We start from the raw sequence: 60,948 nt of genomic DNA, 5'->3' as shown, positions 1-60,948 counted from the left end.
CTAAATAATATAACTTTAATCGTGAAAGTAAATTAGTCAAAGTTAAAATACACATGAACATATTTTATATGTAGTGGGTAAATAATGTCTGGATTATATATATATATATATATATATATATAGGAGTTTATATTTCTGCAGCGGCTGTACGTGCAATAATTAAATATTTGTCATATATACATTTGAAAACATTAAATGCGAGGAATCATAACCACACAAAGGATTAAAGCATCAAATGTAGGGAATCATAACCATACACATGTCGTTGCTGTACGTAAAGCGGCTGCAGAAATAATTTTACTATATATATATATTTGAGAAATTTTATTTTAATTTCTTTTTTCTTTATAAATAGAAGCTTACGTAAACATATATTTATAAAAAATTTATTATAAAAAGAGTTTTTTGTTATAATGAATAAAAAAATAGAAGTTAAAAAAAAAATATACTAGCTTTTTAGAGTTTTTATATATTTTTCAGTTTCATTTTTATTTTAAATTTGTATTTGTCAATTTTATTCTTTATTCTAATAATTCATTCTAATAACAAATTATTTCATAGCTCCTTAAAATTCATCGGAACAACTTTATATGATCATCTAATAATTTTTAGTTATATTTTTTTAACTTTAGTTTAAAATTAACTTTTAACTTAAAACAGTCTCTTTGAATGAAAGTTGATATTATCGAAAAATAAGTGGAAACAAAAGAAGAAAAAAATGCAGCATTCGTACATGAATGTAATTTTTTTTCTTCCTTTTCCTTATCCGTGAATCTTAAGGGATAAGGGATGCAATTAATTACGTATGATACTTGTTTTAGTGGGTATATCCTGTGTGATGGCTCAAGAAGGCAAAGTACTTCTTTGTTTTCTCATTCTTTTATTTCTTTTTCTAATATTTTTTAATTAAAAAATATTTTTTCTGTGTGATTTTAAATAAACCAATTGTATTTTATGATAAAAGAGAATTGTCACAAAATAGAAGATGATCGTGAGAACCGAGAAGAATGAAAGGTTATTGAAAGAAAAATATTTAATTTAAATATTAAGGGAAACATTACTATTTCATATAAAATAACATCATATATTATTATTTAAAAGGACAAATACTTTTTCTATTTTTTAAAGAATTAATATTTCTTATATTGTAGGAAATAATTTTATCTCTTATATATACATACTGGACTTCACACATTTTTATGTATGTGTAGGAAATAAAATTCTCTCATATATATATATGAAAAATATTAATTCTTTTTAAATACAATAACCGTTTGATTAAAGGTCACAAATTAATAAACAGATTATATCATCAATTATATTACCCTCATATTATATTTATCTATGTCTGTATGAGTACGCAGGTTTTCTTTTCTTTCTTTTGGGCTATTTTAAAAGGCTTTAATGTTTTCACAGTAAATGCAGATAAATTGTCTATGTTTACTCTCAAAATAATTTTGTTTTGGATTAGAAGATTAAAAAAGTATAATAATAAAGACTATTATAATATTAAAAGAAATTATAAATATAAAAATCTCATAATTTTAATTCCAAAATAACATCATTTTGTACTCTATACAAATAATTTATCTACATTAAATTAGATTAGAAGCGTTGAAGAAATAAAATGCGTAACGGAGTTTAGTTTGATCAATTTTAAAAGAATACCAAAAATTATATTTTGGGATGGGTTGAACAGAGAAGCCCAAGACATAGGAGCAGCATGTGGCCCAACAAATCACTGTGTTCTTTGTTGAATTAACGTTGAGTTTTATTAGTGTTATGGAACATAATGTAAGTATTGTTTCTAAGTGCCTGTTTGGATCCTCTTATTTTTAAGCTAGAAGCTACTTATAAGCTAAAGCTAAAAAAAAGAGCTTAAAAAAATAAGCTAAAAGCTGTTTGGAAATTACATAAAAGTTTTAGCTTAAAAATTACTTAAAAGCACATATTTCAAGAAAATTATCTCTTTCTATCTTTATCACTCTTTATTTTAAAAAAAAAGCACACAATTCAAGAAAAACAGATAAGAGCTTAAAAAAAAGCTCCTCCTAGGAGTTTTTAATTTTCAGCTTTTTTCTTCATTATAAAAAAAAGAGCTTTTCGTTATAAGAGCTTTTCCCAAAACCTGTTTGGCCTAGCTTATGCTTATAAGTAGCTTGTAGCTTAAAAAAAAGAGGATCCAAACAGGCACTAACTCTCACATCAAAAGGGAGAGAGAAAGTAAAATGATGAAAGAGAAAGAAAAATACGTGAATCCCACCTCTTTAACGTATGCGTAGGAAAGTGAACTTATATTATGTTAAATGATAAACATAAAACCGTATGAATTTCCGAACCAATTGGAGAGCAGCAGAGCCTAATAACAACAACACTAACAAAAGTCACTGGTCTCGGTGGCTATTAGTATTAATTCAATTTAAGGTTTTCAATCCCTAAACAAACAAACAAGAATGGCCACATTGAAGACTATCTCTGCAGCTCTGAAACTGGTTGACGCCAAGATAGAGAATCTGAAGAAAGCCTACAATGATCTTCAATCTCACTCTCCTCTCCTCTCCTCTTTCCCTCTCGATTGGTCTCACCTCGATTCTCACTTCACCTCCATCCACAGCACCCTCAATCAACGCTTCCTCCTCCTTCAATCCCTCGAATCCCAACAACAACAACAACCACCAAACCAAAACCCCAACCCTAATGACCCATCTCCCTCTACATCAAAATTACCCGACCCGAACCCCAAAAACCCGAACTTTCCATCTCTCCCTAAGGACCCATCTTCATCTTCCAACCCAACAACCCAAAACGGAACGGTTGCGTCGCCCTCGGAACATGCGGTAGAGTTGAGTGCGCTGTGCAAGAAGATGGATGGAAAGGCGTTGAGGGATTATATTGCGGATAGTTTCAGGGACAATATTGCCATTAAAGTTGAGCTTCAAAGTGCCCTCAAGTGTGCCTCGGATCCTGCTGCCATGGTTTTTGATTCCTTGGATGGGGTTGTTGGTGCAAATGCAGTGAGCGATGACAAGGATCTGCGCAGATTGAAGAGGAGTTGCAATTTATTGCTTCAACAATTGAGGGTTTTGTCTCCAAATATGAGTTTTAATGTCAGGAAGAAAGCGAAGGCGTTGTTTGCAGAGTGGAAAGGAAGCTTTGTGGGTGATAATTCTGATTCAATTGGTGCCATGGCTTTCTTGCATTTTGTGGCGGCCTATGGGTTGCTTTCTGAATTGAGCACGAATGCGCTTACCACTTTTTCTGCTATGGCTGCGTGTTATTATGATGAGCTTCCTGAGCTGTACCAGATTCTTGGTTTGACAGATAAAGTTCCAGGTCACAATCCCCAAATTAGATTTGATTTAAGGTTTTATTTGAGCTCTTAGGAGTTGGTATTGTGTAACTGTTTTGTTTTATTGTTGTAGCATCTTAATAGTTGCTGTGGTGCTACTGTTTATGTTAATGTGTTCTTCGAGTTGGATTTTGTTATTTATTTATTTATTTTAAATGGTATAAGATTGTGATTTGAAATGGTGGAAATACTGTTGTTGTATTTCTATTATCACCCTTTTAGTGGTTTAATTTGTAAGGCAATTTTGTTTTTGTTTTGTTTTGCAGAACTTGTTCAGAAACTTATTGATAGGGGCAAACATGTTATGGCTGTCAAGTATATTTTTCAATTTAATCTTGCTGACAAGATCCCACCAGTTCCCATTTTGAAAGCTCAAGTGAATGAGTCTGAGAAACTTGCTAGAAGACTTTCCGAGGAAGGAAAGTCACGGGTAAGTATGTCCCCCTTGATTGATTGCTTGGTGCATTGTGTCACTGCCTATATTTATTGAGGTATTTTTGCAGAGTGAGATCACAGCCAGAGAGATCCATGCTCTGAGATCTGTAATTAGGATTATTGAGAATCATAATCTTGAATCTGAATTTCCACGTGCAAGCATTGAACAGCGTATAGAGCAATTGAAGAAGGATAAAGGAAATAAAAAACACCATGTACCAGCTTTTGGTGGAAAGCCTCCTCAGCAAGAAAGTGGGATCAAGCGTCCTCGAATATCTGCTCCAGCTGGTCCTGCAGCTGTTCTGAACAATTCAGCCATACACCGGTACCAACAATCTCATTTCCAGTCAGCAGGTTTGTTGCCAGAACATTCAAATCCATACATGAGATTGCCAGCCACGCCATTTGGCATGATGTCCACAACCCCAACCCCAGCCATCCCGCCTTATGCAGGTCCTTCAACTGGGCCTTATGGTCTTGATGGTGTCCCAATGGATCCGAGTGGTCCTTCAACTAGGCCTTACGGTCTTGATGGTGTCCATATGGATCCCAGTGGTCATTCAACTAGGCCTTATGGTCTTGATGGTGTCCCAATGGATCCCAGTGGTCATTCGACTAGGGCTTATGGTCTTGATAGTGTCCCAATGGATCCCAGTGGTCATTCAACTAGGCCTCATGGTCTTAATAGTGTCCCAATGGATCCCAGTGGTCATTCAACTAGGTCTCATGGTCTTGATAGTGTCCCAATGGATCCCAGTGGTCATTCAACTAGGCCTTATGGTCTTAATAGTGTCCCAATGGATCCCAGTGGTCATTCAACTAGGCCTTATGGTCTTCATAGTGCCCCAATGGATCCCAGTGGTCATTCAGCTAGGCCTTATGGTCTTCATAGTGCCCCAATGGATCCCAATGGTCCTTCAGCTCGGCCTTATGGTCTTGATGGTGTCCCAATGGATACCAGTGGTCCTTCAACTGGGACTTATGGTCTTGATGGTGTCCCAATGGATCCCAGTGGCAACCCTGGTCAAGGCAGTTCTTATCCAAATTCATCAGAGCCACATGTGCAGACTGGTTACTATGATAGAGTCTCTGATTATGGTGGTTATGGTCTGCAATATTACTACCCAACATCTTATCCTCAGTAGATCAACAAATTGCATTCTCTTTTCAATATTGTGCTCCTGGGTTGGTATTATATTTTCTTTGTAGCTTTGTACTTCTGGCTTTTGGTTATTAAAAGCACAAGTTGCTTTGTTGATCGGCATGATTATAGGACAAGAACTAGATTCAGTAATTAAGAATTGTGAGGGAATATTTATTTTCACAAATTTACTTACTTAAATCATTTTGCATCCACTTGATTCCTTTTAGATTAATCATGGTATTCTTTAAACTTCTCTTTCTTGCTCTTCCCCACTGCCTAGCTTTTATTGTTTTTGCTAAGCAATGAAATTTTTTGAGTGTTTCGAAAGTAAAGCCCTCATGAATATAAACTTCCCATATTTGTATTAGTTGTATTTTTGCTTGTGAGTTACTTATTATACTAGTCTAATGTTGATTCAGGACTGCATAATTTTTTTATTCTCTCACACCCTAGTTAATAAGTAAAAGCAAGATATATATTTAAGGCAGTTATCGGTTAACCTTTTAAAAATTTATCAATGGGATGGAAAGTGTTCAGTATTATGCCATACTTGGACACCTCTCTGGATTTTAACTTTGGTTTGGTTGCCTCTCGCTGTAAACAGAAACTTGCTTTTATATTTAAAGAAAATCTCGTCCAATGATGTCATAGAGTAATCATTCCTGAAGCTTTAACGTAAAAGCCTAGGAGAATTGTGTTGATTGTTCTCATCTATGCACCATCCACATGGATGGCAAAATACAAGATGTATTTTTTTTGGGTTAATTTCCTGTATAAAATTTCTTTCTTCTCACGTCTTTTCTTTTTCATCTCCTCACCATTAGTCATATTTCGTGGATGTCCTTTCAAGTTACAAATAGGAATGGTATTCTGCAATTTCTCATCTCTGGTTTCTCTGTTTTCCTTCGTGTTTTGTGCCATTTACAATTGTCCTGTATGTAAGACAAAGTTAATCTGTTGGCTGTATTTTCTTCTTTTGCACATGGCCTGTGAAGAAAAGAATAAAAAAAATTAAAATTCACTGTCTTTGGATTTGAAATTCAATCCAATTTCATTCTTTTATGTATTTTGAACTAATTCATATATTTTGATGGTGAAGGGTGCTTATTATGGATTATGGTTCTCACTGATCATCTGTATGTACAGATTATGTCTCATAGTCTATTCAACAATTGATTTGTTGACAACTTGACATCTGATGGATAATTTTGTATTCCTTGCCTGTGATTAGCAGAACTAGTTCAATTTGATTAACTTATAGCTTAAGTAGATGTGAATGAATTGATGCTAAATGTCATTTCGCTAGTGGTTTTTGGTCGAATCATGCAACTTGTCTGGGTTGCCATCACTCATCAGTCACAAATTGTTGAATTACTTAGCCTTGGGCCAGTCCCCTTGGTCTTGAATTCAAGGTGTGTGTTACGGTGCAAATGTAAGGCAATAAACTCTTGGGCTGTCTGTAAGTTTGTCTATAGATGTTGTATCATTTAAGCATGAAGTCGGGAGAAAGTTAGAACAGTGTATGGTAGAAAATAAAGAAATTTGCTAACAGGAGTTGGCTCAGCTTGTAACACTCCGCCAATGGCAAATGCATGGCTTGAGTTGGTGGCTTATTTGTAAGTTTGGTGGATGTACTCACTATTACTAAGCCTGTGGGCCTATGTTATGTACACCTATTTTGAAAGAAAATAGGAGATTTGAATTCAACTGAAGAAATTCTGGCTCAAGTACACAAATGAATGTACACAAATAATTCTTCTCTTTTCTGATGATCTTTAAAGGTTTAAATAGATAATATAAGATAATCTTGAAAATAATTACACACTAACACTAGATAGACTCTACCAATAGATATGATTTATTCTTAAATAAAGTTGAAATTCAAATAACAAAACAAATAAAAATAATTATCCACTACTTAAACAATTCAACGATTTAGAAAATAATAAAAATAATAAAATTAACAAACTCGTAACATTCCTCTTTTTTTAAAAAAATTACTCTTGTCCTTTAAGAGCAAGATCAAATGATTGAATCATTTTTAATATCTATGTTTGCCTGTTCATTGTTATTGATTGGAAAATGTTCTTTAGCCATGATTGTTTCTTTCCTCTTAAAATTTTTTAGAAGTGGAGCTCTTATTAGATATCTCATATCTAGACCAAAAATTTAGGGGCTTGATTTGATTGAGACACTTTGATTATGTTCAAAATTTTAATAGCAATAGTAGTGTTTGGGGGCTCTTTTGTTAAAGAGAAAAAAAGAAAAATGTTTTAGTGTGAAAGTCTCAGGTATTAAATGAGAACAATGAAAATGGGAGAGTTTGATGATTAGTACTAGAGCATCTAGTTGATTAGAGTTTGGTAAACATCTCTTTCTACTTGATGGAGAGTGTCTAAACTGTATCTTCTAATTTTTCTAACCATTTCTACTGCATCTTCTATAGTGTCGGGCTCTTTTATCAAGCTGTTATGTAAACCTATTTTGGAAGAAAATAGGGGATTTGAGTTCAACTGAGGGAACCATGCCTCAAGTACACAAACAAATGCACACAAATAATTCTTCTCTTTTATAATAATCTTTATTCAAATACTTCAAGGTTTAAATAAATAATATAAGACAATCTTATAACTACTCACTAACACTAGATATGCTCCACTAATAGCTATGATCTATCCTTAATCAAAATTGAAATTCAAATAACAAAACAAACAAAATAACTACCCACTACTTAAACAACCTAACAATTTAGAAAATAATAAAAATAATAAAATTAACAAACTCGTAACAGCTACGGACTGGTGTAACCATCTCCTCATCCTATATATTTTTACCAAAACATATAAAAGAATATGAAGAAAATTTCCCCATTGAGGCTGGTAAGATTGAGATTAGATTTGTTAAAATTTTGGTAGAGAAAGCTTTGCTGTTCTTGTAGTCTTGCCGAGTTAGACTAGACTAATCATGTAATCGGTGAATCAAATCAGGGACAAATCCACAAAAAACTTCAAAATCACGTCACATGACGTAACATTTTGTCATGTTTTCCTAAAATTATGTCGTTTTGAGAATTAAGAGAATTAATAAAGGGTGTTTTTGTTAAAATTTATATAATAAATAAACAAACAAAAATAACAAAACACCTTTAATTAATTTTCATAACTCCTAAAACGACATAGTTTTGGAGTGACATGACCTAATTTTATGTCATGTGACATGAAAAACAATAAGCTATCTATCTATCTATCTATCTATCTATCTATCTATATATATATATATATATATATATATATATATATATAGGTTTCATTTTTCTCATTTAGTGGAAAAAATTATCTCATAAAAAAAATAACTATGTACCATGAGTAATATATAATAATAATGATAAAATTATTTTTTTTCTCTTCATTATATTATTCGACAATGTCTGAATATAAAGAAAAATAAAATAACTTTAATATTATAACTATGTACTATCTATATTATTTTGTTATTTTGTTTTTGCTTTAATATTATAATTACTAGTGTGGTTTTCTTAACAATTTTGGCACCAGTTGATTTTGTGTTGTCATGTGGTGTATGGTCATCACTGGAGTTTCTGTACACTATTTTGACTTTTAATTTGAAACTGTTCTACCTGAGAAGTGATCTATTACCTATGAAAAGATGTGTCTGTATTATCATTTGCTTTTGTATAAATTGTTCCTCTCACCTTTTCAGAACAATGCTAATCTTCCAGGATTGATGGTTCGGTAATGTAACATGTAAGAGACCTCGTTTTCTCGATGTTTATGGATGAGACGTATACTCATTGTGTTCCATGAAAATGGATCGTACATGACTGGCCAGCTTTCTTCTTTTTGCGTTCATATTGAGAATTTTGCTCAACGTTACTTTATGAAATAAACGTTATAAAAAATACAGCAATAAAAATTATTTTTCATATGCAGTTTTGCTCTAATAATTTTCATATTTGAAAAGATACGTTTAGTAGTTATTTGTGATTTAAGAAGTGTGAAAACATGTCAACGCAATTTATCAATCAAAAGATGAACAAATGATTTTCGAGTTTTCAAATCTTTGACGCATGATTCTCTCAGTTTCCGCTAGCATTTTTTAACTTAATTTTTTTGTTTTGATTGGAATCCAACCAAAATTTTGTATACATTAACTTTTTTAGGGAACCATTAGTAAAATATATTAAGTTTGTATTTTATGAAATAACAAAGCTGGATGTTATCAAAAAAAAAAAAAAATAACAAAGCTGGAACTTGTCGTCTACACGGCGTCCCTTGCTTCCGACGCAGTATAACACCTTTAACCGTTGCTGTGTTTGGTACAAGAGAAATTTTTTTGATATCCGAAAATCACGATTAATAGAAATACAATAGAAATTGAGTTTACTTGGAATCTTACGAAAAAGATGTTTGGTTCGCCAAAATATTACCGGAAATATTGGGTAAAGATTACCGTTCCATGTTTGGTTTAGAACGAAATATGACTTGAAATATGAGGTTATTTTACAAAAATAACTCTAAACTATTTTTATCTTTTGTAACGGATAGATTGGGTCTAGATTTTTATGTGTGTTAGGGTATTTTTGTCTCAAAAATTATTGTTGTGCTTTTCTTTTACTTAGTATTCTGAATTATCATATTATTTTTGATAATCTGAATAGTGACTTTTCTTTATAAATCAAATTACCGATAATCCTTAAATATTCGGAACTGATTTTTGTTCCTTCTACCAAACATGGTAATTACATTTACCAAAGAAAATTTACCGCTAATCCTTTTGAAATACTTGTATCAAACACACCCTAAAGGTCATCTTTTCCTCGAGGGGTTGTCATTTTCTATTACCAATAGAATAAGTGTTAAAAATTTAAAGAAGTAATGGTGCTCTTTACTTATTTAGTGAATTTGTAATTAGTAACGAGGATGGTTATATTTATAATTATTTTAGGTTTATCATTTTTATTACATGTTTAGTTATTGGATAGTAAAATTGATAAGCTTAAGATGATGATAAATATAACTATTTCGATGAATAAGAATAAAGAAAATAGAGAAATGCGTTATGCATGCACGAGGACAACTTGATTTTATAGGGTAACTACTAAGAATTCTAGCTGTATGCATCGATTCTGCTAGGGAGACCATACATCATTTCAAATTGTACTCGTGTCAATCCTCCAAAAGCCCAAACATTCAATCACTATGTATGGTTCGGGGTAATGTGTTCTGGTTTAGGGCTTTGTTCTAGAGAGATTCTGGATTTTCACTTGAACAATTATATGAAAAATTCACCTATAAATTTTTCACATCAAATTCTAAATGTACCTAACTACTAATGTGATAAACTATCTCTCTTTCTAGGCAATATGACAAAAACAATAAAATAAAATAAAAAATTGGGACAATCTTCAAATTTCATACATTAAATAAAGGAAAAAATATTTGTCCTTTTTAATGATACAACTTATGTCATTTCACTCTCAAGGTGAGATTCACACCTTTATTTTTTTGTCTATTTTCTCCTTCTTATAATATATCTCTTTCTCTCACTTAAAATAATATAACTTTAACTCTTTTAAAATTACATACATTTCTTCCTTAAGACCATTTGAGGGAGTGAATATTTAATGGTCCCAGGTGGGCAGAAAAGAGAGAGTGAGAGAGAAATAAAAGAGAGAGAAATAAGGAGAGATCATGATATATTTTCCCCACGAGCTCTAAAATCATTGAAAATATTTAATACAGATTGTCGGCAAGATTGGAAAGGGAAATGCTAACAAAAATTCACAATTACTTTCAAACTTACAAGATTTGTCTTTGTATGCTGTTTCTATGGTATGAATAATAAGTAAGTCATACTCTTTTTTTCAGAAAATTTTACTTATGAAATAAGAAAAAAGAAAAAGAAGAAAAGAGAGAGAAGGCATAAGATTTTTTTTTTTTAGTATTAACGTGGAGGTATACAGTTTAATCTCCTTCAGCCATCTTGTCATCAGAGTACAGCCACTAGAGCTAGTTTCTCATTAGTACAGCAAGTGCTTTGAACAGTTGTGACCGGATACGAAATGAATCTAATCCCCCAATATAAGCTTACCCAAAAAAACATCTACCAAAAATCAAATACATGACCCCATCTTTAGAGCACAGTCAGACTACTAACTGTGCCGGCCCCTCGGGTTGAAGGCAAAATATTTTAGATAGAACATTTTCGCGTGTAAATGTAATGGATGTGACATGCTTTAGCCTTTAATATAATAAAATTCATTTGGGAGGAAAGGGATTACTCAAAAAAAAATTGTAAGGAATTAGAAAAGCACTCGGGAACTTTGCTTTAACAGCATCTCAAGCCGTTAAATGCTTTGATTTGCCGTTGTTTTCCTTTCTCTTAACCTAATCACAAGGATAAGCACAGCCTTCTTTTTCTTATCTGTCTAAACACTAGTAAAAAGTAAAAACAATAAAACATCACAATTCCAATGAAGAAAACAAACTCTAATGAAATGTTACTATAACTAGTGCTTTTGTAGTACACATTTCATTCACACCCTTAATAGCAGTGGGACCAAAAATGAATCCTCCACTTTTTTCTTTAACCCTTTTTAACTAATTGCTGTGAGATAAATAAAGATGATATTCAACTGTGTGAGACCAACTTGTTAACTTACTCTTTCCTAGATCTTTACAGCATATCCATGTAAATTGACAACATTCTATTTATTGTGACTGAAATTTGAAGTAATATCCTATTCGAAAAAATGGGTCAACAATTGCTCCATTTAGATGTAATAAAATTTTTGTAGTCAATGTCCAAAAAACCTCCAGCACATTATTTTGTGAACCAATAATCCATCTCCACTTGCTGTTTCACACATTTCACAAAGGAACTTCCGACAGTGCCTTCCATGATTTGAATCAATGATCAAAGTTCAAATAACATAGACAAAAATACACACTGACATCAGATTACTTGAGATTGACTCTCCTATCCATGGAATTAAATTATATGAATCTAACCCTTTTGGGAACCGATTCTGGTTTGGCTTTGGCTTTCAACTTGTAGAAAGGGACATGCAGTTTTGCACCAATCACTCATATTGATTGTGTATGGTGAAGAGTAACATAGAGTTGGTACTTGGCACACCACTTTTTTCAGTTTTCACTTTCATATCTTACCTAGCTAAAATCAGACACACACAAAATAAAATAAATAATAATTCCTTTGACAAATAATAGTAAAGTAATCATTTTGTTACAAAATCTTTATCCAATAGTGAATAATTCATGACAAAATAATCCACCTCACAGCTTTAAAAAGTCTTAAAAGCTAAATCCACACAATCAATCTTGTTCTCATTCCTTTAAAATTTTTAATTTTTTATCTCAATTATTATCGTTATGATTTTTTTCCCCTTGTGGAGTGAGTTGCTAAGAAGTAACAAAAAAAGTGTTTAAAATGACAAGGCCATTACACAGAACAGATATTCACACATGAATGAGTTATAACTTATAACACAGAGAGAGAGAGAGAGAGAGAGATCCACAGTTTCAAGTCAACTGAGTCCCACTCTCAGCATCTCTGACAGAACCTTCAAAGACACACAAAAGAAAAAAAAGAAAAAGAAAAAAACACAACACAACACAACACAAAACAACAGCAAGACCGAGAAAAGAAAAATGCCGATTTGAAATGACCCTTATGCCCTTCGATTCTTCGCTTTGATTCCCAGCAACGCCGCCACCACAATGGACGCTACTGCCACCAACTTCGGCAAACCCTACGCGGGTTCGGAGCTCCGGCTCGACGGGGCATCCGATGATCCGAATCGAGCCGGGTCGGGTCAGAATTCGACAGCAAGGTACAAGCTGATGTCGCCGGCGAAGCTTCCGATCTCGAGGTCGCCGTGCATTACGATACCTCCGGGAATGAGTCCGACGTCGTTTCTGGAATCCCCGGTTCTTCTTTCCAACATGAAGGTGAGTCTGCTCTTTGGGTTTCTGGTTCTTCTTCTTCACCTTTGCCTCCAATTGAAGTGTATGGTTTGGTTTTGTGTTATGTGGGAGAATTTCTCAACGGGTTTTGCGTTTCATGAGAAAAAAAATGAATAGAAAAAGGGGAAGAAAAAAAAAGGTGAATGAATTCATTGGCGGAATGTTGTTATTTTTTTTTATTTTTTTTTTTGCTAGTTCATCTTGGTCAAAGTTGGTGATTTTATTTGACCCATGTAAGGTAAAGGTCACTTAATGTGAGCGGGATGCTAAAAATTTGTTCTTTTCACTATGATTTTCTTTCAAATTCTCAGCAACCAAACAGTGCGTGTTTAGGCTGGCTTCAAGTCTTGTCATCTGGCAAGAATATTTTGATGACTTAATATGATGTGATTTGAATGTTGATGAGCTGATGATGCTGTTTTTCATTTCATGATAAAAAAATAAAAACGAAATTCTTATATGCTTGTTTGATCTCGTGGCAAATTGTTTCTTTAGAGCTGGCTATTTCCTTGTTTGATCCTTCACTTAGTACATATTGTATGGGTCCGTTAGGTTCTGATGCTTGCTCTTATTGAATTCTGTAATGGCTGCTTTATGCTCAATAGGGTATTCTGTTGGAATATGACTTTAGCTGAGGATCACTAGACATTCTCCTTTTATTATTTTAATGTCAGTGTTGTTTTTTCACATAATGAATCTTCCTTTTTGTTGGTGCTTGCCTTTTTTGTTTGTTTTTGTTTTAACGGTGTAGCAGAGTGTACAGAATATCTTCTTCTGTTTTTTCCTTTACCATTTATACACGTGGAACAAAAGAATAAATGCATTGCCAACGATTAGTGGATTGATTTTAGTTATTTGTGCTATGAGAATAGAATAAGGAATGTCAGAAAGATTGTGGGTCTAGATTTTTGTGACAGCACTTGATTTTCTAGATGTTAAACGTCTGGATGGTCTGGATATTTGTAAAATACTGTGCAACATTCATGTGGGAATGGCTTTTCTAAGTTATGATTAATTGTTTATATAACTAACTTCCACATATTATGATGTACTATGCTAGCTTTGTCATACGGAATCCAAATAAACAACATGCAAATATATGAAAAGGGTTTAATAGAGAACTTTGCTTATGCTCAATTGTAGTGGGCCGCTGGCATGGCTGGCTAATAAATCTTCTCAGTTGTTTGGTCTACTCATATGATTATATATCTTCTCTCTTTCCATTGTTATTACTAATTTCATAGGTCAATTGATTGCTGTTTGGGGCCTTAGGGTTTACAGGTATTCAGAAACTTGTTTTTTTTTTTTTTTTTTAACCCTACTCTTGTTATTTTGTCACTCTGGGAAATTAAAATTGCTTCCTGTATCTTTGTGTATTTGAATGTATAGTTTTTATCTGGATTCAGCAATTGTTGCACATAGAGCACTGTAGTTTAAATATTATTTGTTTCCTTGCTTTGCAGGTGGAGCCTTCACCTACTACTGGGTCCCTTCCTAAGCTTCATCAAACTGCGGCTTCTACTGTGTCTGCTTCATTTCCTGTAACCACTGCATGCTTCAATACCAATATTGTTGATGACAGAAAATCAAGCTTCTTTCAGTTTAAACCGCACAATAGATCAAATATGGTAATGAAATATTAATTGATATTAGTTACACTTCTATGAATATAACTTTCCAATCAAGTTATTTTTTTAATTATTATTATTTTTTCTTCTTCTTTTTCCTCAATCTCTTATTGCTTTTTATTTGGGTTCATTGATCGTCGACTCCAACTAATTTGGGATAAAGGTGTTGTTGATATTGACGTGTGAGCTTGAGTTTAGTGTTTCTTTCTCCTGTGATTTTACTTGATTCAAACCTGTGTACTAAGTTAGCAAATTGGGATAGATAGTTAGGTATTTTGTTGTTACACATCACTTTGTCACACTAGACAAAATCAATTCTTAAAGTCTTATGATCTTTCATGTTTCATGTTCTGATTAATATTGTTTTGAGGATTACTATTTGCTTAGCACTTATCCAATGCTATTTACTTATGGTAAGGTTCCTGCAGACTTCAACAACCTTGTAAGTGAACAATCTACTCAAGTAAAAGGTCCAGGAAAAGCTGAATCGTTTACCCCCTCACCATTAGTCGAAAGTGATAGAGCAGTTCCTTCTAATGAATTAAGCCTATCATCACCTGTTCAAATGGTTAGTTCTGGGGCTTGTGCTCCTGTTGATGTTGATGTGGATGAATTTAATCACAAAGGCAACACAGCTACTGGGCTTCAAACATCACATGTTGAGGTTAGAGGCAATGGTCTTTCAGTTGCAGCTGAGAGAACGTCTGATGACGGATACAATTGGCGAAAATATGGGCAGAAACATGTTAAAGGAAGTGAATTTCCGCGCAGCTATTACAAATGTACACATCCTAACTGTGAAGTGAAAAAACTTTTTGAACGCTCCCCTGATGGTCAAATCACTGAGATAATTTACAAGGGAACACATGATCATCCTAAACCTCAACCAAGTTGCCGATATTCTGCTGGTACCATTATGTCTTTGCAAGGAGACAGATCTGATAAGGCTTCTGCTTTGGCTGGTCGAGATGGTAATACCAGCCAGATGCTTCTCATTGCTTCCATTTTATGATTACTTTTGCAAAGAAAATAAACTGAATTTTTTTATCTTCTAATTCTTGAATTGTAGACAAAGCATCCAATATGTATTGTCAGGTGTCTCATGAAGCTGACCCCAACAATACTACAGAGCTATCACCTGTAGCAACAAATGGTGATAGTCTAGAGGGTGCTGGGTTTGTGTCAAACAGGACTAATGATGAGGTTGATGATGAAGATCTCTTCTCAAAGCGAAGGTATAACAACTTAGGCCAAGTTTTCCTCCAGCATGTGTGCTTACTTGCTGACCATGAGTTTTTTGTTGAGCAGAAAAATGGAACTTGGAAATGCTGATATCACTCCTGTAGTTAAGCCTATCCGGGAGCCACGGGTTGTTGTACAAACTCTGAGTGAGGTTGATATATTGGATGATGGGTACCGCTGGCGTAAGTATGGGCAGAAGGTAGTGAGAGGCAATCCTAACCCAAGGTACGTCCTCACATTAATGAAACTAGGAAATAGAAGTTGAAGTAATAAATTCCAATTTATCTTATGTCCTTCATCGAAATATTTTTTTATGTATATTGTTGAACTTTTGCTCTTGCATTCACTGTCTAGACAACAATCGAAGCGAGGAATCAACTTGATATAATAGTTTATTGAAGCTTATATAATCACTTTTCAGTCTTTTTGCTTCACAATCTGTTGCTTTTATTATGATTTAGCATTATTGTTAGCTAAGACGTGGCCAACATGGTCCCTGTTGCAGCTATGTGGCCAGTATGGTATGGGAAAAACAATCTGTATCTTGCACTGAAGTATATTCAGTTATGCACATGGTAAAGGATATAAATACGTAGTTGCAAAAGAAGGGAAGGAATTTTGTTTACATATTGTCATGGTCCATATATGAATGATTTTATATTATATATCTAACATGTCCCCTCCACGCAAGAGCCATTTGGGCTTTGTTACAGAATAGTATAAACCAGTAAAAAGGCCCTCACCCAATAGCTTAAGCTTTTGGGTTAAAATGGTTCTTTACATGGTATCAGAGTCTCATGTCACAGATTCGATCCTCACTGTCCCCATTTAATTAATAATTAATTAAGTATTGTTGAGTTTCTTAACATAGGTAGGTGGACCTATGCATTGTCCACCCTTCAAGCCTAGTGGACTCTCGTGTGAGGGGGCGTGTTAGAGAATAGTATAAAACATTAAAAAGGTTCTCACCAATAGCTTAAGCTTTTGGGTTGAAGTGGTTCTTTACATGATAAGAATCAATTCAACCCAAAACCTTAAGGCATTGGGTGAGGATATATTAATTATTTTGTGTCTCTCTAACACACCCCCTCACGCAAGAGCCCTTTGGACTTGAAGTGTGGATATGGCACAAGCCCATTTTTTGGTCTACCTTGTCCCGAGCATGCCCATTTTTGGTTTACCTTGTGCTTTTCTTAATTCCACCTGAAAATAGGAGGTGGTGAGGATCGAACTCATGACCACTTGGTCTCTCCAGCTTTGATACTATAATAAGTGTCGCTTCAACCCAAAACCTTAAAGTATTAGACGAGGATATATGTATCTTTTGTGTCTCTCTAACAAAGCTTGAAGCGTGAACAATGCACATGTTCACATACCTTTTGCTGAAATTCATGTTTTTATTAGAAGAATGTGGGCAGCAAAGATCGAACTCTAGACCACTTGGTCATAGAAGTTTTGATATCATGTCATGAGCCAACCCTCCCAAAAACATAATCTATTAGGTGAACATGAATGGTTTTATATTATACCTCTAAAATATATATAGTGTATCGGTAGGAGGCTGAGACAAGCTCTGTCCTCATTAATAGTAAGTTAAACAAATGAATCTATTAAACACAAGACTTTTTGAAGGGCTTAATCTTAAGAAATACAAGGAATACCTATAATGGATTTTTTTTTTTGGGGGGTGGGTTGGGGGGGGAGTTCTGTGATTGACATGTGGGTTATAGCATTTGGCATATCATGGTTTTCAAGAATAGAAATGGAAACTAGATTCTGTAATTATGTGTTTTCTGAATATTAAGCTCATGAAAGGAATAGGTATAGGAAATTCACTTGGATGACTTTGGGAAGCTGTTCTAATATTCATTCAGAATATTTTTATTTTTATGGGTTTTCTGACTCATCAAATGTGAAATAATTGCAAAGTTGTACTTGGCAGTAGAAGGTTGATGAGAACTGATGGGGCTGCGGATCTTAAAAGGGAACTAGAATATTAAATAGATAATGATGTAGATACAAGTAGAAAATTAAGAGCATGATTGCTAAAATTTTGCAAAGAAACAGTGTGGTTAATTCAAGTGGCAGTAGACTATTAGATTAGATATAAAAAAATGTTAAAACCGTAGGACATATGGATGGGGTGTGTGTGTGATATTTTTTTTTTCATGTTATTTCTGAGTAAAGTGGGACTGTCATCCTGTTGGTTTTAGATAATGACTGGTTAGCAAAACCCCATTTTACAATTAAGCTTGTTGATGTCTTTTTCTGAATTCATTGGACAGGCACTTATATGCAAGTAGTTATGAATTGGGCTATATTTACCCGAGTTTTGTTGTTATAGTTATCCCAGGAAGTGTCTGTACTACGATGGGGACAATCATTAGTTTAGCTGTCACTACCATGGATCCAAAATGTTACTTCTTATGTTTCCTCTGTAAAATAATTATATTTTGGTGCTTTATGATGAGCTTCAAAGCATGGGATCGAAAATCTGGTATGTGTACTTAGACCTTGGTGGATGATAGCTTGTTTTACAGATCCATGCTTATGATCTTAACTTACTTTAGTTAACTAAAACATGGTACTTAAAGCCACTAAGATTGGTCTAGTGGTGAGGGGTTGGAGTAGTTTGCATGAGGTCCCAAGTTTAAACATCAGTGCTCCCATTGTATCAAAAAAAAGAAAAAAACATGGTACTTAACTGCATAATAATGTTTCTTACCATGCTTATTATGCAGGAGTTATTACAAATGCACAAATGCTGGTTGCCCTGTTAGAAAGCACGTGGAGAGGGCATCTCATGATCCGAAAGCAGTAATAACCACATACGAGGGTAAGCACAATCATGATGTACCGGCTGCAAGGAGTAGTAGCCATGACATGGCAGGACCATCAACTGCAGGTGGACAGACTAGAATTAAGTTAGAAGAAAGTGATACTATTAGCCTTGACCTCGGAATGGGCATGACCTCAGCTTCTGAAAATAGATCAAACGGGCAAGGCAAAATGCTGCTCTCTGAATTTGGGAATGGTCAAAATCACACCAGCAATTCCAATTTCAAGTTTGTTCATACTACCCCAGCTTCCGTTCCTGTATACTTTGGTGTTCTAAATAACAGCTCAAATCCGTTTGGTTCTAGAGAAAATAGGAGTGATGGTCCATCTTTAAACCATTCCTCGTATCCTTGCTCACAGAACATGGGAAGAGTACTAATGGGTCCATGAAACTGTTTACACAAGAAAAATTAAAATAAAATTGTGAGTTGCATTTTGCTTTCTTCTTTTTGGCGGGTATAGCATCAAAGGTAAAACATCTCATTTTCTATAAGAAAATGCAGGTAGTTCTTTTATGTTTATATCACAATATTTGAGAGCTGCTGTTTAGTATAATTGGTAGTAGCTCCGGGTTGACTTTTAAATCTAATTGCTGTTTGTAATTGTATAATTATATATCCAAATTCTTCTGTATAAATATGAAGCTGATATCATAGCTGCTTCTACAAAAACCTTGTAAAAGTGCTTGAGTGAAACTATTAAGTAGCGTTTAGCCTTTTACTGAACTTTTGCATGTTGTGTTCACGATTTCACATCGGGTAACCTCAGCCCCGAGTCCCCACTGCATTGGTTACGAGACGTACATGTCCCGTGATTGATGACCTGTTTGGCTATATTGAAATTTGATGGAATGCACGTGACGATACCATGAATATGTACTTGCTGGATTTTCTCGCACTATTTTGTGTAGATTTAGAGACTCTTAACACGAGCTTTTTTAACATGATTGACACGTACTTGAATAGAGATAAACATAAGATTTTATGAAGGAATACTGGTGGGTAAAATAGTTGTATCTATTCTCTCTTGACATATGAAAAACTCGTAACAAGTATGTGGAAGTGATATGGAATTATGAATGCCAGTGTGTAGAAAGTGCAACTCTTGTATGAATAATGATGCATTCAGTTGTGACCAGCGGAGGAGATGAAAATTATTCAAGTAAATATAAATACAAATTCTCATCTCAGTTTCCATTTCATCCTGGGAAAACTTTTTCTTTTTTTTTGTTAGTCAAAGTTGAGCTTGAGATATAAGATACTAATATAATATTCTGTATTTAGGTTCCATAGTTATACCAATGACAAAACTAAAAGGAATATGAAAGCTTCTAGGTAGTACGAAGGAAATAATGGTTGAATGTTAATAATTACACATGCCTTATCCTTTTTATCAACTGATAAACCGAAGCCCATTATTCACTCCTTGGTTTCAGTAGCAAAAAGGATACGCTCCATCCCTTTCAGCCTGTGGTTTGGGGAGGGGGACCGCAGTATTGATAAATGTGCTGTGCGTGCCACTTCTAGAAAACTGACAGAAAGAATAGATATATTTGCATATTCCTATAGTAACATTTTACATTAACATCAATCTAGCCGCTGTCATTTTTTGTTTTCACATGTCAGGGTGTGATTAATTTAGTGTAATATTTGGATTGTATTTAAGAATTTTCTTATAAAGAGCAACAAAATATATCCACTGGGATTAGCCTAGTGGTGTGGGGTGTGTGTGTTAGGTGTATGTAGTGTAGTGGTGTGTTCAATTCCGATATAATGCAAAAAAAAAAAAAAAAAAAGAGCAACAAAATAAAAGGTTATAATGAAACCAAAATGTGGGAAAGTTTAATGAATCCTGCCAGAATAACAGTTTCTGGCGAAAAAGTAAATGTGTAGAACTAAATGTGCTAGTTAGATGGACGAGATAGAAGAATTTTAGTATTATTTTGCAAAAAAACATTCATATTTATGAAGAATACTTTTTATTAATCCATCATCAATTGGATTTGCATGCTACTACTTGGACTATTGATGGAATAATCCTTAAAGATTGGATTCTCTTGGCTTTATCTTTGAACTATTCTGACATGTTCACGTTGGTCTTTAATTGCACTGCAAACGAGTACAACTTTCTTAAATTCGTATATTTGTCTTAGTTTGGACAGGACTGAAGAATGATGAAGCCACGTCATGCCCCATTTATCCACCGGAGAGCTATATGGTTTCTGGTTGATCCTTCCCCCTCAGAGCCAGATGAGCCACCCATGAGCATTTCTTTATCCTTACCATATCATCATCTATAAATCCTTTAGAGCATGTGAAAGGTTATAGTTTTTAAACAATTTAAATATCAAGAAATTAGAGATAAAAAAAGTTCGAACTCTTATTTGCTTTATTTACTATGTGAATGTAAAAAGCAATGCTGGAGACATGACTCTTTAGGTCTCAAAAAGTCATGGCCATGTTTCTTTGTGCTTTTATTTTCTGTCTTTAGAGCTGTGCTTATTGCTTTTTCTTTTTCATAAAATGTAAAGGTAAGGTTAACCGAAATAAATAAATAAATGTTAGGTGCATATTTTTGTGACTCAAACCGGTAGATTTTATATGGCTTTTGTAAATTTTTATTAGCTAGCCATGTGATATTGACATTGTAACTAAATTAAATCAAAGAACTACTGGCTCCAAACCGACAAAAGAAATAAAAAAAAAACCTATCATCTATGCACTTTATTTTATTTTTTGTCACTTGTAAAATTTTGCATGTTTCTGGGACAAATAGTTACACAAGAAGCGATTCTTTTTGTGTTTTATATATTTCAATCCACACGCGCACACATAGAGAGGAAGAGGAATAGAGAAAGAGATGCATGCCTTGTGGGTCTCCTTGAAGGATAATGTTAAATGTGGAAACAAGTTCACCGATGTAATCAGGCAGCCAACAAAATGCAGCAAAGGATGTAACTACGTTTCAGAAAAGGAAAAAATGAACGGAGATAATGGTCCTTTAATGGAAACTCATGCTAGCCTAGTAGTTTCTAGGCCAAGCAAACCACTGGCACGGCTTCATGGTAAATTGTTAATTTGTTGCTCTTATTTGCATTAACACATAATATTTGAGCTTTCTCATAACTCAACAGTATTCCAATGAGTTTCAAAATGGAGTTTGAAATATAAGAATTACTGATTTATCAGAAATCCATGTAATGAATGTAACAGGCTTGTAAGAAGAAACTAGTTAGAGCAGTTCATGTATACTTCCAACTTCTTTTATATCCTTTATTTCATTATCTATGTTATATAGCTATTAACTATTTCCTCTTCATTATAAAATTTTGGCAGAGCTCATTATTGGAGACCCATCAAGAAAAATTGTTGAGATGATTTTTCAGAAAGCTTGGATGAACACCTCAAAGCCACTGAGGAAGGTTAGAACAGTCCTCAGGGTGAGCTACTCGGCAGAAGTTCTTGAAAGGTTTGAAAATTACAGAGAAAAGGTGAAGAAGAACTCCTGTGACCAATTTCCAAGGCATCCAAGGAGCACAGTGGATGGAAATGAATTGTTGCGGTTCTATGGCACTACAGTGAGATGTTTCCAAGAGAAATCTGTGAAGAAAGTTTATGATCTCTGTAAAGACCCATCTTGTTGTCTGTGTCGAATAATTCAATACAATTTCAACACAGAATATGCCGAGATTCAATTGAATACAAGTGGCAAAGAGTTGAGTAATAGAACAAATGCCACTGCAAGAGCAAAGAATGTGAAAAGAGCTGCAATTGTTTGCAGGATAATTGCTGGAACTGCTGTTAATGAAGTTGATGGTGAATATGAAGGGTCTGACTTAACTGGATTAGAAGAAATGCAATATAGCTTAGAGAAATTTGTAATTAAAAATCCCAGTTCTATTCTTTTTTGTTTTGTAATAATTTTCAGCTGACATGTTTTGCAGGTATAAATTGTCAACATTCTTTTTATCTCTGGTAAGGGGTATCTATTCTAAAACACACTACATACCAAAATTCAGAATATATAGTCCTGATTGCTGGTACTGGTGTTATTGACATAAAATCTAGTATGCTTTCTAACAAATCAAAGAGTAATTTGACTATGAAATGAGGAATTCACGGAAAGAGTATAAGAATAATACATAAACTAACTGAAAGCCTGCAGAAAAAAAAAAATGAACCAGTTGTCATTGGATTATCACCTCCAAGAACAAGAGGCAATAAGAACTTGATTCATCCAACCAAGATATAGAGCACCATCTCTCTCTTCAAGAGTGTAATGTCCTTGGTAGCTTTCCTGAAGATTTTTTATTGAACAATTAATAAAGGGGCTCAATGGATATGGTGTGAATCCAGCCATTATGAAGCGTGATCTCCACTTCTTCAGAAGCTCATGACGTTCCACTCTTTCTGCCCCTTCACATGCTACTAAGTTGACAACTTCTCGAGCCAAACAATGCTGTTCCACATTAATCCTTTCTCTGTGCTCCCTTGGAAGTGCAACATCAATTGATTCAAAAACAGCCAAGTAGTAATTCATTGTCTCAACAAAACGGGGGAAGAATGGGAGGTTGTTGGTATTTGATTCTTGCTCAACCAGTGTCACTACCTTAGGAGACAAGGACTTTGCCAATTTCAACAACCGGTCTCGATGATTCTGACTGTCCACACTTTCATCTGGTACATGATGCAGCATCATTGCAAAATTCACAGCAATAGCTTCACCAGGTCGAAGTTCAAGGTCTTCAAGTCCTACCTCAGTAGGAGCAGCTCCTATAGCATGGAACTCAAAGGGTACATTATATGATTGTGCATGTCTTGATAACCTTTCTCCAACAATATCAAGCCCCCCACCCCTAGCATAAGCTGAAGTAGAGTCATCAACACCTGTTATTCTAATCTTTGGGGCTCCTCCTGGTCTTCCAGCAAGAGCTTGAATTAGGCTTATCCACTGGGTTCCCTGGTTAATCTGAAAATCGATTATATGGACTTTTCTTTCCTCTTTCATGGCTTCAGCAATTGCTCCATTTGCTGACATGTACCCAAATTTGAGATATGGGCAGATTTCATAAAGTACATGCATGTACGAAAGGAGTTCATTCCCAGTAGGCTCTTTACATTTCAAGGCTTTGTAGATTGTGCTTCCTGAAGAAGCCAACCTTGCAACAAGAGCCTCCAACATATATGCACCCAATCGTTGGATTGGGTTGCCAGTAACCGACACCATTTTAGGCAACTCCGACATCAACCGGTCGGTTGTCTCCATATCATTCACTGCCATTGCTTTTGCACAAGTACAAAGCATCTCTTTCAAATCCCCTCTAGATATCATCTCCTTCATTTTCTTGCACTTCTCAGCCTCTAACAAGAATGAATCAGATTCACGTGGAGTTACAGGATCATATATGTCCAGAACATCTGCATCAAGTCCCAGCATAGCACTTTCGAGCTCCCTTATCTTGTGCATCAGTTCATCGTGGTCATGTGTCAAACTAGATTCATTTTCTAGTGAATCACTAATAATTTCAAGAGAATGCTGTGACCTCAACACACATGATTTTGATTGGAGCTTTGAGACTGGGCTATTGTAAGGTGAGAAACTGACAGTAGATGGAGAATGTTGGTAAGGGAAACTGTTGTTTGTAGAAGATTCAAGGGTGGAATATTGTTCTAAAGTATGAAAAGAAGGGTAGGTTGCATGGCTACTGTTATCAGAGGATGAGTAGTTTTCTAGGTTCTCACTTGGCAGAAAGCAACAATACTCCAAATTTTGCTCTGGCTCCGTGCTGAACAAGCCAGAGCCAAAGGACATTTTATGTTTCTGAGACGTTTGCATTGAAAAATAACCGGTTCTTTGGATATACTTAAACAACAGTAAAATATGTTTCTGATACAAACACTTCCAAATTTTCTGATTGCTCTCTTTGTTGGAACAACAAATGTCAGTAACTTCTACTTTTTAAGCTCTGTTGATCATTGTCCACATTTCAATCCAATTTCTGCTGGACAAGAGCAGTGTACTCAAAACCTGAGATCTTCTGCAGAAAAGGTAACACAATAATTAAAGCAACAAAGATAGATAAAAAAAAAAACCAGAGCTATAACAATATTAAGCAAAAGTGAAGTCTCAATCCTGATGGTATAAGAAGCAGGTAGTGTTGAGGCTGTTGCCTAAAACTGGTATTCTTTGAGGTTAGAAATTAAAGTTTATGGAATATATTACTCAAATAAAGGCTGGAAACCAGTAAGAACAGAGTTGGATTATTTATTAAAGTCATGAATAAGCATTTTAAAACTAGAAAAGCAAATTTCTTTACAGCATAATCTATATTTTCCAAATCTATTATATACTATTCGAACTAGCAGCATACCAAAGAGGTAGTGTCTGATTTTCACATTCCACGTGTACAGAATATAATAGTTCTTAATCTCTGAACTCTACTGCAATTTTATCATTTTATTTGAATCTTTTTATTACTAATCTGTCTCTGCATTAGTTTTTCCCTTTCCACCACATGTTATTGTTTGTGATTTCAAATTTGTGCAATCAAGAAATGGAAATTGGCTAAGATGAATTAAACTATATGATGAATTTTGGAGCACCTACTGCTACTTAAAGCAACACCTTTTCTTCCTCTCTTTTTTTCTTTTTCTTTATTTCTTCTAAATGAAAAAGGTGATGCTATTCATGGTTTTTTATTTCCTTAAATGGATATTCAAAAGATCCATTAGTATTTTCTTGAACTCAATTCTCGAAGCATGCTCTAAACTTCAACTCAATTACATAGAAAGATGAAATTTTGTATGAGACATAGCTAAACCTTAAACATTTGATCACTACTTTCCTGGAAGAGGGACTTCCAAGATAAAAAGTAAAAAAAAAAAAAAAAAGGCATTCAAATATAAAATCATTCAATTCCAAACACACTGAAACACAGAAACAGAAAAATTTTGATCAACCACCCCGCTGACTCAATAATACCTAAAGTGATCCACTAAGTTTTCCCTCTAAAAAAAAACCTAAGAACCATCGACAAAATAAAAAAGCTCATTGAACTATAAACCAGAAGGGGTTGAAACCTGGAAATCATTTCTCTCATTAAACATACCATAAAAAAAACAATTTTTTCTGCTCTGATAACAAGCACAGACCCTCTATGGTAAAATCACTTCCCTCCCTCAACATACTCATATAAACCAATAAAACAAAATCAGTTAAATAATTACTGAGACTTTCTCACCTTAATGAAAAGGAAAGTATGAATTGAACTTTGAAGCGAAAACAACACAGAACCAGTTCAATAATTGCTGAGACTTTCTCACCTTTTTTTTGTTGTTGGTAAAATGAGACTTTATCACCTTAATGTGGAGTTGGCATGCATATGCTATATAGAGGTTTTGTTTTTCTGGTTTTATTCAAGGTTGGAGGTTACACCAAATACAAGGTTGTTGAATGCTATTTTTTTTATACGAAATTAGGAACGCTTACTCAAGCAATGAAAAAGTCTAGTTTTTTTCTGAAATTAATTGATGTTACTAGACGTATTCAACCATGTTTAAGAATAATACTATATAAGTATCCTAACAATCAAGTTGCGTTACTACCGTGTTACTATCAATCAATCTCACCGTTAGATTAATTATGTTAATCCAACGGTTATATTTATTTTCATTTTTTGTATGGTTATGATTCCCCATATTTAAAGTGAAAGCATTAAATATAAGAAATCATAACTATACAAAGGTGGAAATATATATAAAGTATTAAATTTGAGAAATCATGACCATACAAAGATGAAAATAAATATAACTGTTGGATCAACATAATCGATTTAACGGTGAGATTGATTGGTAGTAACATGGTAGTAACATAACTTGGTTGTTACAATATCGTTCCCCATAATTATCTCCCAAATTTGTCGTCTTTTTTAGTATTAAAATTTGTCGTTTTTTCATTCATAATAAACTTGACTTTTAAAGTTGAATTTGAGTTATTCCTCTTAATCCCCTTTTAACCATTATATTATTTTCATTAAGTTTTAAAACTTGAAAATTTTTACATGCTCATTTAACTTATAAAGTAAAATTCAAAGGGAGGGGTTATATTTACAACCTAGATAGTTTATAAACTCTTACAAATATATTTTAACCAGTGATTTTCGTTAATTAACGGTTGCTATTTATTGTGAATTAATAATTAATAAATAAATTTAATTTACGAAAATTTTAACCGTTGATTGACGAAAATCAACGGTTAAGATATGGTTGTAAGAAGTTGTAAACGAAAATAGGTTGTAAGTATCAAAATATTAATGTATTTTCTCATGTTATATTATAGGGGTTTGCATTTGTCATTTAACATGACACAACAAACTTTTCTACACACACAATATTTTATGGGGCCTATACTTTTTGAAGAAGAAAAAAATTAAAGTGCACAAAACAAATTTTTAAAACATTGCAGAATCACTTTTCCTACCTAACTCTTATAAAACTTTATATTATATGTGTACTACTAAGAACTTTAAAGCTGTCAATCTGTCATGTTCTATTTGTTTTCCACTTCTCTGAATACAGACGCACGTGCATGACAACATAAACATTAATTAAAGGCCAGATGCAAATAACTATCCTCAATTATCTGTCATTTTCAAAGTTCTTCCTATCCTTAAAAATTTAACAACTCTACTTTTTAAACTTAAACCTATTTTTTTTTTGGTACATTACCAGGAGGTATCCACATTCAACCTTCTCCGGGCACCATGCCCTCGGGGTACAGCCCGTTTGGGCTAGCCCCTCATTGTAACAGTGGGTGCACTAAGCTTCGCAACCGGAGAAAGGACGAGACTAATCCCCCAACCGAAATTTTTTTGGCTTATCTTCTGGCCCCCAAAGATTTTTCAAGAAACTGCTTGAGACATGGTTTGATCCCTGCACCAAGCAATCCCTTGGGAACTCAGCTGCCAGCTGAGCTACCTTGGGGGTTAACTTAAACCTATTTTACATACATAAAAAAAATCACATAAGAAATCAATAGGCATATTTTGCTATGTTACATGAGAAATTTTTTTATCAATTTTGCGAAATTGACTTAGGGTGTTTCTTACATTTTAACCTTAATTGAATTAACAGTAATAACTTTGACCTCTCTTGTATTAGTGTTTCTTAGTTGTTTGAAAAAGAGAAAATATTAGTGTGTCGGTAAATAGGTTGTTGTTACTTGTTCTAACATAGCCCCACACGGTTTACTTCATTTTCAAAATATCAATCCATGTTTTCTTTGTACGAGTATTCCTTGTCACATAATTCCCTTTCGTTTGTGCACAATTTTAAATCTTTGTCTAAATTGGACTTAACCATCGATACGTCACTTTCGCCTCAACCCTTCAATCGGCAATCACACCTACATCCATAAATGTATCACTATATGCTTCAAAGTACAAATGCCAAGTGTTTTGTTTTGTCACTTGAGCGTTGAAAAACCAAATTTTGTAGATGCTATCTCGTTGTAGAAGTTGAGTTGAATTTAAACTCGTGCGTTGTTCTTTTTTTTTTTTTAACACCAGCATGCTGCACGCCCAGATTATGTCATTATCGTAATATAAAATGACATGAATTTCTTGTCATCCACGCGTCATAGATTCGCAATGGTTATTCATTGTTTTTTTTTTTATTTAAAAAAAATACTTTTACTAAACAAAAAACAACGAAAATATATCTTCTCATGTAAAAACAAAATATGATATGGTCATGTGAAAAAATTACAACCATAAAAAAATGAAGCAATAGTTATAATTTTGTAACTATCTATATTAATATTTTTTTCTCTTTTTTTATTATTATTAATTTATCTTTATATGATTATGATTCTTTACATGAGATCCCGGATTCAAAAACAACTGGTTAAGCCTATAGCATTACTTTTGTCTAGAAAACATTGTTGTTTTCCAAAGTTCTGACTTCTGAACATTTTAAGGAGTCCTCACATTTTTCTGATTACCCATGTTGGACCTGAAGTTTAGGTATCTCAAGTTGGACTGTTGGAGACCTGATTCACTGGTTAGAATTTTATGTAAGATCTACCAACAAATGAATTGAATCATTTGCATTGTGAAATTTATGATCCAAAAATTACAGATCAATAGTCTAAAATTTCCAAGTACTAATAAGTTGAGGAGACCTCTATGGAAAATGACAAAGGGAACACTAATTGAATTGGATCTGAATTTTCCTTCTGCTTTTTCTCTTTAGTCCATTTCTACTTTATGTTTGTGATAAGCATGAGGAAACAGTACTAGCGAAAATTAGGCCCCCGAATACAGAAAGTACAAAATTTGTAGTTGACCCCTACCAATAATATTAACAATTCTTAAATGCAACGAGGCATGAAAATATATTTTGTAGCAGAGCGGATGCACTGATCCGTACATACAATGATACAACACTATTAACGTGGTACTTTTTTTGTCAGTAAAGTCTTACCTTACTGCATGATCCACGCAGACATAAGATGCTCATGCATTAATAAATAATAATGTCCTAAAGCAGTGAAACATAGACGAAGAAAAAGATAATATTCGCAGATCTTGTTGGAGACTTGTGTAGACTACAGTAGGTAGTTCAGAGTCAAATAACAATTAATTGTCTTACGCGTATCTGACATCAGAATGACATAGTTATAGAGAAGAAGAAGAATCATCTAGGCTGCCTAATTGAAAAAGAAACTTGTGTATGGAAAAAAATTTAGTACTCTTGATATTGTCTTTTTATCAAACGAGTGACACTTGTATAAATTTTTTTTTTCTCTGTCCTGAGTAATTATCACATTTTCATTGGTTTGAATCACTGGAAAATTGGTGTTCAAGGAGCACCAAAAGTCTTCTCCTTGTCTATTTCTCCTTGTGTATGGCATTATTGGTATTGGTAAAAAGATTTTATAATGTCAATGTTCAATTAACATACATGGCTTTTGACAGAATAAAACAGATTTTGACCACCCCAATACGAGGTACATTATAAATTGAATGCACGAGTCAAGCTCATAATTATAAAGAAAAAAATTCCACCAACTTGCATTGGATGGAAAGAAATGTTACACGCCCTTAAGCTAAGGACTATACAGGAGGCTGTTGTTTTTCCACTCAGCGTTCAACTTGGAGAATTGAGCATGATTGGTGTAAAGGAAAAATAAATAAATTATATTTTCAAAATATAAAAGGGACTCTCATTTTGAGTGTGAAGGCTACTTAAAATTGGAGTCAATTCAATCAGAATCCTAGACACAGAAACAACCAACAATGAATAAACAGCTAGAATTCCAAGCGTTTAAGAAGAGAGCAAGGGATAAACCAAGCTTCTACCACTTTTTTTTTTTAAAAAACAAAATGTCAAATATTGGTATCAAGCTACACTTTTGCAAGATCAACCATAGCTGAATTATAGATCTCAACCATGCTGAAACATGTGTAGCATCTTGATCTGAGCACAGAAGAAACTCCTCACTTTTATTTTTCATCATTGGTGCACAGAGAATTTTCCTAGAGTATATCAGTAAGGTAGCAAATACCATTTCTTGATCTTCCCAATAAAGTCTGTAGTGGTAACCATTGCAAATAGCTTTATTATGTTGTTTTTACATAGGTGTATGATAGAGATTGTTCCCACAAACATAGAATCTGAGCTAAAATACAGTTGTCACTGTTTGAGTATGGTTGTGCAAAGCTGTATAAGACATTAACCAGAAAAGAATCTTTTCCAAGACTGCCAAGGAAGAAATCCACCTGCAATAGATAGCATATGAAAGATTGTAAGGTAATCGACTTTACACGAATAGCTAACTCAAAAGTAGATCAACACAATCACATAAATGACAAGAAAAATAAACAAACAATAAAACAATGAGAAGTAACAAGTTACTTAAAGCTGATAATTATGTTATGATCATAATTTACAAAATTTCTAAATCGATATTAAGGTTATAAAATCCAGTTCTTCCTCCCTCTTGGGATTTCCAGAATAATTGAGGGATTGAAACGGAAGCTACACGAGACCAACTAGAGGCATTGCAATTACACTGCTGGAATTACCAAACGAATTTTAGAACTGACCATCATATCAAGCGTCACAAAACCAAAATGAAAGGAATTATGAAAAAAAATCTCCATTTATCGACATTTTAACATCAAAAGATTCTCAGTATGACAACTAAGCATCTTGATTATATGTAGATTTAAAATCTCATCTTTGATATAACAAATAGATATTCAAATTAGCTTGGGAGTCCAGGGATTTCTACAATTCCTGGGCATTCTATGCAAGTCTGAATAATTCAAATAGTCATATCAAAGAAGAGATTTTAAATCTACATATAGCCAAGATACTTAGTTTGATGTTAAAATACTGACCTATCAAAATTCCTCTAAAAATCCCATAAATGAGGAATATTTAAGAGGCATACAATGACATTTTCTAAGCTGTATACTTAATTGCTCATTGGGCCTTCTTATTTTAATTGCGCTTACAAATTCGAGTATAGAAAACAATCTTTTTGTAAAAATACAAAGGTAAAACAGCGTATAATGGACCTTGACCCTTGCCCTTGCAAAGTCAGGGAGCCTTAGGGTTTGCCTTTTTGTAGTTCATGAAGAAACATATATGTGATACTTACATACATAGTAAGTTTTAAAAATGAAGGGTGACCTAGAGTATGAAAATGATTAGAATCAAAATGTAGATAAAAATCATAGAATAAAAAGAAAAGCCAAGGGGTCAACAACCGTGCAGAAGAAAAGAATGCAACCATACCACATCCTGGGCAACGGCAATAGTCCTTTTCCCTAAGAACAAGCCCTGATCCTCCACAGAACTCACATCTTCTTTGAGCTATCTGTAACAATATTCCATAAGGAAGACATAAAACATACGAGATTCATAATTTGTGAGTTAGATCCAAGCCCCAATCAACCAAAATAGTGGCTTACAATTCTTTTGCTAAATTCAATCCCTGCCACCACAAAAGGTGTAACCCCAGCTGCAAAACTCAAAAGAACAAGCACACAGAAAATCAAAACCCAAATATTGACACAACACAACACACCCTTCTCGTTATGGACAGATAAACATAAAAGTAAAACATCAAAGGAAGTGAGAATCAAGGGATATTCATGTGATACCTATAGTTCCAACCACAATTTGCCACGTGACTTCCACTGGAGCCGAGTCAAGTACTGTTGTTACATCATTCACAGCACCCACCCTTGTTGTTGATCTTCTTCTTTCATTCTGAACCCAAAAATTGCAACTTTTTCTCACAGGAAATCCAACCGTTGCTTTTGTTGTCGAACAATTCACTCTGCTTCTAGTTTTCGCACTCGTTAAGGAAACCAAAGACAAACAAGACCCAGCTGCTTCCATGGCAACGGCCCAACCGGTTCAATTCACAACACACAGCTGTTATTAAAATAAATAAATAAATAAAAAAGCCACGTGGGCCATTTTAACCCACGGGCTCGTGCCATCCACAAATAACTGTGTGATTCATGTTTCAGATATGCATCAACTAAAAAACGACACCGTTTAAGAACGAGAATCGGGTATCACGGGCTTGCTCGTAAAAAGCCCATGGCAGGCCCAAGATAGAAAAAGAAGATAAACCTCTTGTCCTAACAGTACTGAGATTCCGGTTGTTAGGGTTTTGTAGTATATTCTTTTCTGTTTCTCTTTCTTTCTTGGAAATTGGAATGGCTGCTATTCTCTCTCTCTATCCTTACAATCCCTTGCTATATTGTCCAACTCCTCCTTCGTCTTCTGGTTCTTCATCGTGCATCGACGGAAGAGGAAGCAAGGCGGTGGTGCTTGCGGCGCATTCCAATCCGAAGATTCTCAAGACCAATAGGAAGTCAAAGTACGGACAGGTCCTGTCGCCATACGACAGCGATGAAGAAGATGAAGGAATTGAGGAGGAGAAGGAGGACGACGACGACGACGATGGTTGGCTCTCTAATGTAAGTGTTGTAATTCCATTTTCCAATTTTGAAATTTCATCTTCAAATTCTAAGATGAGCAACTTATAATGTTTAATTATCTGTTGAAATTTGATATCGACGTTTGGAGATTTGTTTTTAATTTTCCTTTTCATTGATTGTGGAACATGTACCCAGGAGGAATTTGCTGAGCCTGCTAACTTTGATGTTGGTAGCAAGAGATTTAAGTCAAACGCAATTAAAGGTATGCTTGAAAGATTTTACTTAGTCTTAATAGTTTCTAAGAGAAAAGTTGAACATTGCATAACCTTGTTTTTGCAGGAAAAGATAGACAACAAGAAAAGGAGTTCGGTGTGAGATCTTTTAACAATGGAGAAAGCACTAAAACGCCTGGAAGTGAGAGATTGGCATCCTTGCGACTAAATTCCAGTGGAAAGGTACCAAATGGTGATACAGTAAGCTGTTAAGTGTCAAATCATGCCATTTAATGTACTTGCGGTGCTATAATTGCAGCTTGGCAGAAATCTAAAGGAAAAAAAGTATCCACGGTTGTCCGAAGAGATTGATTTGGATGTGAAATGGATACCACTTCTTGATTACTTGACCACCTTTGGAATTAAGGAATCACATTTTATCCAAATGTATGCGAGGCACATGTCATCACTTCAAATCAATGTATGTTCTGCACAGGAAAGGTTGGAGTACTTATTTAGTGTTGGTGTTAAACATAGAGATGTACGAAGAATCCTTTTGAGGCAGCCACAAATTCTGGAGTATACAGTGGATAACAATTTAAAGTCTCATGTTGCTTTCTTGATGGGCTTGGGTATACCTAATTCCAGAATAGGGCAAATCATTGCTGCTGCTCCATCTCTGTTTTCTTATAGTGTTGAGAATTCGTTAAAACCAACTGTGAGATATTTAATTGAGGAAGTTGGCATCAAGGAAAAGGATTTGAGTAAAGTCATTCAGCTGAGCCCACAAATTCTTGTCCAGCGTATTGACATTTCATGGAATACTCGATATATGTTTCTTACAAAAGAGTTGGGTGCACCCAGAGATAGCATTGTGAAGATGGTGAAGAAACATCCCCAGCTTCTCCATTACAGCATAGATGATGGATTACTGCCAAGAATAAATTTTCTAAGGAGCATAGGAATGAAAAATTCAGACATCTTGAAAGTCTTGACTAGCCTTACACAGGTTATTTTGCATTTATTTTCTTCGTTATTGATATATGAAATATATCCTTTTTTACTGTCCCACATTTCCATTCTTCCTTATCATAGTTTACCCTACATTTGCACAGAAAGAACAAGGGAAATGAAATAAATGTTAGATTATATAGTCATGTTTTTTATCTTTTGGATTGATCCTTCTTATAATGTGAAGAATAGTTTATATCTCTTGTTGACTCCTGAGCCTGCAGGTGCTATCTCTGTCCTTGGAGGAGAACCTAAAGCCCAAGTATTTGTACTTGGTAAATGAACTTCACAATGAGGTGCAATCCTTGACCAAATACCCGATGTACCTTAGCTTGTCTTTGGACCAGAGAATTCGACCTCGTCATAGGTTCTTGGTTTCCCTGAAGAAAGCTCCAAAAGGACCATTTCCACTTGGATCTCTAGTTCCAACTGATGAGTGCTTTTGTGAACAATGGGCTGGAACTAGTCTGGATAAATATTTGGCATTTCGTCAGAGATTATTAATCCGAAAATTCGCTGAAAAATATGAAAGAAAAATGTGACAGATCGGAATCAAGTTTTGTTATTCAACATGCATGAGTACTGGAAGAGAAATCTCTTGTAATTCTTTTTTCGTGCAACTTGTTACTATAAAATGTTCCTGAAGCTCAATAGTTCGAGTTTACTCAGCTGTCTGCCATACTGGTGTGCACGTGATTTCATGACACACCCAAATATCAGTGTCTTAATCTCGGCTGAAGCTGCTCAACCTCTTGTGTGAAATTTATTATTGCTGTTTATGTTGGAGTTGTAGACTTGTTTACAAAGTGCTCGTGGTGCAGTCTGCCACCGTAAGGTGAGCTTGTTTAATAGTCAATAATTAATACTTTCAATATGTTGTTGTTATTAACCCCTAACTTACTGCAGGTTGTAGGCAATTTTGCGAACTTTCATTTCTATAAATTGAAGAAAGAAGCTGTATCAACTTTAAGATCCAGCGTATGGATTCCGTCATTATTAATTTCTTTTTCCCTTTTTATCTTCAATTATATACTCTAGTATATTGCATTTTTTTTCTCATTGGTATTTATATTCTGTGTATCTCAAAATCAGTAGGACATCTTTTGTTACACTTATCACCATCACCATATATACACATTTGTTACCGTGCAGCCATTTGTAACACGTGTACGAGTTAAAATAACATTATTTTTAAGCTTCAGAGGATTTGTAATTCAATTCCAACTTGCTTCTGGATATTTATTTATTTATTTACTATTTTTAAATTTCATATTATTATAATTATTTTTATTATTATTATTATTATTATTATTTATTTTCTGGATATTACATGCAACTTGAGGGGGGTTTTTTGAGATTTTTTTGGTTTTCAGATTGACAACTTGAGGTTTTAGTAGGTGTAATACATCACTGTCATCCTTCACTCATGTATTATCAGAAAAATAAAATAAAATCTTTCCCTCGAATATTGTTTGATTCATGTCTGAGAATGATATTTTTTATTGTGATAATGACAAAGATATCCATATCAAAGGAGGAAATCATGAGAAAATAGGTAATAGATTGGCCAATACGTGTTTTTTTTTTTAGCTTATGAGATTTTATATATTACTGTGTTCAATTTATAATTTAGTATTAGTAATCAGATTGTATATAAAAGTTATACATATTAATATTTGTGTCGATTAATAGTTAATATTCTAGTATAATTTGAAGTAGAAAAGATGGGTCTTGGACATTTTACTTTGGAAATTTATTTTATTGTACCGTTGGATTCCACAGACATGTCTATTTCACCGAGCCTCTCTCCGAGACAGTGCCCAGATCGTTACGCCTTTCGTGCGGGTCGGAACTTACCCGACAAGGAATTTCGCTACCTTAGGACCGTTATAGTTACGGCCGCCGTTCACCGGGGCTTCGGTCGCCGGCTCCCCTGTCATCAGGTCACCAACTTCCTTGACCCGAGCACGCTTAAGGAAAGTCGAAACGGAAGCAGATCGATTTCGAGTGAATGGTTATTCTGAAATAGAACGAGAAAAATCGAATGTTATTATATGCTTAATTGTATATAAAAATTTGATAAATAAGGAATATGTAATAAAATAAAAAATTGATTAAGTAAATAAGTTATATTTGATCAAGCAGATAAATTAATAAAATATGTATTTTCTTCAGCTTATAACCAAAAGGAATAAAAAAGGGAATCAAAAATATTAAATGTAAAAAAAAAAAAAAAATATAAGGAAAGATATGATTTTTAACAAAAGTTATACATCTAACGGATAGGAAGAGTATGTATAGAAATTATCTCATTTCTAAGTGTGGAGATTCTAATTTATTATATAAAAATAGATAATTAGGTATACTTGGTCATTCAGTTCACTAGAGTATTTGCACAAATACTGACTCCTTTAATGAGTGCTAAATGTAGGGCACAAGATATATAGAAAAATTTATTCCACTACGTTCTTATCGTGTTATACCATGTTACTGGACACAGTTATACATCATTAAATATTTGATGATATTAATGTACAAAAAAAAAAAATAACAACAAAATATTTGACGATATTATAGTCCTTCAATCAACTGGCACCCAACTTCAAACTTCAAAATAGTTCACTGCATAATTTTTCCACATTCTTATCAAAGAGAGTTGGGATGGCAAATGAAAATTAAATAGTTGAAGAATAATAATCATTTTGTATTTTCAATCTTAGAAATATTGCTTACGTAATTGATATAAAAAAAAAAAATCGATTTCAGTATAATCTGAACCTAAAATTATATACTTTTATCAGCATTTCCCACTTTATCTTCTCAACTCATGCAGGATAATAATGATCCTAATTGTAATCACAGTTCAAATTTTGTTATTGTGCAGAGCAACTGGTTGTGGCTAATTGCTATCTTATGCAGACCATGGTCCCAGCCCTGAGTCATTAAATTCATTCAGCATGTCCCCGATCCAGTAAACTCATAATCTTCAAAAAGGTAAATGTGGGTTTCACTGAAATAGCAGATGATGCCAAAGTTGAAATCATTGTTCATTTTATAAATATGATATTAATCATTCTTTAAACAAACTTCCTTTTATAGGCAAGGAAGTAGAAAATATTGACATCATCGTTTACATCATAAGTAGACTAGATAATGACTACTTTTGACAAATCAACACCTAAAAAAATATAGTTTTTTTGAATCTTCTTATACTTGGTCACTCTTTCTAATGGATTAGCTCCGTTAGTTCTTCACAAATATCTTCCTTTAAATCTGAATGATCGAAGGAGTAATGAACAAGGCACCGTCAGATTAGGGATTTTAAGGATTGTTTTTTGCAAATAGATTTTCACCCAAAAATTAATAAATCAAAATTTGTTACAGGCTCCCATAACTTTTGTCATGTTGACTACTTGACTTTCGCCAACTTCACTCAATGGTTGTTTCCACTTCAATCACAAAACAAGTGTTTTTGGTGTTATTTTTATATTTTATGCTCCGTGATATATTTGCATGCTTTAACCAACATGCATCAAATGATCAAATAGCTTTAAAATCTTATTCGACGTTGGTACGGTATCTTCTCTAAAATGATCGATTTCAAGTGTGTGTGTGAGAGAGAGAGAGAGAGAGATTTGTGATTGTCATAAAGGCAATTACATTTGTTGAATGATAAAATTTCAGGGATAAAATAAGTAAAACTAATAGAAAGAGTGAGCTCTTCCAACGCGCTCTAAATCACTTACCAAATTTGAATGGGCATGGGCATGGGCATGCAAAGAAATTATTATTATCTTCACCCCTTTGTCAACTTTAATGTGCACGACTCGCTACTCAGCCTCTATATTATCCTAACAAATTAATTCTGAATAAAAAGTTTTAAATTTATTTTAAATGAATCACAAGGCTTATATAACAACAATTATTACTTTTCATTTTCTCTCTTTTCAAAATCAACTATGCACGTTGCCCCGTGAAATTGCATTGACAAAATTCATCCGCAACTAACTTTTCCTTGTGAACTATGCAAAGTAGTGTTTTTTGTGACTTAACATTATCCTTATCATAGTCTCCAAAAAAAATAAAAAAATTATCCTTATCATATAAAATCCATTCACAACTTGATAAGATAGACTATCCTTTCGTTGTATCTTGTGCGTACAGACGAGGGCTTCGAGTTCTCCTGTTAAAAAAGTTCTCCTGATAAAAAAATCATGCCAGCCTAAAATGTTTGTATAAACTTGCACACTTCTCATATATTCTTACTCAAGCCATCTTGGTGTTGGGAACTCAGTTGCCTTAAATCGGCTAAAAAATCTTTATGAAAGTCAAACGTCAAGCTAGGAGTTCGGCTCTTCAATCGGGCGGCCTGTATTAACAGATCGGCCAGTATAGTAGAAAGACGAAAAACACATAAGAGAGAGAAAAAGAAAGAGAGAACACAAACAAATTTTAACATGAGAAAATTTTCTCCAATGTAAAGAAGTAAAAATCCACAGGACACTAGTCCAAAATCAGACTTCCACTATGAAAATATTGAGTTACAAAAGATCTAGCATCACCAACAATCTATGTAGCATCGACACCGACACGGGACACGTGACACGATACGACACGACACTCCGACACGTTAATTCTAAAAAATGTTAGATTTCGACACGTTAGGACACATTTTGCTATTAAATAATATTTTTAATTTATGTAGTGTATATTATATTTAATATTCAATAATTTAACAAAAAAATGAAAATAAACTTATAATATTCATCAATTTTGCAAAGAAACATAAGATATCCCAACGAATTTAATAGTTGGAACTAAAAACTCAACGCAACACAACTTTTGAACATTTTTTTGAATTTTTATGATACGAGTTGGAGTGTCGGGGAGTGTTGGAGTGTCAGAGAGTGTCGGGAAGTGTCGGACACGACACGTCAGGATTTTTGAAGTGTCGGTGCTTCATAGCCAACAATGGTGGTACACTTACTATGGTGGTTTTCTCTCAAACTTTCCTAAGGAGGTATATCATTCAAGCTTCTCTTTAGAGGTGCTCTCAAAATCAAAGTTTTGAGCTTTTCACTTAAAACCCTCAAATCTCACAAGTCAATCTTTTTCTTTTTCTTCTTCTAACCTACCTCCATCCCACAACTAATGCATTTATAGGGAAGGAATAAGGTTTAGGGTTTTTCAAACCCCTCAATGAACTTTGGACTTAGCATTAAGGAGGAAGCCTAACACTTGGTCCTGCTGAAAGATGTTGAGTAGCCTAAAATGTGCACATACCTTGCATAGTTTATGCATATTTTCCCTAAAAAAATTTTATTTAAAAAAAATAATCGGGAACAAAACCAAAATGCCACACTAATTACAAAATATTACTTGAATGCTACGGACCAATTTTTTTTTTCAAAATGTCACGTCACCTAACTCGCTACAACACCTGACGAGTTAGGTGTGGACACGTGGCAGCAGGTTCTTGGCCACGTAAGTCGCTGCACAATGCAGCAAGATTACGTGGCAAACAGCTTCTGCCACAACCTGTCATGCGGCATAAAATGCTAGGCAGTTGCATAGCATATTATGTGTAAGTAGCTCAATATTTGTTTGCATCATAGTGGTCTAATAAATTATAGGATAATTTTAATTATTGAATTTTGTATTTTGAAATAAAATGATTTAATGAAAATTAATATTGGTTTGAATATTTTAGTTTAAATAACTTATGTTAAAATAATTTAATTTAGGACTATTAATTTAATTTAATTTATGTGTGTTAATTAATTTAATTTAATTTAGTTTATGTTAAGTTAAATTATTTTTAACTTTTAAGTAATTTAATTTAATATAGGAGTGTTAATGAATCAAATTAAATTTATGATTTTTAATTAATTTAGTTTAATTTTGTCTATATTAGTTTAAATTATTTTAGAACAATTAATTAATTATTTTTAGGAGTGTTAATTAATTTCATTTAATTTAGTTTATGTTAAGTTAAAATTGTTTTGAAATGTTAACTAATTTAATTTTATATAAGAGTGTTAATGAATTAAATTTAATTTATTTCTTTTAATTAATTTAGTTTAATTTCTCACCAAAAAAATTTAGCTTAATTTACTTTTATTAATTTAAATTATTTTAGAACTGTTAATTAATCATTTTTAGGAGTGGTGAGTTTATTAGACCAAAAACCTAGGCTACTTACACATAATATGCTATGCAGCATAGCATGTATAGCCACATGTCAGAAAAGTTGACACGTAACATGCTATGCAGCATAGCGAATTTGACACGAATTTGACACGTAACACGCCAAACTGCCTAGGGTTTTATGTTGCGTGGCAGAAGCTGAATACCACGTAATCTCGTTGCATTGTGCAGCGGCTTACATGGCCATGAACCTGCTGTCACGTGTCCACACCTAACTCGCCAAGTGTTGTGACGAGTTAGGTGACGTGGTATTTTTGAAAAAAAATTCTGATATGTAACATTCAGGTAATTTTTTATGAATAGTGTGATATTTTGGTCATTGTCCCAAATAATTGAACATAAACTGATAGTGCAAAATGCAAGTTAAAACAATCAAGCTTGTCATCTAGCGTTGGCATCATCATGAACAATTGATAATCTACTTTTTCTTTTTGAGTTACAAAGGAGGAAATGTGAGGAAACAAATTGGTTTGAAGTGCAAACAAGACATGAAAACAATTCAACCTGGAAACAATGCTAGAAGCCAATCAAGCTCCTTCTATCAGCACAACCAAGAGAGAGAAAAACTCTAATTTAGTCACTTTACATTTTAGAATCTGGATATTCTTTTCCTACCAACATGATTAGTACTTTTACAATCACTAATTTAACTTATACATTAAGATTATGAAAACTAATACTCATTCATTTTTAATAATGTACAAGCACTACATTTTAGGTAGACCCAATTCTCAAATCTTTGCAGGAGTGTCACTTTCCAATAATGAATGAATTAATAAATGTGTTTGTCAAACTATGGCCCGCCTTATTCAATTCCCATTGGACCTATTTAAGATGAAACATTGTTGTTTTAGACAAAAATTTCTCTCAAAACTTGCAATAAACTAAGGATTCGCTTTTTTTTTGCGGTGTCTGCAGATAAGTTATCAACAATAAGTTCAATATGACGTTGTTTTGAAACGAAAATCATGATGTTTTTGTAATTTTATTTCAGGGTTATTATAGTCTTTATAATTATAATTTTTTAATCTTTCAATCCCAAAACGATGTCATTTTAAGAGTAAATCCAAATAACTTATCTGTTTTTCGTTGGTTTAGTTTATCAGAAATATTTCTGTAGTTACTGCAGATAAGTTATCTGCATTTATTCTCAAAATGATGTCGTTTTGATATTGAAAGATTAAAAAATTATAATTATAAAAACTATAATAACCCTAAAATAAATTAAAATTACAAAAACATTATGATTTCCACCCCAATACGACATCATATTGGACTTACTGCAGATAACTTACTGTAGAAAAGGGAACCCAAAAACAAAAAAAAAACAAAAAAATGCAGAACTACTACTTGACTTGGAGGTCAAGGAATTAAGCCGTTTCGAACCAAGAAACTCTGATTACTTACTCTAAAGAACTTCTAATGTTTTTTTAGGCCAGTGATAAATGACTTGGGCGTACAAAAGCAGTTGAAAAAAATACAAAATACTTCTAATGGAAGTACTATAAACGATTATTATTGTTGTTCAGTAAATTCTTCTGTAAACCATTATTGGAGTCGTTCAGTAACTAAATTCCTCTGTCCATAGCCACAGATTCTAAAAGGTTCTAATGAAAATTGTTGATAGCAATATACCTAGTTCTTTTTATCCAACTAATGACTTCATAAAACTTCCAAACTACATATCTTCTAAAAACCAAACCTTTTGTCACCCTTCTGTAATTAAAACTATAATTTTCTTACATGTATCATTTAACTAATTCCAACCAATTCCAGTAAGAGAAAATTCTTCCAAGGTCTCTTCTTCAACTTGTATTTACTTGTCAGACTTTAACTAAACTGCTGAGCTAGCTGAGAAAATAGTTCAACCGTATTATGTATCAAAAGAAAGTTGCTGCCTTTAACCTGTGTCTGTTTTAACTCTATATTTCTCCTGTGTGTGTTTCGGAAACTATGACTGCCTGAATCCCACTTTCTATTGGAGAAATGAAAATGGACTGTCTGGGAGATCGAGTACTTGACCGCTACATAAAATTAAAATAAATAAATAAATAAATATCATCCACAGTCAACAAAATATGAATATGAATTGTGTCAGTAAAAGTGTGGCAGTCATACTGCATGTTTTGTTTTAAAACAAAATGTTATCCACTCTGAGCTTGTAAACAAGCAGAAGTAACTTTTAGTAAGTCTCTCAGATTTGCTCTTTGACAGGAAGAATGGTGTTATATTATTGCCGAAATCACCAAATGAAACAATGCTTAACAAGTTATTTTAGTAAATAATATGAAGGAGCTATAGTTAATGGAGGTTTCACCAAGGTAAAAAGAATGTGTCAACTTGGGCAGAAAATATATAAAAGCCAGATTTATAATGTACTTTTCTGAGAAGGGTGGGCAGTGGATTGTGGGATGGCAAGAGAAATATATTATAAATTGATGCATACCTGTTATCATCAGAAAAGTTGGTGTCTGTAGTATGCCTGGGTTTGTCATTCAGCTCATAGCTGAAAGATTCTGCAGGTTGAAAATTGAATTGATCTGTACCATAAAATGATTTCAATCAGTAAAACATAGAAGGACAGGTACAACATACTGAAACTTATATGTAAATCCATATCATCACACACCATCTGAAACGCTCAACCCATCCATGGAGAAGCCAAAAGGTTTTTGGCCAAATTGCAGCTCTGCAAGACGGCTCCTCTGCAATTCAAGGGCTTGCTCATGCTCTTCAATCAGCTGTCTCCTTAGAGATCTAGGGTTCCCCCAACTTCTAGGAACTACAAAAAATTGTGCATTAGGTTGTACAAAGACTTCTCAAACAAAAGGGAACAGAAAAAAAAGCAGAGTATTTGCATATTAGAAAAAAAAAAATTAAAACAGTTAGAGAACTTGGATGAGAAAGCTAATCACAAAGACAAACTATAGGATGTTCTAAAATGTTAACAAGAAGAAGTAGTCTAGGTTTCAAACTAGATAATATCAAACTCACTTGAATTAAGTTCATAGTCCACATCTCCATAGTGTGGTGAATAATAAACAGGCTCAAGTCCATCTGGGTACTTCCTGCATCCAAATTGAGATGCACATACAAAAAAACTAGTAAGATCTCTTAAATTCAATACTGGTTCAAGATACTACATCTGTTTTCTGTCAATCTTATTATACATTTAAATAATATATAGAGACAACGCACTGGTTTTGAAACTTCAAATAACTATATATTAACCATAACTTCACGTTAAGGTTTAAGGTTCATATCTTATAGAGATTAAGATGCTAAATCCCTGAAACTCTATATTAGTATTAGTATAAGTAGGGGGAACAGGGTGCACATGGAGGAAGAACCGAAGAACTAAGAACCTGGGAATCGGCACCAAGGAATAAGCTTTTTCATCAAATTATACTAACTCTTGTCAATACTAATGACAATTATACAATCATTTCAAGCTTAAATTAAAAGTCTAATCTTTGATTTTGCAACATGGACTAAAAATAGAGGGCCGACCCAGTTCAAATACCCACTTCGTGAGTGTCTGGGGAAGGGAATACTCTAGGCAGTCTTTCCCCTGTTTTTTGCAGAGAGGCTGATTCGAACCCGCGACCTGACACACCACGGCAAGCAAGCTTACCGCTGAGCTGAGCCAAACCGGCCCTTCAAAACATGGACTAAAAATGTAAAAGCTTAAAGTCAACAAAAGAAATAGAGAAGGAACTCACCTTTCAATAACCTTTGCCTTCTCCCGGTAAGGTTTCACAAGCACCCTAGACCCACGAACATAATGGGGATTCCCCTTCTCCAAAATCACCTTAACAGTATCTGAATCAACAAAAGTCACAAATCCAAACATCCTTCTCTGCTGGCATGGAATCCTAACATCTTCTACGCACCCAAATGTGCTACACAGGAAAACAAGTAAAAACAACTAGTTAACACATATAAGTTCTGCAAGGAAGTGAGAACATGCACTATTACACAAAAAATATAATTTACCTAAAGTAGTTTGAGACATCTTCCTCTGTGAAAGTGCTGTCAGCTGGAAATGTCAAATATATTTGTCGTGATGCACTAATATTGTGAGCAAAATCTCCACTCTGCATGTATTGTGGAGCATCTTCTACCAGAACTACTGCATGCTGCCCATGAGGTCTGTAAATCAACCAAAAAAAAAGTCAAATTAGAGTAAGAGACATCCAACACATAAGACATACAGAAAATTCATAAGAATTCACCTGTCTATTAGCCGAATACTATTTTTTAATCGCGCAAGAAGCTTTGTCAAACTATAGCCAGACTTACCATGTCTCTGGCTCTCAGTTAAATAACCATCTGCTTGCAGTACCTTTTTATATTTATCATAGTATGCCATTGGAAGGGAAGCAATTGAAATTGGATTGCCTCTTTTTGTTTTTAGGAGCTCAACAATTTCTGACTCTAACTGTGCTAATGACCCGGGCGAAACCACCTGATCCTCGTTATTAGCATCATTTCCATACATCTCAGGGAAAACTTGCCCATGATAGTATCTACAGCTAGCTCCATGCTTACAGAATCCTTTGTTGAAATAGTGACAGATCTTTAAGGGAAATTCGGATATGCCAGAAAATCTTCTACCAGTTTTTCCACCCAAATTGACTGCAGAAGCATCTAAGCCATAATAATCATGAGCAATCCCTCCAGTTACAGCATTTACAGGATCTATATGATTTTCCAAACTGAACAGTTGTGTCTGCTTCTGAAGTTCTGTGATAGAACCCAAGTTATTCATTGCCATAAATTCTAAATTGGTATTGCTAGCAGACTGTGGATCCCAATAGGAAGAGGGAACCTGGAAGCTTGGTGGTGAAGTAGGAGTTCTGGGTGAGATCACTGATAAATGGCTTAAACCTTGTTGAGGGTTGACAGGAGGTGAAATTGCAAGCATGGCTGATTTAGCAGCTAACCTTTGAAGATCAGTTTTGGCCTTAAATGCCACTTCACGGATGAAATGGTCAGGGCATGAAGCCAATTTAGCCATTTCTTGCTCACTATGGTCTTGCAAAAGGAGATATCCAACTATCTTGGAAACATGCTCCGGCTCGAATTTCTTAATTTTATCAAAGATAATCCTTGTGTAGTCTGAAATATCCATAGCGTTCTTATCTTATCACTGAGAAAAGTTCCAAGAGAGTTGACAAAAATGAGTGAATACTGTTCAGAAAGAAACTCAACAAAGCATCATCAAAGAGATTCAGCATTAAACATTTTGAAAAAACAAAACAATGTCGTAATGTTAAAAGAAAAATAGCATACCTAATATACCATAAAAATTGACTAATAATAAAGACAAGTCTTGAACAAGAGATTCAACAAACCCAAGGGAAACAAAAAACAAAAAACAAAAAAAAAAACAAATTTTCTTCTACAAAAAGGAACCCTATTCCATGAATCCAGTTATAAATAGCCTCGCAAGACACGAAAAGGGACAGATTCTCAGAATTGAAAATCACTCCATAGTGCACTATAATTTCCTCAAATCTCTCTGTCACACCACCCAAAAAGGAAGTATCTTTAATGCAGAGCAGAAACGGGACTCGCTTCTAATGAGGAAATGAGTAGGAATCACGCTCAGAAACAATCACGTGCGTTCTCTCCGACCGAATTACAAACAGCAAAAATTAAAAAACAACAATTGAAAACAAATGGTTACAAGGAAACTAACCAACATCAAACCGGCATTAGCATTTCAACATTGGAGCTTAAAGGTACAATTTTTTTGCAAAATTAAGAAAAAGTTGGTTTAATCTCAAACACTTCTCATTCTATCAAGCTTTAATCTCTATACCAAAAAAAAAAAACACTCAGACCTTCATGTACATTCAGAGAGCCATATCATCCTAAACCTAAAAGAAAAAAGAGGAATGCTTTTGAAAAGGCTCAGAATTCAGAGAGTAGCAAAGACCCAATTGATGGTTCCACCTCTCTCCCTCTTTTTTATGTAGAATCAAATAGTTGAACCCAGTAACCCCCACACACACTCTTAAAGCACTACACTGATATGTTACTGACTCTACAGTGTTCTGTAATCTTGGTCTTCTTTAAAGTTTTAAGCTTTCTTGAAAATCATGCACACCTGTTAAATAGTCAGAGATTTGAGGCATAATATTTTGCTTAATCCTCGAAGCCCATAACTGCTTGGAACTGCCTCAATTACCAAAAACACCCTTTATCTCTTTTTTTTCAAAAATAATAATAATAATAATAATAATAATAATAATTCGGAAAAACCAATGTGCTAAGTTTAGGACTTCGACGGTTCGACTCTTCAACTGCACAGTAAAGTCGGCACTCTCGTGTATATATATCTCTGGAAGTTTTGAGCGACACAAAGGTGGATTTTCTTGTCTCCATTTTTTTTTTTTTTTGGAATTACCCAACTCTAATTATCTTTTCGAGATGAGTTGGCTCCCTCCGATATTCTCACGAGCTTCGACTCTTTGAGCCGGCTATGGGACTAATTCGGAGTGCGGGGGAACAGTGATGGCTAAAAGTTCAGCCTCCTCCCCAAGAATGCATTCAGTGGGAATCAAACACATATCCAACCCCACTAACTCAGCGCCAAGTTACCACCTGAGCTCCACTCATTGGGTTCTTGTCTCTATTTAGATAAAGTAAGTTTGATATTTCTTTTTAAAATGTGACAAAAAATGTAGAGGTAATTTCAATATGAAATTCTGTATACAATATATATATATATATCCTACATTTAAAAAAGTTATATTAAATTGATTATTAATGAAAAAGATTTAAATAAGGATCTTGGCCCTGGCTGAATATGCACCATTGGATAAGATCCTTGAGATTCAGAAACTCAAATCTTGTAGAGAGGGGACCATAGGAGGGAAAATATACACCTTGGAAAGAGGCTAAGGCTTGGTTGTGTTGTGGTGGAACATTTCAATTCGTTTAGGAGGGAACACAACCACAGAATAAGACAATGCCACATCTTTAAAAATAAAAGTTGCATAATTTCCAGTGTCACTCAAAGGTCCATGCTTTACCCTCCCTGAGTTCTTTGTCATGCTAAACCGGGCCCTATTTCATTTTTTGAAAGGGTCCACAACATCCAATAGTTTTAGGAAAAATATAATCGATCTAACGGTGAAATTGATTGGTAGTAACATTAGTAATAATACTAATTGATTGTTACAATATCTTATCCCCATAGTTTTAAATTAAATTACTTGTGTATAATAAAAAATATATATATTTGTAGGTTCTTATAGTTTTTTTTATGTTTTTAAATTATTTTTTATAGGATTTTAATATAAAACCAAGCTAATTGATTCTTTTATCCCTATTTTAAAAATAAATTTATCACTTTACCACATTTTGAATTATATATCCATCTGTCTATTTCTCTAATTATATATAAATTTGTTCCATTGATAAAAAATTAGATAAATTTATATATAATTTGGAAAGGAGATAAAGTGATAAATTTTTTTAAACAGAAGCTAAGATCATCATACCAAAAAATATTAAATAAATCCTTATTAACTAATAATTGTTAAGATTCTGTTAACTTTACTAAGTTTAAAAAATGAAAACTTAAATAATTTATAGATATTATTTGATAGACAATACAATTGAATATATCTCTATTTCTCTACCAATTCCCCGATTAACAATTAATTTGGTTCAAGCCATGCATAATTAAAAGAGCGACAAAACTCTTTATACCAAATTTTTTACACAATTACACATTCAAGATTTGAATTGGAGACAGACCACTACTAGTTAAATGGAAATATCCATGTGATATCTTATTTGAGTTTTAAAAATGAAATTTAAAAAATTAACAACCATTAAAAAATAAAATTTATTTTAAAAAATTTAAATTTATAAGAACTTCTTTAAAATTTTAAAAATATATTCATTTATTTGAAATTTGAATACAACTATAACGACTGTAAAATATAATCGTATGTGAATTTTTAAGAATGTAACGTATGTAAAGAATAATTTAACTAATTTTATTAGGTAGTGGTTCGTAATGCAGCTTAGACACTTTATTTTTATAGTGGTTATATACTTATACCATATCTTGGGGATATGAACTCAACCTCAACAAATCCTAAGTCTTATCATTTCAGGTTGATCGTTCAAATTGTTTATTTATTTTTTTTAATTCTAACTTGTCCGAGTTTTCAAATCATATAATAATATAATCTTATTTGATTAAAGGTAACTGTTATTTATTTGAATAAATGATCCGATTTATTCGAATAAATACGAGGCATAGGGTAATAAATTTGTTAAATTAATATTAAATTAAAAATTATACTAAATTAAAAATATTATTAAATTTATTAAATTAAATAATATTTAAAATCGTAAATAATTCTCAATTATTTAGCACAAATTTTTGAATCCTTGAAAATTAATAAATAAAATATTTATTAATAATAATCTTAATTTAATTATTACTTTTTTTGCTCTGTTGTCTACAAAATTCAATCCAAATTCTTATTACTTTCATGGCAAATAAGAAAAGAAAAAATCAATAATTATTGTTATTTTTTAAATCACATGGATTTCAAAATATAATTTGAATTTATACAATGATATTTTAAAATCCTTACAAATTTAAAAATATAAAATTTATTATTAATAGAAAAATTGACTAATATTTTTTTCATATTTGTAGGAAAATTTCAATCCAGGTGAGTTTTTTTTTTTTGCAAATAAGGAAAAAAAATTAATAATCACATTATTAATCTTGGATTTGCATAAATTTTGAAATATAATTTTTATTTATACGTTAATATTTTAAAACTTCTACACATTCAAAATATTTAAAGTTATTATTAATAATAATAATTTAACTATTTATTTTTTTCTTTAATTTATCATAAGTATATATAAACAACTAATGGAATCACGCTACATATAGAATCTGAATTTAAAGTGTGACTTATTTAATCAATTTTGATCAAATAGATACAGATTCACATATAACTTAAAAATGGGACAAATTGATAAGTTTTTAAAAAAAATAAAAAATAAAAGAAGAACAATTTGATCAATCAACCTATCATTTTGCAACAAAGATTTGTGGCCAATAGAATCAATGGAAGTAGTTTTTCTAGTAGTCTTATAACACGTCTATTTTGTTTAACTTAAGATAAAATGGGTTGATTTTGATAATATATTTTATAATATTATTATACATTTAGGATTTTTATGGAATGACACAACTTGTTAGTTTTATTTTGTATATTTTTATTTAGGTACATAATAGGTGCGTTGAAGCAAACTAACTACGAATAAACCAAACATGCTGAGCATAATCGAACATAAAAGGTTTGGATAATTGCCGGCGGATCTGTCGTAACATTACTTGTTAGTTTATTAAGATATATCCGATAATAAAATGGAATTTTCTGCACTCCAATGGGTAATATGCACGAATACATGTAGTTAATATGATGTCTGTACTGAATTACATGTGATTCTGCAATTTTATATATGAAATTAGTGTTTTTCATATTATAAAGAGATAATTTTATATTTTATATACACATAAAAATATGTAGGGTCTATATTTTTTTCTTTTTTTTCACATGATATTAACATTTTTTCTGTTACAGGAGATAAAGTTATCTCTTGTATTCCCAAAACAACATTATTTTGGGTTTAAAAGTTAAAAATAAGGGGAGGATTATATTTACAAAATTTTACAAACTACATTATGTATTTCCGGAAACAAAAAAATTTAAAAAAAAGATTGTAAACGGATCATTTCCATATATATATATTTGTGTGTATGTATGTATGTATGTATGGGATAAGTTATTCTGCCCACTCCTTAATCTGCCTACTTTGTCTACTCCTCTCAACACTGTTAGATTACAATTTCATCCAATCGTAGAGATTTGCAAGATCAAATAAACCCTTTTATTCTTTTTTCTCTCCTTTGCCTCCCATCTTTTTTCTCTCCTCCCTTGCTCCAGATCTTGTTGCCCAGAGCAGGTTCTCCCTCATGGAAAATTGAAAGCTGCTTGTGGTCGGAATCTTGGTTTCCTAATGTAGAAAATCTTCTGTAGTGATTGTTGTAGGAACCATAATATTTCAAGGATTTCTTGATAGATTGCATCAAGCTCATCAAAAAATATATGTTTTTAGATTACAATTAAAATTAAAATGGGAGTGGGGGAGTCAATATTTAGTGATCAATTTTTTTTTTAAATAATTGCTTTTGATTTTTGAAAATATGAGATGGAAAAGGGTCTTTCTCGAACAATTTAATGATTCGTGGATTTAATTTAGCCGTCTCTTTTGTGAAGTTGAACTCCAAACGCTCTCTTCCAGGGAGAAGAGAGAAAGGATGGGAGGCAGAGGGGAGAGAAAGGGATAAGAGGGTTTATTTTATCTTGTGAATCTCCATCATTTGATGAGATTATAATCTAATGATATTAAGAGGGATAGGCAGATTAAGGAGTAGGCAGAATAATCTATCCCTATATATAATATATATATATATATATATATATATATATATATATATATATATATATATATATTGGTATGATTGGATGGTCCTGCCCAGCCAGCTCAAATAGCTGCCCAACAGGATCACCATAATTTGGCACATGGAGCACATGACTCATTTGCATATCATGGGTCACGCAGACTCACACCTGCATATCATGGGTCACGCAGACTCACACCTAGTGGGGCTTACAAGGCTGGAGACGGTCATGGTTTATATTCTGATTCAATTCAATTCAATTATATATATATGGTAAAATTATTTCTCTGGTTGTTGGACGTCCAACAATAAATCTTCCATCGTTGATTGGTTATGATTCTCCACATTTAATACTTTTCACCCACCTTTGTATGATTATGATTTCTCGAATTTATTTGCTGGATGTCAAGCGAATGGAGAAAAGCAAAGCCCCGCTTGACGTCCAGCATATAAATTCGGAAAATCATAACCATACAAAGGTGGGTGAAAACATTAAATGCGACGAATCATAACCAATCAATGGTGTAAGATCTATTATTATATGGGTCAGGATCATTTTACACCAGTGTAAGTTATACTCTCAATCTTGTCTGTTGATCCCACTTATATCTAAGGGCTCTAATTTTTTAGTAATGTGAGCCATTACATACAAGTGGATCAATGGTCAAGATTGTATCTAATGGCTCATATTACTAAAAAATTATAGCCTTTAGATATAAGTGGGATCAACGGACAAGATTGACAGTGTAACTTACACTGGTGTAAAATGATCCTGACACACACACACACACACATATATATATATATATATGTGTGTGGTCATTTTTTCAAATGTTACTTTAGAAAACTTTGTCTAATGTTTACCGAAACGATATCGTTTTTGGAAAAAAAAAACATGATGTTTTATAATTTTAATTTATTCCAAGATTATAATAATCTTTATCATTCTAATTTTTTAATTTTTCAATCTCAAAACGAAGTCATTTCGTTGAACATTATACAAAATTTTCTAAAGTAACATTATATACTTTATTCCCAATATATATATATAAGGGATATGATCAACTTACACTGGTATAAAAATAATGTCTTAACTGTTGATTTTCGTGTATCTTTGTTTTTGTGGTGGTGGAGCCAAGCAGAAAAAGAAATTACACCCGAAAACGTCAAGCTTTATGAATTGAGCTAAAATTAAAAAAGTAAAACCACCTAATTTAGGGGGTGAGGGAGATTGAAAACAATAAAGTCTTCTTGATCTACGTTCTCCAGAGGAAGATTTGCAAGCCAGTCCGCACAAACACTTCCCTCTCTATAAGTATGAGCTAGTCGAACAGTCCAGTCCTTTGAAAGCCATTCCCGTATACGAGTCACAATATAAGACTCACAGGATGCATCACCAGTCTTGTGAGCAGAGTGATAGCAGAAGGTGAATCATTTTCTAAAATAATCTTCCTCCAACCTCCTAACCAAGCCCGATTAAGTCCTTTCAGAATACCCCAAAGCTATCAGTAATTGCATTACAATAACCCACCCGGTAATTGTTGATATTTATTGTGTAACATCCTCTATAGTTTATTATTATTATAGAGAATGTCACATTATTTCTTAAAGTGTATTCTAATAATAGTAATAATAATAATAAATGAAAATAAAAGAAATTAAATTTAGGAGAATTAATTAATTAAAACTAACATCCTTTATTTATATAAATATAGATGTGGATTCGTACAGAAACTTATACATTCTACATATTTTACAGCATAATATACTTTCTACCCTACATCACTATTTTACATCAATCCTACATCCTACGTCAGATTACATCACTTCATTATATATTTTACATCCTAAAGTCACACACTAATACATGATTCTCGTTTAGTCTAAAGTATATGCATAAGTCTCCACCCTGTTTGGATAAAATATAGATACGGCTCCCTAATTTCCCTCACAATTTAGTATTCCCAACGGTCACTATAAAAACAAACAGAAATATTCCATCCTTCTTTGTAAAAAGACAAGTTAGGCATATGGAAAGGTTAGCAAGACAAATAAAATGTGAGAAAATTCTCAATAGTATTAATATTTTATAGCTATAACTATTTCCAGCCGTAGTAACGAAAATACTTTTCTCTCAATTAATTTTATAAAAATGAAATAGCATAAGAATAATAATAAATAATATATTGTATAATATTTAACTGAACTTATTTAAATGCCCAATTTTGTGGGTCTCCTGCATATTAAAGGTTTTGTATGGCGGAGCTCAAGCCATGATAAGACGTTCATTATCCTTTAACATTCTGACCCCAAAACTTTGTGTGTCAGTTTACAACAGTATCATTAGTTAAAATTACACATTCTTTTAATATTTATTTGGTACGAAATAACTCATCAGTCAGTAATCAATTTTTTTTAAAAAAATAAGATTTTAGAACTAATTAATAATAAAGGTAAAGATAGAATAAAATCAAGTACAAAAAGAATTTTAAAAAAGAAATCTGGCAGAGTAACAGTACCATTAATTTTTTTTTAAAGAAATAGTGAAAAGAAGAAACACGAGAGAAGATTTTTATCTCTCAATATTACCTTTCTTTTATTTCCTATACTTATTCTCTCGGCTTCTTCTTTTCTGGAGGATTCCATCCTCTCCTTTTTTTTCTTTTTCTTCGCTTAACTTTTCTTTTCTCTGTTTAATTTACCTCCCTTATGTTTTTCTTCTTTGGTTTCCCGTCAAGTGTTCTATATATAGGCAACTCTTATGACTTTCTTTTTGACCATTTTAATCATTACATTTAGTTAAATTTTAATGATACAAATTAAATTAATTAGAATCTAACCAAATTGTAATGATATAATCATTACATTGAATAAAAATCTCAATGTCCTTATCATTTAAAGTCCACAGTCCACACGGCATTACAGAGTTTATTCTTTATGTACTATACAAATATTTATTTTATTCTTTATACTATATATATGTATATATATTATTTATTATATTATAAAGTTGTTATAAATAACAGCATTAACTTTACACACACACACATATATATATATATATATATATATATATTATGGGAAAATGTGTGTCATTTTAAAGGATGTAAAGTTGTGTCATTTTAAGAAAGAGAAAGAGATAAATAAAGGAGGAGAGAGAGTTGACAAAAAAAAATAAAGGTATGGGTCCTACCTTTTTGTGAGAGTGAAAGGATATGAGGGCATGTTTGGTGCATAGTATATGATAAGGCCGGATATTATAAGGCCTGATAGTATAAGACCTGATTGTATAAGACCTGATTAAATTTTAATACTATCCAGCGTTTAGTATGATATTGTATAAAGACAATATCCTCCAATATTTTAAAAATTAATATATTAAAAAAAATTATTTAATATATAAATATTAAAATGATATATTAGTTCTTGGAAATTGTACTTGTAAGCAATATTAACACATCAACCCCTTATCGGGCCTAATCCACCACTCCTAGGCCGGATTAAGTTATACATCATTTTGATGTATAAAGGGGTCCTGCTGTATAAGCTTATACTATACGATGGTCACACCAAACAACTGAAAATGTCATAAAGTATAGTATAAGCTTATACTATCAGGCCTTATACATCACACCAAACAGACCCTAAGTTGTGTCATTTAAAAGGATAAACACTTTCTCCATATATTATTTATTATTATTTTTCTATTATTTTGATTTTGATTTTATTTATATTTTATATTACACATTAAAAATTAATAATTAATTAATGAGTGAGGTTCAATAAATCTCAACTGTTAGATGAATGAAAATTAATGATTAAGATTTTATATAAGATTCATTATTCTTATACCGCTGTAAAATGATGTGCCTATATATAAAAGATGTTGAAAAATATTTATTTTTATTTTTATTTTTCAAACTATGTGTATAGTCAATAGTAAATACGCGAACTTTTTAATAGATATCCACAGTCTAATAGATCTGAATAATTCAGTTTCGGCTTTTTAGTTAGTTAGTTAGTTAATATGCACATTTCAAGATAGTTTGACACATTAATTATAATATTAAAGCATTCAAATTAAATGATTTGTTTCAATCAAGTTTAATATTATCACACCACTTTCATCGAGAGCGAAAAAATAAAATAAAATATTATCACATCACCATGAAACTTTTACAAACATTGCTGCATCTCAATGTAGGAAAAAATCCTCTAATATTCATATTCCATTTTCCCTGTCAATTAAAAGACATTTATTTTAAGTTAGTGCGACACACACATATCTATATATAAAGGAGATTATATTTACAAACTTTTTTGTTTACAAACTCTTACAAACTACACTATGTAGGACCGGTCCTACATTAATCACACAGTGTACGACCGGTCCTACATTAGTGTAATTGCAAAAAAAAATTGTAAACGGATCATGTCCTATATATATATATATATATATATATATATATATATATATATATATATATATATATATATATATATATATATATATATATATCAGCATTGTAAATATTCATTGATTTCATTATTATTTTTTATTTCTCCACTTGGTGATGATAGTTCTATCTGAGATATACTAATCAATGAGTGGCTGCAAGATGGGACTAAAATACAAAATGAACTTAATCTGATTATTTATAATATTGAGAATTCAAAATAAGAAAAAGGGTATTTTGGTAAATCAATAGAGTGACCGGATCAACTGGCTGCAAAACGAAGGGGAAGAACCGAAATCCACGGAGGAGAGATTGACGGAAAATTTTGAAATTGATTGCAAACTGTCAGATATATACAAATCAAATCAAGTATTATTTTGTTTAGATTTTCATGCAAATTAAACAAAACAGAAACCATAAAAGCGGTATTCTGTTATTATGATTGAACTGATTATACTCTCTTCTTTTCCATTCTATTCTACTGTTACCAATGCTCTCTTAAGCAATTGTCCATTAGCAAAAATAACCATATTTCAGAACTCTAAAAGATTATTTTACTATAGGTATTAGGCTTTGGAAAGTTTGATGTATTTGCTTAGTTGCGACACTAATGGGGATTTATTCTTGAATTCTCTATCTTGCCGAATATGGCAAACACAATTACAAAACGTAGATTAATATAATAGTTTATAGTATGGTAGCAGTACTCAAAAGAATAAATATAGATAAAGATCGAGAATTTAATTAGTACTTTGAAGTATTAATGATGCATTTTCCCAAATGATATGAAGCTTGCTGGCTAGAAATACAGCTATAAAATAACTTTGTCTCTAATTAAAAGATTTTTTGTCCTTTTTTTTTCAATAGGTTTAGTTGCGGTGACATTTTCTCCCTTGGAGTAAAGATGCCCAACATTATTGTGTATAAATGTCTATGAACACTGTTTTATCTTTACATCTCTCTCTTCTTCTTTTTTGGTACATTAAATTTATCACTCTTTATGTGTGTGAGTGACATATATAAAATGTACTTGAAAAAACAAATATACCATCAAGAAGCGATTAGTTAATAAATGTAAAATTAATCCTTCTAATTTGCAAGGATAATGACATCTATATGCAAAAGTTTGGCAACTGAATACAGGTCAATTAATATTTAAATTAATTTGGTGAATTTTTCTCTCCTTATTCTTCTAATATTAATTACATGCTTACAATCAAATACACAGAAAATTTCGTTCAGTCTGTCCTTCGATGCTTCTCATATATATCTTATCATACACATTATTAATTTATTATTATAAGTCTTTATGGTGACAACATATAATGTTTATCACTCTCTAGTTTTAGGACAATTTAGCTCCTTTTTTATTTTATTTTTGGAGGTTATTTTGCTCCTTTTTTAGAGAAAGGAAGATTAATTGAATTGACATAAAATATTATAATTAATTAATTAATACATTGATGGCAGCTATATTTTTTTAATTGCATCTGCGGTTCTGCGCCTACCTCAGTAATGCAAGATCAGGTAATTTAAATATGTGTTTGAGCGAATAATGATTTGTTGCTATGATTGAGTTGCCTATTTAATTTGATTTTGCTTGAAGTGGCATGGATTTCATTTTTGATGCATTTATATACAAATATTGGACGTGGTATGCAAATATTCTGGGAGTTCTCTTGATGATAGATTGATAGGATACGGAGTTGATTTCCTTTAGAACGAGCTTCTACTTATTATTATTATTATTACTATAACCATTGGACCGAATTGTCAATTGATAAGAAAACTGATAAATTAGTTAAGTCATCAACAACAGAAAATTGAAAGGAAATTAGTGAAGAACCGGTCAAATCGATCCAAAATAAGTGCAAAATTGATGGTGGAAAAGCAGGGTTTTTTTTTTTTTTTTGGGTAATTTTAGTTTTCACAATTTTTTATTTAATCAATAATATTTTTAAAGACAAATAAAAACCATATATAGATTGTAATTATTTTTCTTTTTTATTAGTTTTTATCTTGTAAAACATATAATATACTCTTTTTTAATACTAATTTGAAAGTTTACCCAACTTGATTTGTTATGAGTTTATTTTATTATAATATTTAATTATCACTGGTTCGAACATAGTGACTTATAGATTGTAGATCAACGTCTTCACCTTAGTTTTTTTGAAACAAAGATTATTATAAGGGTTGAATATTTGGGCGTGATAATACTAATAAGTTTAGCCCCTGAAATTTATCATTAAATTTTAACTGTCAATTATGGACGTATACACTTTAATGTTTGAAAATTTAATTCATGCAAACACTATATAAGTTCACTATACTAAAATTGCTTAGACTAAGTTCAATTTAATTCAGTCACAATTTTAGACGAATTTTTATTTTTATTTTTGGTGAAAAGACGAACTTTATTACGTGGAAAAATTCTGTCCATGATTTACCATTTTTTTTTTTTTTGATAACAATGATTTACCATTTTTAGTTGTGCTAAATGCTGAAACTATTCACATCTATCATTGTTTACTTATATGGAGTATAATTTTTAACAGACAATTAGGGCGTATTTGTGATAAAAAAATTTGTCAAAAGATGTGTTGCTGCATGGGCGCATACTATGTTCTTCGTTTTGTGAAATTTCGATTCCTTTTATCTTTTAGTCCCAGCAAGACGCTAAATCACTTTTGGTTTTGGGTGCAAAAAGCTATACTATCAAATTAAGTTTATTCTCTATATATTTTGAATGAACTTTCTGAAAGACTCCGAGTCTAGTGATGTACTCAATACTCACCCAAAATTTTGAATTGAGTTTTGCTATGAATAGGAAAAAACAAGAAGTCTCAGAATCTGTAAAGTTGGATGATTACGTAGGAATCTTCAACCTACAAACTCTTTCAAGCATAGTTATTACTTATTAAAACCAGATCGATCGAGTGAGGTTGATCTAGGAACCCGTATAAATCGGTCATATAATTAGTTTGGTTGAAGCAACAGACCAGTCATGTATCAGAACCGGTGTGACTCGATCTGACCTGGCCAATTTTCATAAAAAACCGGTGACCCAAGCGGTTAACCGGTGACCCGGCCCGATCCAAAAAAAGAAAAATTCCAATTTTTTTTTCTTCAAAAAAACTCATAATAAACATATTTGAATATTTTTTTACTTATTGACTTACATAAGTTATGTACCTAAAACACTAATATTATCTCAATTATGTACTATGCAGAAAATTTTGAATTAAACCTAAAGCCCCGTATCACGATCATTATAATTTTGTTTGATTTTTTATTTGATAATAATATGTGATTTTTTATTTTTTATATTAATATATTTGAAATTTTTATCATTTTTTTAAATATTTGAGTATGTTTATAATTTTTTAATATAAACTATAAAATTGCATATAATTACTGAGTCATGCGGTTGAACCAGTGACCCGGTACCTCGACCGGATCAATGATCGGGCCGATTTTAATAATAATGGTTGTGTGTGTGTGTGGGGCGCGTAAAGATCTACATTTTTAGTTATCTAAAAAGTGTTGATATTTACATGTGAGTTTTCTTTACATTATAATGTCAGAATTTGAACTGGGCATTTGAACTGGGTATTTGATATCCAGACACTCACGAAGTGGGTATTTGAACTGGGTGGCCCTTTTTTAGTTTTATTAATGTCAGAATTTTCGTAGTGGCAGGTAAATTTTGTAATTTCAAAATACTAAGTAAAATCTCTTAATGATAATAATATTTATTTAAAATTTTTCATTATAATTATCCATTTGACTTTTGTTTTCAATATTTTCTTTTTTTTGATAAACCACAAAGAATGACCAGAGTGGATAGAGAATATAAGTTCAATTCACATCAAAAATATTTTTAGGGAGGGGCAATAAATTTTAGTTGTGACTAGACCCCGACTCGGGATTAATCTTATAACCGGCTTAAAAAGTATAAACTTATAAGAATATTTGATAAGTCAGCTCAACTCAAAAATAATTAGGTTGGATATAAAAAAAATCACTTGACAATGCAATGAAAGCAAAAGGAACAAATGTGGTGTTTGGTTGAGGGTTTTTTGAGTTACCCCATGCAAATGATGTTGGGATTATTGGAAGCACGCGTTTGGTTGAGGGAGAAATGGCTCAATACCCAGGGAAACATGATGCATACCATTTTCAGTTTTTCCCAATTTAGCTATGCATCGGTACTGTTTAAAAAGCAAAGTGGGAGGTGGTTTTTTGATTTTAGCCGGCTAAATCACATGGGCCACAACAAATCATACCAAATATACCCTCTGATTTGGTTACTTACTATATATTCTGTTCCTACGAGTCTTCACCATTTTTCTTTGTTTTGCTTCTGCAGCTAAATCATCAAATGACGACGATTCCTATCACCTACAACCATGCTTGGACCTTTTTTTTTTTGGTACACCAAAGGGGCAAAGCCCCACGAACAAGAGAACCACAAACAGAACAAAAAACCAGAACCAAAGAAACTACAGAAATAAGAGAAAAACAGAACAGAAAATGACTAAACTAAAGTCTTCAACATATGTGAGCAACAGGCATATCAAGGCCTGGACCCAGAAGGTCAGCCGCAAGCAGATTACCATGCTTGGACCTTTTCTCAACCTCATCATGCACTTCCTCTATCCCTCACACACTGCAAATTCTATACGATTGCAGTTCCTCGCAGCAAATTTGGTGTTGGCATTTTCGTTTTCGTTTTGAAATTTTCCATTGTCTTTGTTCTCTATCTTCTTTTCTTTTTCTTTTTCGTTTTAAAAATTTTAATAACATGGATATTTTCGTAATTGTCACTTATTTCCCCATCTATATTTTACCTCAAACCAAATATAGATTTTATAAATCTCACCTAATTTGCCCGGTAAAATTTGTTCAAACCAAACAACTTTTTTTACATTTTCTTACCTAACTCACTTTTTAACCATTTTCCTATCAATTACATTTCCCTAATGTTCAAAAAAATTCTCCTTAACCAAACGCCCCCTAAAAGACACCAAAGAATAAAGCTTGTCCCTTGCTATCTGCTCACAGAATTTTGAGCAAGTCCTTAATCACTCTTCAAAGACAAAAAAATAAAAATAAAAACATAACTACGTAAATATTGTCATGGATATAGGGAAGAAATTTGCATAACATGTAACTGGTTTTATACGTAGAAATAACCAAAATCTACTATCTATATACAATATATGATGTTTAAATAAAAGATTTTTGTGGTGTGTAGGGTAAAGGCAAGGATAATGAAAGCATGGGGGATGATATAAACCGCAAGGAGATTGCGAAGATGAGAGACATGAAGCGACACATCTTCATGGTTCCATTAGGTCCAACACAACCTTTCTCTACCCTACTTTTCCAACACAAACCTTCCCTAAGAGAGGAGGCACCAGCCTAGTTCCTCGACTGAAATCTTTTGAAAAGTGGTCCAAAAACACGTGTCGCCAGTGATGTGCATGTTCATGTAGTAATATTTTAGGATTAAAATGCACAAACACTATCTACTTAAAATAAAATAAAATAACCCAAGAGGTGTAGCTCACGCTGGTGTGGGGGCTGGGTTCCAGGAGTCGGGCTCGTGAGTCTAAAGGGCTTGGGGTTCGAATCCTGCAAGGCGCATTTCTTGGGTAGCAGAGAAAGCCTATTAATCATTTCCATCAATCTGTGAAAGGGATTAGTCTCATCCCGAAGAGGTGGGGAAACCCTTGGGTTCACTCAAAAAAAATAAAATAAAAATAAAATAAAATAATGTGAGTGAATAATGTTTTTCATATTATAGGAGGTAATTTTATCTCCTATACATAGGGGTGAAACTGGGTCGGGCCGACCTACAGGGGCCTACGGCTCGGCTTACATCAGGCCAGATCTGACCTAGTATATTTTGTATAATAGGCCGGGCTTGGGCCT

General features: G+C 32.9%; 7 protein-coding genes across 9 annotated transcripts; 4 read left to right on the top strand and 3 right to left on the bottom strand.

The window, feature by feature from the left end:
- The first annotated feature begins 2,439 nt into the window (after positions 1-2,439).
- Positions 2,440-6,658, top strand: LOC133317779 (FRIGIDA-like protein 1). The gene is made up of 3 exons (XM_061519659.1): positions 2,440-3,333; positions 3,616-3,779; positions 3,853-6,658. The coding sequence occupies exons 1-3, from the start codon at positions 2,454-2,456 to the stop codon at positions 4,927-4,929; spliced, it is 2,121 nt and encodes a 706-aa protein (XP_061375643.1). The 5' UTR covers positions 2,440-2,453; the 3' UTR covers positions 4,930-6,658.
- Positions 6,659-12,467: 5,809 nt separating this feature from the next.
- On the top strand, positions 12,468-19,269 carry LOC133317768 (probable WRKY transcription factor 20). The gene is made up of 6 exons (XM_061519645.1): positions 12,468-12,919; positions 14,398-14,562; positions 14,981-15,533; positions 15,632-15,797; positions 15,871-16,029; positions 18,546-19,269. The coding sequence occupies exons 1-6, from the start codon at positions 12,689-12,691 to the stop codon at positions 19,030-19,032; spliced, it is 1,761 nt and encodes a 586-aa protein (XP_061375629.1). The 5' UTR covers positions 12,468-12,688; the 3' UTR covers positions 19,033-19,269.
- A 2,232-nt stretch (positions 19,270-21,501) lies between these two features.
- On the top strand, positions 21,502-22,591 carry LOC133317789 (uncharacterized). The gene is made up of 3 exons (XM_061519679.1): positions 21,502-21,706; positions 21,978-22,519; positions 22,586-22,591. Exons 1-3 carry the CDS (start codon positions 21,502-21,504, stop codon positions 22,589-22,591), a joined length of 753 nt encoding a protein of 250 aa, XP_061375663.1.
- Positions 22,592-22,675: 84 nt separating this feature from the next.
- Positions 22,676-24,477, bottom strand: LOC133317802 (scarecrow-like protein 21). Its single transcript, XM_061519691.1, has one exon. The coding sequence runs from the start codon at positions 24,475-24,477 to the stop codon at positions 22,840-22,842; it is 1,638 nt and encodes a 545-aa protein (XP_061375675.1). The 3' UTR covers positions 22,676-22,839.
- A 5,383-nt stretch (positions 24,478-29,860) lies between these two features.
- Positions 29,861-32,093, bottom strand: LOC133317808 (uncharacterized). The gene is made up of 4 exons (XM_061519696.1): positions 31,814-32,093; positions 31,622-31,671; positions 31,446-31,527; positions 29,861-30,421 (listed from the first exon to the last, which is right to left on the bottom strand). The coding sequence occupies exons 1-4, from the start codon at positions 32,052-32,054 to the stop codon at positions 30,375-30,377; spliced, it is 420 nt and encodes a 139-aa protein (XP_061375680.1). The 5' UTR covers positions 32,055-32,093; the 3' UTR covers positions 29,861-30,374.
- Positions 32,094-32,344: 251 nt separating this feature from the next.
- On the top strand, positions 32,345-35,057 carry LOC133317805 (transcription termination factor MTERF9, chloroplastic). The gene is made up of 6 exons (XM_061519695.1): positions 32,345-32,644; positions 32,801-32,867; positions 32,945-33,060; positions 33,137-33,826; positions 34,053-34,663; positions 34,735-35,057. The coding sequence occupies exons 1-5, from the start codon at positions 32,381-32,383 to the stop codon at positions 34,368-34,370; spliced, it is 1,455 nt and encodes a 484-aa protein (XP_061375679.1). The 5' UTR covers positions 32,345-32,380; the 3' UTR covers positions 34,371-34,663; positions 34,735-35,057.
- Positions 35,058-38,071: 3,014 nt separating this feature from the next.
- Positions 38,072-46,105, bottom strand: LOC133317809 (zinc finger CCCH domain-containing protein 18-like). 3 transcript variants are annotated; one of them, XM_061519699.1, is made up of 8 exons: positions 45,885-46,105; positions 44,271-45,187; positions 44,032-44,187; positions 43,758-43,937; positions 43,030-43,103; positions 42,665-42,817; positions 42,482-42,575; positions 41,692-42,059 (listed from the first exon to the last, which is right to left on the bottom strand). In XM_061519699.1, the coding sequence occupies exons 2-8, from the start codon at positions 45,167-45,169 to the stop codon at positions 42,011-42,013; spliced, it is 1,605 nt and encodes a 534-aa protein (XP_061375683.1). In that variant the 5' UTR covers positions 45,170-45,187; positions 45,885-46,105; the 3' UTR covers positions 41,692-42,010. The 3 variants fall into 3 exon arrangements, with proteins under 3 accessions (XP_061375684.1, XP_061375683.1, XP_061375681.1); XM_061519700.1 differs by lacking the exons at positions 41,692-42,059; positions 45,885-46,105 and adding an exon at positions 38,072-38,197 and having other exon boundaries at positions 44,271-45,250; XM_061519697.1 differs by lacking the exon at positions 45,885-46,105 and having other exon boundaries at positions 44,271-45,250.
- Between the last annotated feature and the right edge of the window lie 14,843 nt (positions 46,106-60,948).

This window comes from Gastrolobium bilobum, unplaced genomic scaffold (assembly GCF_033153095.1).
Source record: "Gastrolobium bilobum isolate Gb01-03AN ecotype WA unplaced genomic scaffold, APGP_CSIRO_Gbil_v1 utg1481, whole genome shotgun sequence".
Taxonomy (NCBI): Eukaryota; Viridiplantae; Streptophyta; class Magnoliopsida; order Fabales; family Fabaceae; genus Gastrolobium; species Gastrolobium bilobum.
The sequence above is the reverse complement of the archived record's forward strand: the minus strand, read 5'-3'. Positions and strand labels throughout refer to the sequence as shown.

Excerpts from the sequence above, each read along its gene's own strand:
- LOC133317779 (XM_061519659.1), top strand. The coding sequence starts at position 2,454 with ATGGCCACATTGAAGACTATCTCTGCAGCTCTGAAACTGGTTGACGCC. Across the intron at positions 3,334-3,615 it reads TTTGACAGATAAAGTTCCAG|AACTTGTTCAGAAACTTATT; the intron begins GTCACAATCCCC and ends TTTGTTTTGCAG. Across the intron at positions 3,780-3,852 it reads CCGAGGAAGGAAAGTCACGG|AGTGAGATCACAGCCAGAGA; the intron begins GTAAGTATGTCC and ends GTATTTTTGCAG.
- LOC133317768 (XM_061519645.1), top strand. The coding sequence starts at position 12,689 with ATGGACGCTACTGCCACCAACTTCGGCAAACCCTACGCGGGTTCGGAG. Across the intron at positions 12,920-14,397 it reads TTCTTCTTTCCAACATGAAG|GTGGAGCCTTCACCTACTAC; the intron begins GTGAGTCTGCTC and ends CTTGCTTTGCAG. Across the intron at positions 16,030-18,545 it reads AGAGGCAATCCTAACCCAAG|GAGTTATTACAAATGCACAA; the intron begins GTACGTCCTCAC and ends CTTATTATGCAG.
- LOC133317789 (XM_061519679.1), top strand. The coding sequence starts at position 21,502 with ATGCATGCCTTGTGGGTCTCCTTGAAGGATAATGTTAAATGTGGAAAC. Across the intron at positions 21,707-21,977 it reads ACCACTGGCACGGCTTCATG|AGCTCATTATTGGAGACCCA; the intron begins GTAAATTGTTAA and ends AAATTTTGGCAG.
- LOC133317802 (XM_061519691.1), bottom strand. The coding sequence starts at position 24,477 with ATGCAAACGTCTCAGAAACATAAAATGTCCTTTGGCTCTGGCTTGTTC.
- LOC133317808 (XM_061519696.1), bottom strand. The coding sequence starts at position 32,054 with ATGGAAGCAGCTGGGTCTTGTTTGTCTTTGGTTTCCTTAACGAGTGCG. Across the intron at positions 31,528-31,621 it reads TTGAATTTAGCAAAAGAATT|ATAGCTCAAAGAAGATGTGA; the intron begins GTAAGCCACTAT and ends ATATTGTTACAG. Across the intron at positions 30,422-31,445 it reads TTGCCGTTGCCCAGGATGTG|GTGGATTTCTTCCTTGGCAG; the intron begins GTATGGTTGCAT and ends TATCTATTGCAG.
- LOC133317805 (XM_061519695.1), top strand. The coding sequence starts at position 32,381 with ATGGCTGCTATTCTCTCTCTCTATCCTTACAATCCCTTGCTATATTGT. Across the intron at positions 32,868-32,944 it reads TAAGTCAAACGCAATTAAAG|GAAAAGATAGACAACAAGAA; the intron begins GTATGCTTGAAA and ends TTGTTTTTGCAG. Across the intron at positions 33,061-33,136 it reads GACTAAATTCCAGTGGAAAG|CTTGGCAGAAATCTAAAGGA; the intron begins GTACCAAATGGT and ends CTATAATTGCAG.
- LOC133317809 (XM_061519699.1), bottom strand. The coding sequence starts at position 45,169 with ATGGATATTTCAGACTACACAAGGATTATCTTTGATAAAATTAAGAAA. Across the intron at positions 43,104-43,757 it reads AAGGCAAAGGTTATTGAAAG|GAAGTACCCAGATGGACTTG; the intron begins GTGAGTTCCTTC and ends ATTTGGATGCAG. Across the intron at positions 42,576-42,664 it reads TGGGTTGAGCGTTTCAGATG|ATCAATTCAATTTTCAACCT; the intron begins GTGTGTGATGAT and ends TTTATGGTACAG.